The following is a 65489-nucleotide window of genomic DNA, read 5'->3' on the forward strand; positions in this document are numbered from 1 at the left end:
TCTATGAGAAAGCATTATGCTGGTAACTGAAGGCCTCTAGATTTAATTCCTTGAGGAAATGCAGATGTCATAAGGTTTCACGTTACTGAGTCTGCATATTTGGGGTCAGCAACCATTTCCCTTACTGCATGGAACAAGACCCTTATCCCTGTCAGGTGAACCTGACTAGATTATCTCTTTACCCTTTCTGACTCAGCAGTTCTGGTCACCTAACCTCACAAAATGCTATCTAAAGCTGGGGGAAAGTTCAGAAAAGGCCAATCAAAATGATTAAAGGGATGGAGCAACTCCACCATGAGGAAAGATTACAACGCTTTTTAGTTTAGAAAAAATGGTAAGTAAGAAGGGGCATGGCTAGGGATGTCAGAGGGCATCATTTTCTATTCCACCCTGTATCCGCCACATGCAACACTACGGTTTATCTTCCACCAAAAACTACATTATTTGTCTCACTGCTGTGGTGAACTAACATAACTTGCATAACCTACGCAATTAATTATGTAAGTTACATCATTCCACCCCATTAATTCTAGTGCAAAGGAAACAATGCATATGAGGAAGGGAAATGTAATCAGTTACGTATCACTTGTGGACAGAAAGCAACAATAGCAGTGAATACTGATCAGTGTTCCGGACATGGAATGAACAAGCAAACATTGGCTCCAATTTCCATTTCCATCAGAGTTCTCTGACACCCGTCAACACGCTCGAGGTATAGAAGATTAAACGTGGTATGGAGAAAGTGGGTAGAAAGGCAGAATGCTAGAACCCAGGGGGCATCCAATGAAGGTGAATGTTGGAAGATTGAAGATATACAAAGGAAAGTACTTCTTTACACAGTGCATCGTGAAACTATGGAAGTCTCTCCTACAAGACATAGGGGGATGGGTGTCAACATGGTTAGCTTTAAAAGAGAATTAGACAAATTCATGGTTAAGTCTCTCAGTGGCTATGTTCCATACTGCCAGAAGCAGTGCGCTGCTGAATACCAGATGCTGGGAATCACAAGTGGGGAGAATAATAGAATCACAGAATTGTAAAGTTGGAAGGGATCACAAGAGCCACCCCTGCAATGCAGGAATCTTTTTTGCCCATTGTTGGGCTCGAACCCTCGACCCTAAGAGTCTCATGCTCTGCCAGCTAAGCTCTCCTGAGTGCTGTTGCACTTGTATTCTTGCTTATAGACTGCCATAGACATCTGGTTGACCACTATGAACACAGGATACTGGACTAGATGGGTCTTTGGTCTGCAATATGGCAATCCTGCCATAGACATGAAAATCTGATAGCTGTAACCATAATATAACTAAAATAGTAGTGCTGCAATCCTGTGCACAGTTAGCTAGGAGTACGTCTCTTTGAACTCAATTGGACTTACATTTGAGTAGACTTGTGTAGGCTTCCATTATAAGCAAATGAAATATAAAGTTGCCGCTGTGTGTGTGTGTGTGTGTGTGTGTGTGTGTGTGTGTGTGTGTGTGAGAGAGAGAGAGAGAGAGAGAGAGAGAGAGAGAGAGAGAGAGAGAGAGAGACTCCTAAGTGCTTCGCTCATGAGTTCATAATAATTTCAGAGGGGTGAAAGAAATATCAGTCAAGATGAAGCAATGTATATCTATCTATCATGACCTCATGTTCTTCACGTTTCTGTCATGAATGATATCCTGTCTATGAATTTAGCTGCACAAAACAGCTCACACCTGCCACTAATCTCCATTTTCTTTAGCTTATTGATGGAAAGCCAATAACAAAGAGCTGTGGCGTTCCCTGGATGATCACAATTATGGGCATGTAGGTCATAAAGCTGCTTGGCTACAAACTCCACGGGCCATTTCATTTGTTGTTTTCATTAGCCAGGCAACCATTCCCCAAGAGACACTGGGGACTCCTTCAGTGCGTTTAATGGAATCTCTGTGATGTAATTGTCAAAATCCTGGTTGCTATATATGGCAATTATTCCAGACAGATTAGATGACATAGAACAGATGGGCTGCTTGCCTGCTCACTTCTGGCCCCCAACTTTACTCTTTTCTCATATTTAGAGCTGTGCAGTAAAATTGCTCCAGCTAAATTAGCATGGCTGCAGCTCTTAGATCTTTAATACAAGTGATTGGGGGATTGGGTTGGAAGTCAAAGAATTCAGGGCAAACATTATTTCTTCATATGGTAGATCTATTTGGGTTTCTGTGGAGGAAAAGAGTTTCTAAAACTGGTTGATTGTTCTGAAGAATACATTGCCATCCAAGACAGGACTTATATTAACCACTGAAAGCTAGGCATAGAAAGCTGCAACTGCAATAGCTTTGCCTGCTTCTAAAATTTCAACAAGAAGTAATTCATAAACCCTTGGACTAATTCAGACTCTGATGTATTTCTGTGTATAATCCTATCCTATGCTACTGTAACTTCATCTTGGAAACATAAATTTATATCCATTGGAAAATGTAAAAATGCATGACTTAAAGTAAGACTCTGGTGTCATTGCTTTGTATTTAATGAAGGGAAGCTGTTGATTACAAATGCCACAATGGTTAGGGTTTCTCAGGGGGTGGGGAGGCAGAAAATTGTATACAGTCCCCACTACAAAGTATGGTGCTCAAAGTTGTATCAAGGGGCATGACATGGGTGACACCAATTCACCCATGTAAGTAATCAATCATTACTTCCCAAGTAATGAAAAACCATGTCTTCACCAATAAGAGAATCCTTCATTTAAACTTGTGCCTATTGTGAAGGAAAACAAGACTAGCTATTACTATTTTGGAAGCTCTGGACCCTGCACAGAAGTTAAAATACATAGTAGCAAAGAGGCCCAATTGAAAACAACTATTTTCAAAGCTTCAGTCCCTGACCGTAAACACCGCTTCCCAACACTGGAGGAGCTGCACTTCTTGTTCAATAAATTTTCTGTTATTTATTTTGTAACTGCACCTAAACCACAATAAATTGTCCAGCACTTGGCTGCCAGACCAGATAAAATATAACTTTTACCATCAATACAGTCCATTTCCAAGGCCAATATAAACTAATGGGCATATTTAAAAGATACAATAGGCTTCTGCATACAGTCTTTCTCTTCTTCTAAAATAAAACATTTCCCACATAATAGCATCCAATGTGCATATTCTATAATGTCTTTTGTTCTTTTTACTTTTACTGGCAGGGCGCTCAAAACGAAGAGTCATAATTTCTCACAGGCCCTTATTCAGGATTTAAAGAAATACTGAACCAGAAAAACTACCCAAAGTATTTTCCCAAGAAAAATAGGTTTCTAAAAACCAGTCCTCCACCACCACAAGAGGGGTTTTTTCCCCTCCAGTATAGATATACATTCTGATGTCTGTTCATGATTTGGCACATTCCCAAGCAACATCGTGATTTGCTTTCTGCAGCTCTGAAAATTAAATCCATGCTTAACTGGCCTTGGTTGTGTGAGACCTCTAATAGCAAGTTGGCAAAAAGGTGACCCTTGGCTGCTGCTTCTTCTGAGAATTCTGCTGCAGACCATGTGTCTCTCCCACTCTATCTGCTGCAGAAGGTTTGCGCCTAGGAGTTGCACTCCTCACATTGGCACGAGAGGATGTAACGGTAGGTGGCCGTGAGTCTCATGCCGCCCGAGCAGCGCAACCGCATGGCTTTCAGCTTGGAAGTCTGTGGCTGGCAGCAATGGCACGTGGAGCGGAAGGGCTGTTTCAGGACTGTACTGAAGGACACCATCGGTTCGGAGCGTGATGTCTGAGTGCAACGTCCCTCGCAACGAGCTAGCAGCACCATCTGCAAAGGAAGGAGACAAAGGAATCAAGGAACGTAGCCCCGGAGCAGTGCAGATTTGTGATGCTGGCAGAAATGGTATCGTTCATAACTACCTGGTTCCTGTTAAGCAGCCCACTTCACAGACCATTTAGGCCTCATTGCATTGTGTTAATAATTTAATTATGAGTCTATATACTCTGGGCCTATCACATCAGCTACATTTTGTATACATTGTTTCAGCATATTTGGGGTTTTTTTAAAAAATAAAATAAAATAGAATGCTTTGATTATGGATCAGGAAGGGTAAGATATGAAGTGCTGCAAACCCAGTCGTGTGATCTAGCACCTGTGGCCACCTGGAAATGGCCAATTTGGTCCCCTTGTTTCACATGAGTTCTTTTCCTAGTCCAGTTGTTTCCTATCTATTCCTCTAACACACTTAAGCAGAAAAGGAAGCAGAAGTACTGTAGTGCTTCTGAAGCAGAGGCATGTATGTGTGCAATAATATTATAGACATGGTAAAGGTAAAGGGGCCCCTGACCATCAGGTCCAGTCGTGTCCGACTCTGGGGTTGCGGCGCTCATCTCACTCTATAGGCCGAGGGAGCCAGCGTTTGTCCGCAGACAGCTTCCGGGTCATGTGGCCAGCCTGACAAAGCTGCTTCTGGTGAACCAGAGCAGCGCACGTAAACGCCGTTTACCTTCCCGCCGGAGCGATCCCTATTTATCTACTTGCACTTTGATGTGCTTTCGAACTGCTAGGTGCGCAGGAGCTGGGACCGAGCAATGGGAGCTCACCCCGTTGCAGGGATTCGAACCGCCGACCTTCTGATCAGCAAGCCCTAGACTCCGTGGTTTAACCCACAGCGCCACCTGGGTCCCTATTATAGATATGACAGCAGTCTAATTAAAACATTCTTAGCAAAAAAAAATTAAGAAGCCATGCTATTGCTTCTTAATGGTGAGCTCTGCCCCAAGATGCTGTTACAGAATTTCTTCTTCCCTCTGGGATTCTCTCCCAAAATTCCCCACTCTGTTCATGGGTAATGAAATGCCTCACTCTACCCACTGACCATGAATAGCATGGAGAATTTTCTCTAGGCTTGCTACTGTTATAGAATTAAATACTGATTGGCATTCATTCCCCTCTCTTGTTTTTATGGACCATATATCCCCAGACACAGATTATATCTTCCAGATTTAATAATAATATAAAGGAGTCTTGTGGCACACAGAGGCACCCAATGCAAGTAGACTTTTGTCAAGCAAAGCTTATGCCAGGCATCCCCAAACTCGGCCCTCCAGATGTTTTGGGACTACAACTCCCACCATCCCTAGCTAATAGGAGCAGTGGTCAGGTATGATGGGAATTGTAGTCGCAAAACATCTGGAGGGCCGAGTTTGGGGGTGCCTGGCTTATGTCATAATAAACTTCTCAGTCTTAAGGTGAAACAACAACAAGAAGAAGAGTTTGAATTTGATATCCCACTTTATCACTACCTGAAGGAGTCTCAAAGCGGTTCACAATCTCCTTTCCCTTCCTCCCCCACAACAAACACTCTGTGAGGTGAGTGGGGCTGAGAGACTTCAGAGAAGTGTGACTGGCCCAAGGTCACCCAGCAGCTGCATGTGGAGGAGCGGGAATGCGAACCCGGTTCCCCAGATTACAAGTCTACCACTCTTAACCACTACACCACACTGGCTCTCTAATGATTTCTCTGCATTAGTCTAACACTGCTATCCTTCTGGAAATCCCTTACTTATTGTATGTCATGCTTTTAGAGACCACTTGCCCTATATTCCCCTCTGGCCACTGGGCTCAGCTTCTGAGCCCTTGTTGGAGGTGTCACATATTCAGTATGTGGGTACCACCAGAGGGCCTTCATTGCAGTTGCACAGGCTTTGCTTTAGATCAGGGGTCAGTAACCTTTTCCAGCAGGGGGCTGGTGCACTGTCCCTCAGACCTTGTGGGGTGCCGGACTATATATTTTTTGGGGGGGGGGATGAACAAATTCAGATGCCCCACAAATAACCCAGAGATGCATTTTAAGAACATGCTGATTCGTAGACCGTCCGCGGGCTGGATTTAGAAGGCGATTGGGTCAGATCCGGCCCCCGGGCCTTAGTTTGCCTACCCATGCTTTAAGCACTGTTCTTTCTACCGCTCTTTCTACTCAGGCCTTCTCCAGCTGAATTGTTGTTTTCAGTTTGCAGTTGACATAATCTTCTATGAAGGATTTATATTATGCTTTGCAGTTTTCTTTTATGCATCTTTAGCTACAGTATTTTAATATGTTTAGTCTACATTATCCTATATATAGTATAATATAAGGCTGGTATCAGTCGTTTGCTTTTTTTTTTTAAAAAAAAGGCTGAACAGAGAAGGCAAGTTCATTTTTAACAGGCAGTAATGGGGACAAATCTCCGTATGGATTTTTGAGCTGGTTTTTGCTGAGAAAAGAAGGGCAAATGGTCAGCAAGAGCAGCAGGTGTTGGAGCTGCAATCGATGGCGCTGCCTCTCTTCCCCACTTCCATGGAGCAGAACGCAGCAGAAAACTCAACAGCTGCTATTAAGCCACAGCAAGTTTCTTCAAGCACAATATTTCAAGCAAAAACACATTTTTTGGCATTTTCTCGTGTTTCTAAATGAAAAAGGGAAGGTCGGCCAAAAATCACTTGGAACCATATGTAAACCACATCTACTGCATTTGGATCAAACTGGATCTGAAACTGTCATGGAAGGAGGACGTGTGTGGACACAAATGAATTTCATATCCCTTAAGAAAGGCAGGTGGTGTGTTTTTACCTCAATTTTGCTACCAACTGAATGTAATTAAGAATATAAGAAGCTGTGTTATACTGAATCAGACACTGGTTCACCTAGTTCAGCAGTGTCTACAATGACTGGCAGTGACTCTGCAGGGTTTCAGACCAGGGTCTTCTCCAACCCTGACTTGAAGCTATCGGGGATTGAACTCGGGACCTTCTGTATGCAAAGCTGATGTTCTACTACTGAGCTATGACCCATCTCCTATTACAGAAGGGCCATTCCACCCCACTGCCCTACTTTCAATCCACATGAGATTATTTCTCAAGAGCACTTCATTCTGATGAGGTCGACAAGGTAACCACAAAAAATATACTGATTTTTATTTTGGGGGGGGGAGTATTGTCTTGAATATATGAAATATATACCAATATTAGCAATATATACTAATATTAGCAAAAAGGAGGAGGCAAAAAGGCGCCAAGGATTCAAATTGTATTGAAATTTTGAAATGTATTGAATAGTAAAATGTTTTTAGAAAATGCCTGATACATTTTGGTAAAAAAACTTTCCTCAAGTGTACAATATTGCAGTTTTCCTGTAATAATAAGAATAATATGAATCTTGTTAGAGGGAAATTGTATTCTTGTGCCCTACTGAAACACATTGACCATTTTCTAGGGACATTTTCATACAGTGGTACCTCGGTTTATGATCACAATTGGTTCCAGAAGTCTGTTCATAAACTGAAGTGTTCATAAACTGAAGCGAACTTTCCCATTGAAAGTAATGGAAAGTGGATTAATCTGTTCTAGATGGTCCGCGGAGTACTTAAACTGAAGCGTTCATAAACTGAAGCGAACTTTCCCATTGAAAGTAATGGAAAGTGGATTAATCCGTTCCAGACGGGTCCGCGGAGTACTCAACCTGAAGCGTACTTAACCCGAAGCATGGGTGTAATTGGTTCCAGAAGTCTGTTCATAAACTGAAGCGTTCATAAACTGAAGCGAACTTTCCCATTGAAAGTAATGGAAAGTGAATTAATCCGTTCCAGGTGGGTCCACTGCGTTCGTAAACCAAAAATTCGTAAACCGAGGTGTTCATAAACCGAGGTTCCACTCAGTGGTACCTCGGGTTAAGAACTTAATTCGTTCTGGAGGTCCATTCTTAACCTAAAACTGAGGTACCACTTTAGCTAATGGGGCCTCCCGCTGCCGCCGCACGATTTCTGTTCTCATCCTGAAGCAAAGTTCTTAACCCGAGGTACTATTTCTGGGTTAGCAGAGTCTGTAACCCGAAGTGTTTGTAACCTGAAGCGTCTGTAACCTGAAGCCTCTGTAACCCGAGGTACCACTGTACATATTTATTATTTGCTTGCTTGCCACTCTAGTAGATTTCTGATTGCAGCTGGTGAACATGTTAGTATTTTTAAATGGTATTTTTTCAATTTATAAATGTACCTTTCCGAGCATTTCTTGCTGTCACATTTTCTAATGCAACTCTACAGCCATAAAGGCTGAGTGTCAATTCACACAATCTATTTTGTGTCCCTGCAGGCAGTCCATGCCTTCTCGAGAAATGTGCTCATGTGGAGAAACTTAATATATATGAACCGACAGATCAAAAATATGTCAGTAACAATTTCTGTGACTGGAGTGGTTGGAAAAATTGCCACCACACTCAAGGGAAGTTGAGCTGACTAGATTTGCAGTTGGCCAATTCATAAACTTCTTCAAGCAGGTGTATCAAAAATTATACACATGAATCAGACAGAACTGGTATATGCTGAAGATTCATTGCCCGTGTCTGCAGTCATGGGATTCTTGTCTATCACATGACGGTGTATGTTTTGACTCCACAGAGTGGGGAGTGACAAAGACAGGATGTTTGTATTACTGTGTGCTGTGAAGTGGGATTATTGTCCTTTGTTCACTCTCTTTGCTGTCTGATGCTAGAGAGAGAGGGAGCCATGTTACAGTGCTCCATGTGTGTTTATATGTAAATAAAAGTAGATTAGCCAAAATGCTGAGTTCTGTTACGCAACTGCACAAACTCTGTGGATCCGTAAGTGTGCTGATGTTTCTTGGCATCAGTCGCTTTGATGTTCAGGCTGAAGAAAGCTTTTGAAGCTCCCGAACGATTGACCAGGAGGGAGGGAATATGCCAGTCGGGCATGTGTCTCTGCCAGGGTCCTACTCATGAGTAGGAGATCCTAACAGCATCGTCATGGGGCAGTTACTTCAGACAAGTTTCCAGAAAATGTGATGATTTTCCTGCCTCCAAAGAACGGCACGACTACTTTCAAACACTGAACAGCAGCCCCACTCAGGCCTCGTGGCAAATTGCTTTTGAAACTGAGGAGACTTTGAGATATGGCACATACAGGCCCGGCTCCAGGGCGCCGGGCTGGCGGGGGGGCGCTGCACGGCAAAGCCGCGTGGAAGCCGTGCTGCGCGCTGTGAGGGCGAGGGTGCCGGAGCGATCTCCGCGCCTCAGCGCCAGGGCACCCGACCTGCTTGAGACAGCCCTGGGCACATAGGTCTGGAGTGCAAAGGATGGGAAGTAAAAAATGACAGCTCAGCCCCTTGTGGGAGGCATCATTTCAATATTTCACTCCAAAAGTGAAAATCTCTATGATCTGTCCTAGAACCAGCCCTTTATGTTTGTTTGGTGTTTTTTTTAAAAAAAGTTGGACTTCTTAAGAATCTCCTTGGAACTTCACCAAACACATATTTGTACTGACAACATTTCCTCTGCTTCTCCTTCAGAAGAAGTGATCAGTTACACTAGGGATGGGAAAGCAATGGCACTCAAGATGATGTTTGACCCATCTCCCGTCATTCTTGACCAGGCATTCCCAAACTTCGGCCCTCCAGATGTTTTGGACTACAGTTCCCATCTTCCCCGACCACTGGTCCTGTTAGCTAGGGATCATGGGAGTTGTAGGCCAAAACATCTGGAGGGCCGCATTTTGGGGATGCCTGTTCTTGACCATGGGCCATGCTGGCTAGGTATGACAGGAGCACCTGAAGGGCAATAGGTTGAGAAAGGGTGAATCACACCATCATTTTTCTGGATGTCCATCTGATTTTCAGTCTGTGCTGTTTGGAGGTATCAGCTTTATTAATTCATTTGTTTAGCAAAGGATTAGATGTCATATTTCCCTTAATTCAAATGCAACCAGTCATGGCTGGAGAAGTTCACTGAGGCTACAGTCCTATGCCCAGTAAGCTCCTAGCTAGGGATGGTGGGAGTTGCACTCCAACAATAGCTGGAGACTCAAGTTTGAGAAATACTGCATATGCAGTCCTGGGATTTAATATGATTTTTTTTAAAAAAGTTTAGGTATATAAAGGCAGGTTTACCAGGGCAGCTCAAGACATTTTGCCACCTGAAGTGGAGCAGCAAATGGGGCCTTCCACTCCACCCACAAGTCAAAATTCACAGAACGCAAAGTCAGCCATGTTACTTTAGCACCAGAGGCAGAACATCCTACAAATGCCTTTATTCCTCCTTGGCAGTAAAAAAAAAAGTAACAATAATAAATTTGCTACTATTTCATGACTTCCAAAACCAGCTGCTTGAGTTGGGGGGGCCTCACTCTGCCTAATGGTAGACCTGGCCCTGAGGTTGAACTATTTATTTTGTGCTTTTATCCTGTATTTGTATCTTGTGAGCCATCCTGAGATCTTTGGATGAAGGGCGGCATATAGAATTAATGCATAATAAAAAATAAACATAATATTTCAACACACCAGTTTCCAACCCCTCCCTTTCAAACTACTCTCTCTCTCTCTCTCTCTCTCTCTCTCTCTCTCTCTCTCTCTCTCTCACACACACACACACACAGAGAGAGAGAGAGAGAGAGAGAGAGAGAGAGAGAGAGTTATATACACACTGTTTGACTGTTTGAGGGGAGGGGAGTAGATAACACCATTGCACAGACAACATGAATAGCTGCCACTTTAGATGATGTCATCACACATGGCTGTGTACAATTGCGAATCAGCATGTGAAAAACCTCACTGTGAAAAAAATTGGCTTCTGTGTGCTTCAAATATAGGGTTGCCAGACTCAATAGAGGACAGGACTTCTGTGCCTTTAATTGCCCTGCTCTCTTTTGAGTCTGGAAACCTTAAAGAGAAACCAGCAGACACTTTGTTTAATTTCCAAGCAAAGGGTCTGCTGGTTTCTCTTTAAGGTTTCCAGACTCAAAAGAGAGCAGGGCAATTAAAGGCACAGAAGTCCTGTCCTCTATTGAGTCTGGCAACCCTATTCGAATACGTGTACACAACACATTGTCCTCCTTTATGTTGTTGGGTTTTTTTTAATGGTGCTTGCATGTAAGAAAGGTTGAGAAGTTTAAGATAGCGCTTACCTTTGAACTGCACTTGTACAAAGGGTGGCTGATGGAATCCACATAATGATGCCTCATGCAACGGTCTGGGTCTGAATCGATCATGAAAGTACTGTCTGTTTTACTGTCTGTGTCTCCCATTATTGCCAGAAGGGACAGCATGGAAATGGAAGCGGCTAATACATGATTTCCCATCATTGGAGAAGAACTTCTCAAGAAATACAGTAGAGGGAGGTAGAGCATCAGAAGCACTCTAAAGACTGAGGCCCAGTCCCTTTCGAGGAAAACGAAAGCTCTGTGCGAAGTCTCCGGCTTGTCATTGCTGGTTTTGAGTTTGGCATTTGTAGAGGGTATAATCCATCAGAACATCTCCTGCATGGCTGCTGGGATAGAAAATAAATAAATTAAGAGCCTGAAAAAAACAACAAAATGGCCTCTAGAGTGAACTAGGCATAAATAATAATAAAGCTCAAAAGACTGGTGTCAGCCAAGAAAAACTTACTGCGCGAACATCATCCCATTGTAGGTGTGGTGGAAGAAGAGGTCAAAGCCTTGCAAGGCTGAAAGCCTCTCCTATCAATGTTTTAATAATAAGGACATTTAATATTGCAGAAAATGTTTTTATGCAATGAAGTCTCCAGTAGGTTCTGTTCAATGTCAATTATTTAGCAAGGCACCTGAGGATTCGCATGAAAAATTGAAAGGTGTGTTCCAGAGGATTAAAGAGAGTTACATTAAAGATGGAAATGTTGGCTCAAAGCAGAAACGAAAATTAATTCACTGGGCTCATCCCGCTCTCCAGTGATCTGTTCAGCCATTCTAATCAGTGATTGCCCCAACGATAGACTTGCTTTTTTGTGTTCTGCAGTCCCACACACAGCTGTGTCCACCGAAATGGGCTGAGGTGTATGGAACATATGCAAAAATAATTGTGCAGTCTTGCTGCTAGCAAAGAGATCTTAGCTACATATCCACAAAGGGTGTGTGAGCATACACACGGCATATGTTTGAGGGTGAGTGTCTGGAGCTAGGGAAAATGTGCTTGCCTTCATATGTAGGAGGGCACCCATGTTTCACAAATCCTGATCTAAAACGAAGCTGAATGAGATTTTACTATTAGGAGATTCTATGACCATAGAGAGGGCCCATTATAAGAGTCAGGTTTTTCCATCTTCAGAAAAGAGATGGGAGCCACTACTTGACTATATCAAATTAGTTCACCTGTATGGAAATGTTTATTTACTTGCATTAAGCCAAAATAAATAAAACTCAAGAAGCTCCAGCAAATAATCCCCAAAGCCACATGCATTTGCTTTAAGTCACACTAGGATCGAATCACATAGCACACCAAAGGTTGGGGACCTTTATCAGCCTGAGGGCCAAATTTATTGGCAAAGGATGTGACTCTGATTTTTGCACAGTAGGCTACATGCCAGCAATATGGATGCCAGAGGTTTCACACAGACACACATCTATCCAACCCTCCATCCTCTACCCAGGCATGTAAGAGGCATTATCACAGTTCAAAAACACATTCCAGCTAGGCAGAAGCTCTCAAGGAGTGTACCAAGCAGGTTCAATGGGGGGGGGGTATCGTGTGAGGATCAGATAGAGAAATGCAAAGAGGCATGGAGGCCGCTCCCTGCAAGGCATTTTCCACCTGACCTAGGGGGCGAAGCCCAGACACACCCAACCCTACTGAAGAGACTCATGAGGTTGAAGGAACATCGCCCGGCTTTTGTTTTATTGATTTAATATGCTGTAAACCGCTTTGAGATTTTTATTAAAAATATAAAGCAGTATAGGGGGAAAAATGGCCCCCAGGTTTCCCACCCCTGACATAAAGTATCAGTGGTGGCATTTCATCAAATGATGAGGGCTAGAAACATATATTCTTTAAAACCTCCTGATATTCCTGCTTGAGATAACTGGTGCTTGGAAAAACTGAAACTCTTGACACTGAAAGAATAGATGTCCTGTTGTACTTTCTCTTTATTCACCAAGAGATGTTTTTATATATGTTTTATAACATTTACGTAAGAACATTAGAAGACCACTGCTAGATCAGGCCAATAGCTCATCTAGTCCAGCTAACCCAATGTCTGTGGGAAGCATACAAGCAGGACATAAGTGCCAGAGCCCTCTGCCCACCTGCAATTCCCAGCAACTGGTACACAGAGACAGAGGAGGTGAGATATATAGATGAGGCACCTGATAAAATAGCAACAGCTGCAGTTCTTGCAACTTCAGCCCCACCAATAAACCTACCAAATTCATTTTCAAGAGGCATATAAGATATGTCAGTCAGGTCCAACCAACCAAGATGAGAAGAAGAAATCATTTTCATCAGTGAGCAGGTCTGGCCAAAGACATTTTGCTGCTTCCCACATGTCTAGGTGCATAAAGGCCAAATGCAGCCAAGTTATTTTGGCATCTGGCACAGAAAACCTCGCAAGCCCCTCTCCCTCTCCCCTTCCTTAGCTGTCAAAATACAATAAGCAGAAATGAAATGAAATAACAACCGTTAAGTACAAAACCCATAAATTAAATTAAATAACCCTAAATTAAAAATACAATAACCGTAAATTTAAAGAATCATAAATGTGGAGTACAGTAACCAAAAATGAAAGAATCATAAATTCAGAACACAGAAATCATGAATTAAAAAGCCATTTGCTGCTCTTTCATAACCCCAAAACAGCTGCATGTGGGGGCTTCCTCATCCTGCCCAATGGTAGGACTGGGCTGGCCACTGAATTCCTACTGAAGGACACAGAATAGCTGTTTCCTCATCTTTCCTTGCTCCAGGTAGGCAATTTGAACAGTGACATGCCTCTTGTTGGCAAGCAATCTAAAGGACATAACCCCGGGGTAATTAGCCGACACTTTGCAGGTTAGATCCAGCCTCCCAAGTGGCCTCCTGGCCTCCCGGCCACTTTGATTAGGGCTGTTGCCAAGGGTCAAATCCCCTATCCCTCCCCACCATATTCTCAATCTGGTTCGCTTACACAAACACTCTGTGAATGGAAAAACCTGCCTGCATGGGGCAAACTATATGGCAATAGGCCATGTTGAGTTTAGCTTGAGAACAGGTTTCTCCATGTCTTTCCTAAAACCTACTTGTGCTAATGTTCATCTGCTCTATCCAATGGACTGCTGAGCCATGTGGCAGCACACCCACCCAGAGGCTCCTCTCTACTATCAGGGAAAAATCTGTCAATTTTGATTTCAGTTTCTCTCTCTCTCTCTTTCCTGTTTCTTCACATTTCCAAATCAGTTTGCAAAAAAAAAAAAGGCCTTGTGAAAATTCATCGTCTTTGCAAGAATTTCTCCTAACACATGCGCCTTTGTCTAACAAACAGTTTCTTATAGAACAATCTCTGCTAACATAATTTATTTTTGCATGCTATTCTCACCAATATATGCGTTTATATGTACATTTTATCCTCCTCTAGGCATTACATTACAGTGGTACCACGGGTTACAAACTTAATTTGTTCTGGAGGTCCGTTCTTAACCCGAAACCATTCTTTTTTTAAAAAAGATTTTTATTGAAGTACGAGAATTTTTACATACATTATATTCTCTCCTTCCAATGTTTAATTTCCCGTACCATTTTTTCTTTCCCTTCCCACCCCCTCCCTCACCCATAATCCATTGGAAGGGTTCAAACAGTTGTCCTCAGCCACGGGCACAATGTCTTTAATTTCCACTGAATGTCTTCTGGTCCAGTAGTTGTTATCCATTGAACAAGCCAAGGGATGGTTCTCCCATATGTATTGGGAATGCCCAGAGGTAGGGGGATTTTGGAATAAAATCCTTAAGGTTATTAATGAAGTTTTTAAAGTGAAGCTACCTATAGACTTCAATCTTATGACAATGGGTATACTAGGAAACACGGCCATAGAGAAAGGTGACCAGCATACCTTCAAAGCAATGATACTAGCAGGAAAGGCAACAATAGCTTTAGGTTGGAAAGATAGAGAAAAATGGACAGTAGAGGTCTGGACTAATTATCTGTTTGAATTTATTCAGTCAGACATCGTGGCAGTAACGTCACAGGATATAACATGGAAGGCCAAGTCTACTGTGATAAGGACCAGATGGAACCCCTAACCCGAAACCATTCTTAACCTGAGGCGTGCTTTTGCTAATGGCTTTCTCACTGCCGCCACGCCGCTGGCATGCAATTTCCATTCTCAGCCTGGGGCAAAGTTTGTAACCTGAAGTGTTTGTAACCCGAGGTGTTTGAAACCCGAGGTACCACTGTACTTGGCTGAAGAGTGGCATTGCAAAATTCAGATACAGTAAACGCAAAAATTTTAAGGACAGCTCAGTTCTTTTTGTTCTGGAAGTGTCAGATTAGAAAGCTTCACCTTTAGAGGTGAACAGAATCAAATTACTCCCATCTCTCACCCCTACCCAACACTAGTGGAGAACAAGCCTTTCTTGGTGGTGAACTTAACTGGGCAGGAATGACTTGCGTGGTGGCACTTAGAAAAGCCAGCGACTGCATGGGCTGATGGAGGAGGCTGCAGGGTTGAGCAGAGAATCCTACAGAGCCTCCTTTCAACTCTGTGGTGGTCCTTGAAGTACTAGCTCCAAATTAGCTGCTATGAAAAAGAGGCCAAAATTACAGAAACTGCAATAAAGATGATTACATACATTTACAAGAAATGTGGTGGGAAAGTGGAAGTTGCAATTGCGGGCCCCGCAAGAACAGAGTGAGGAACAGCTCCCATGGAGGCCTGCCATAACCTTCCCCACCCCCTCTGCTAAGCTGCCACTTCACTAGACATGCTGCTATGCTGCTGGGTATATTGCCAACACAGCTGGGTGGTTTTTATGCCAGGCATCTGGCTGCTCACCCAAGCCAAAGCTCTACCTCTGCTTCCCAGGTCAGCTGGGAATGTGGGGAAGAACAAGCTGGTGGGTTCTTCTAGGTAAGGTACTGGAGGGCTTATGCTTAGCATGAACTGCCAGACTTTTTAGGGTGTACCTTGTGACAGTTGCAGGTGAGGGCTATACCACAATCCTATGGAAACCGCTCAATAGTTCTCTGCATATGCAGGCTGCCATATTGTAGCACCAGAGGAAGATAGAAAGCTCAGTGTCCTACTACTGTAGGAGGGCCACTCGCACAGCACTTTAAAAACGGGGGCACAGATGTGCATGAAATGTGCGTGCACTGATTTTGATTAGTAGGTGATCATTTAGAAATGATCACATTAATTTAAATAGAAACACACAATACATCCCACCATAGTGAAGAACAGGCATCCCCATACTGCAGCCCTCCAGATGTTTTGGCCTACAACTCCCATGATCCCTAGCTAAGAGGACCAGTGGTCAGGGATGATGGGAATTGTAGTCCAAAACATCTGGAGGGCCGGAGTTTGGGGATGCCTGGTGAAGAAGATGGTGAGCAGGTGACTTTTGTACCTTCTCAGTTTCCTATCTATCTAATAGGCAACTTTGAGGTCTCTTCTCTACCTTCCTGTTTAACTTTAACGTGGGCTTAGGATGGGTGGCCCTTCAAACAAAGGACTGGCAGCCCTTCAAATAGAGAATTGTCCTCTGTCATGCAGGACACGTGTCCACTTTATTCTACAGAAACACTGTCAAGCATTTGCTTGGGCTTGGCTCCATAGGGTGGGCTGGGGGGGGGGCAAAACTGACTACTCACTTCAGAATATAAGTCGAATGAGTAAAACACACTTAATAGTTAAATGTGTTACGGTCCGTAGTGGGCGAGGTGCCCTGGGGGCAAAGCAACTTCCTATTTTGCTTCCAGCGCAGCCCTCCCATCTCCAGAGCAGGAGTTTTATTTGGAAGAGTTTCTGCTTGTTTGCTTGATTGATTTGTTGCTCTTGCTGTGAAGCCTGCCAACCTGATGCCAGGTTTAGATCTAATAATAGGCATAAAATTCAAGGAGCTGCTAGCTGTGCAAGCAAATGGCAGCCCTGCATGAGGCAGACTCTCTGCTCGGAGCAAGTCCCTTCCCGCTAATCCCGGTGCGTGTGACCTGCGTGCATGGAATGGTGCCTGCTGGAGAACCACAAGCAAATTGACCTCTGGACCTTCATGAGCCACTCTAAGCACTCTGCTTCCTTTTGCCATGAAACCACTAGGTAGGCCTAAGCAAAATACTCTCCCTTAGCCTCTACACTCTCTCTCTCTCTCACACACACACAATATCAGTGGCGAGGGAGGAGATCTACAACAACGGGGTGATTGTAAGGAGTTCAACAAGGTAATGTATCTGAAGTGGTTTGAACACACTATAGTGCTATATCAATGCTATTTCCTGGTTTGATTTATACCTCACCTTTCAAAACACCCCCCCCCCTTCAGCACAACTTGCAGTGCAATATAATGCAATAATAAAACCATCAGCAGAATGAGTAAATAAAAACAGCAGCTGAGGCCTAGTGCTAATAGTTACAGGGGAAATTAGGCAGACAAAGGAACATGTCTGAGAGCCATGTTCCTTCCTGGTAACTGTGGGTTTAGGATGTGTGTGTCTGTGTATGGGTGTAAACAAGGGGATCTAGGAACACGAAGCCCATGTGGAAGCATAGATGGGGCAGCCTTGCTTTCCCAGCTTCCAGACACATGTTGCTGGCGCTTAGTGGTGCTCACTGTCTTTGCCTGGTAGGGAGACAGTATGTCAATGAATTGTGACAAGGTCTCTTGTTGGCCTGGATACAGGAAAAAGAAGTACTGTATGTGGCAAAAGTCAGAACCCTTTAACTTTTGCATGGGTGGAATATAGCCTGCTGTCCAAAGGTAAGACTCACATCTCCACGCACTTCTGCCTCTTGCCCGCTTGCTATTGCCATTTGGCCCACAGAAGATTGACCAAGAGGAAATTTGGCCCCAGGCTGGAAAAGCTTCCCCACTTTCTGTCTTATAGGAATCCGATCTGGAGCCTCCAGTGCGCAAAGCATAATGTGCTTTCTGACCAAGCTCTGACCTACGTTCTCTTCGGGGCAATTCCGATGCAGGCTGCCACCACGTGGAACTATTTTTCTAACCGCCTCTTTGTGAAGCCATGATTTTTCTTGCAGTCCTCCATGCAAAATGAAACTTAATCAGCACATAAAAGAGGTTAGGTCATTGTTACCAAATATCCAAAAAAGTAGAGAAAAGTTTTCATATGAAACACATGCAAGGTTTGGCTGCGCTAGTCACCATTCTGTATGTATGCCTGAAAGAGAACATCAGATGGAAATTAGGGCGGGTGGTGGTGGTTGAAAAACTGCTATATAAAGAACATCAGGGATTGGCACTGAGTATTTTCTCTTCTACTAATGTTCATGCCATTATATTGATATTGGATATATGCTAAGTGCTATGCCCTCTCGAGCTCCAAAACGATTTCCTCTTGCATTTTTCCATGCAATCTATCAAGCCCTCATTTAATGCAACATTCAACATTGCTCCACCCTAATGCTTCTTTAAACAGAACCAGTGTGTTCTGGCACAGTAGTGTGAAAGGGACTTAGCAGGAGAAAAACTGTGCTTTGGCTCATCTCTCCTTTGTTTCCATGTGGCATGGAGAGAAGAAGTGCCCAGTAGGTCTTGTCCTTTGTCGGTAAATAAATATTCCGGCAGTGGGATTGTTTCCCTCCTCCTCCTTCATGCTTCCTTATTTAAGCATTTGTGCACGGCTGATGACTGGGCAGGCAGACAGTGATGCGAGTGCATTTGAAACCCTCGCAACTGCATTGTTGTCCAACTTAAAAATGCCGGATGAAGTCATAAAGCAGCTGTGATCTACTCAGAGGGAAAGAGGTGAAAATAGAGAACTGAAGCCACATAGAAGACAATTCCAAACAAACTGAAATAATTGCACCCCACCCAGCACGATTTTGTATGGATACCAAATTTAAACATTCGGGGCTAGATCCTGCCTGACGTAAGTGACAAGAGTAATGCTGGCTGCAGCAGAACTAACGTGATCTACTTCTGTTGAAGCTTTGGCCTGTCATTCACACACGCTAATCCAGTGTTATATAAACAGCATTCTGGATGAGAGCAAGGAGGCACCGTAGTCAGATTGTCGAAAAGTTAAGGGTGGGCCTGTTAACTTCTGGCCCTTATGTCCTCGATGACGCCCCCTCTTAACTGTCGAGTACTTCTAATACAAAGACAGAATCCACCTGTGTACAGCCAGTTCTCCAGCACAACCCTGTCATTCTGAGGATGATGTCGGAGAGTAAGATTTCACTGTCATTTTCTGGAAGCCAGTTCTACTATGTAATTTGCTATCACTTTAGCCTCTTTTCCTCTGAGTGAGCAGCTGAAAAAGGTCTTAAATTCAAAAGATTTTCTAAAACCCATTTGCTCTATGCAATCTTTTGTAGTTTTATAGATTTTTTTGGGTGTAAAAGAAAGGTTTACATCTGAAACGCCTGTTGTTTACTTCTCCACTGGGGAGGAATTGAGAGAGCCCTTTGTGATTATCAGCAAAGAAATGGGGAGAGGGGGATACCTTGTTGGTTGGGACCTTCCCCCAGAGATTCTACTCTCCTTGGAGAACATCCATATGGCTCATGCCTCTGCTGTCAGTTGGACACTGCAATGCCGCTAGAAAAGAAAGCATCTTTTCACACCCAGAGACCATGTTGCCAATAGTGGGATGGAGACTCTACAGACTGCACGGTCTATGCTGGTTCTACAATGTCCCTCTCAGCTCTGCAACTGGACAGGGAACCAATATGAAAACGTCCAGCCTAGAATTTCCATGAAGTTACCAACCAATAAAATTTCAGGTATACACTCACTATTCCTAAAGATGTCAGTTATTATTCTGTACGTTAGCACCATCAGTCACCAGACAACTAGCTCACTGCCTTACTGGTTACTTTTGAACTTTGGGTAACACTGACGAAATTTTATCCAAAAATTAACTATCGTTTTTAAATTAATCATAATCATATGATAAGCATGTCACCCTCCCAAACACAGCGGAAAGTAAATGAAAAGCAATTCAGGCTGCAATCTTTTACATGCTTTCCTGGGAGTAAGTCTTACTGAATTCATTGGGACATACTTATGTTTAAAAATGCATAAGACAGCACTGTCAGAAGCTTACTTGTCCAGATATGTTTCTGTACATTTTTTTTCCTGTCTGAAAGCTTTTTTAGTTCAGCAATATAGGGATAGTAACTTGATTGTGGGCTTTGCAGGATAATAACTTCGCACCGGGGGTGGGGGTGGGGGGTGGGAATTAATTGTAACTGTTTACAACAGAGGTACCATAGTAGTAACAAGACCTCTAATCGTGCAATTGCGCCTAACAGTGATAATATAGGAGAAAGACCACAAAGTTCAATTATAAAAGCTGGTGTCCGTTGGAGTGATATTTGGGGCAAGAGTTGTGCTCTGGCTTGCAAGTCAAAGTGGAAGGGACTGCCTTCTTCCCATCTCCAAAGAAAAAGGCACATTTAACATTTCTTCTCTTCCCCCCACCCCCCACACCAACCTCTGTTCCCTGTTGGCCTGGCAACAGCTTCACAAGCTTCACTAGTGCAGTCTTAGAATGGTGATGTGCGATGGGTACTCTTGTTTGGCATAGGATTAGTGAATGGACACAGAAGACAAAAAAACAAAGTTGTAGGTAGTCATGCTGGTTCATTCAGAAAGGTCTAGAAACCAATGCAGAGACCAACAAACATGTCGCAAGGTAAACAGCAAGCTTTCAAGTTCTCCAGAACTCTTCTACAAGCTGGAAGGTAGAATTCTAGAGTTTGAGTTCTGATAAAATCTCACTGTGGATTTTGCATTTTCTTCTCCCTGAGACCAAAATGACCACCTACAATTTTTGTTGTTTGAAGAATACTAAATCAATGGAAGACTTTTAAAACTGAAGGAAAATTATATTCTACCATGTGAAGATGGGATATGCCATCTGCATTTTGGTTCCTACAAATAATTCATTATTATTTGTGCTAATATAATGCTATCAGAAGAATCATACACAATCCACTTTTCAAAACTACCGTATTAGTGGCTACAATGGGGGGGGGGCAGGCATACTGTTTCATTTCCGGTCTGTGTATACCCTGTAACTTCCTGCTAAACTACCGTTAACTTTTCATACCACAAATGCTCAGAGTTTTTGTTGTTGATCAGCTTTTGGTGCACTATAGCCCCTCCGGACAACATTAATGTGGTACTAATAGGGAAATATCACTGGACGGCTAACGAATTAGAATAAATTCACAACTAATGCACTATTATTGTGTCAACAGCATGTTGTAGAAGACATCCACATTGGAACACCCATATGGAGGGTCTCCCAGTTTAACTTCTATTGACTCTTAGTGTGCCACCCAAAAACAACCTCCAACGTTGCTTAAAATAAAAACTGCCAAACTTCTCTTTTCTTCTGTTCTCTGCCTCACAAGGGATCCAGGTGCTGGAAATGGATCTGAGTAACTGCTGTATGTTATAATCTTTTTTAAAAAAAAATATGGGGAACATTCATTATTGTTTCTTTCTCCCAGCAGACTTTGGTGCAACCCAAAATCTGTTTCCAGATTTCAGGACTCTCTAGCAGAGTCTAATCAAATTAAGCCTGCCTAATGTGTCCTGCACTCCGTCTTAAGACTGTCACTTTCTGCAGACCTCTAGGTTTCTGCATAATGTCTAGCTCTCTCCCACTTTCCCTGTTTTGCTTAAGCCTGAAGAAAAAGCCTGGAGAGCTCAAAAACCTGATTGCCATTTAGCAGTAGCAGAAAGCATGGTGGGGCAGTGATGCACCCCTGATCTTTGGTTGGTTGCAGCACTGCCGGTAGAGTGGAAGGGAGAAGGCAGCAGCAAAGTCCTATGGCAGAAATCCACTGGTGCTCCCACCAGATTGGATCTTCCAGTGCATTTGCACTGCCACCACTTCGTTTCTCCACCTTGCTTTAAGCAGCACCAACATGACCAACCAAAGGCCAGATGAATAGCAGTGATGACCCTCCCAGCCACGCACTCCTGCTCCTTAGGGATGGTTGAATAGCTCCTAATAGAAGACAGGACTGTATGTGATATGTAGATATGCAAGTGTTTTTCAGTCACCCGTTGCTTTTTCTCTTGAGGAAATCACTGGGAAATTTCCACAAAGGATGAAAATACTAATAATGAAAGAGAACAGTGCCGTCGTCCCCCCCAAAAAACAAAAACCCCATATAATTCCATTGCAGTGTACCCTTGTCAGGAATTAAATCCTTTCCTTTGGATTCATTCAGTCAAACTTGTCATTTCCTTGAAGGAAGGACTGGATGAAAAAGGATGAAAGGTCCTCAGATATCAACTTCTTTCTTTTAACAAGGTGGGTGGCATGCTCTGAAGCTCCCATCCAGCCCCAGCCTGAGTGTTGTGGCAGTGATATGTGGGTCACTATCCTGGTATGACTGACCTTCCTTCACCAAACCAGACTCTGAACATTAATTCAGTCCTCAGCTTGCCTGCAAGGCCATGCCAACATGGATTATAGCTCTGCTGTATTAATAAGCATGAGATCCTTATTGGCAGACTCCCCTAACAATGATTCAGTTCTTATCTATCATCTATCTATCTATCTATCTATCATCTATCTCTATTATCTATCATCTATCTATCTATCTATCATCCATCTATCATCTATCTCTATCATCTATCTATCTATCTATCATCTATCATCTATCATCTATATCTATCTATGCATCTATCCATCTCCCTGTCTCTAAATCTCTAAAATAATATTGATCCAGTGGAATTCCTGGTGGCTCAGAGTCCCATTGATATGAGCTGGCTTCAGCATTTGATGGTGAGAAAGAATACATTGTCTGCCATTTATATAAAGCACTGCGATTGGGCGAGCTGCACCACAAAATTCCAGCAAACAGAACGAGAGCCGGTGGAGCTTGGAAGTGGTAGTGCCAGTGCTACCCGGATTCTATTCTGAATTAGATTATGTGAAAAAAGAGAGAATATATAGACAACCAGCTGCTCAAAGGCTTACTACAACCTTGCTTTTATTGTTCTGCTAAGTTAGAGGTGCGGCATCAGAGGGATTCCATGCATACCGTCACTGAGAAATTTTAATATGTTCCACACTGACACATATAAAAAGGAAGTAACAGCTGATCATAAGTCAGACCAGGCGACAGCATCGCCCTCCCTCCCTCCTTTTCTTTCTCTCTCTCCCAGTGTGGGAGCATAATTGTGGGCCCTCCAGAATTGTGGGGTCCCGGGTGGATTCCACATCAGAATCAGCAGGGAATCAGGCAAACGAGCTCATACAATTACATCTATGTTTCATTACTGAAGTGAGCATGTACAGTATTTGCTCCTCCCAGCAACCACCCAGAGTGGCACACAAAGTAGTGAATTACAGAGGCATGCCAGATCAAAGCTTTTGCAGTCCCCCTTTCTCAGATTACAAGAACAAAGGAATAGTCAGTGGTGTGGAGAGGCAGTCAACTGAAAATAGGCACCAATATGATGACTCACTTTTTCTGTGCAAATTATCGTGTGGAACTCACTGCCACAAGAATTTGTTTTCCCTTAAATCGAAAACTTAGCAGGATTTTAAAAGACAGCAAGTGCCAAATGATTCGCATTAATACAAAAGGAGACCAAACAAGAAAAGTTTGAAACATTTTTAAAGGATATTACCTTGCCTTTTGTGCTTCAGGACAAAAAGTAGATTTTAAAGAGTCTAAAGTCTAAAGAGGCATTTATTTATTTATTTATTTATTTATTTATTTATTTATTTGATTTACAGCCTGCCTGTGACTTGAATGGTTCTCAAAGCAGCTTTTACATAAAGGTCAGACTCTTTGACTCTATTAGCTATGCTCCACCGGCTTCATAGTAATCCCTGCCTGAAGGGGTTTGAACAAGTACAATCGGCTTACGCATATTCTGCTCAGTAATATGGATCCCACAGAGTCAGGGCCATTCTAGTGGTGGCTCCATACTTGTCAAACTCCCTTGAAAAGGATGCACATTTGACACCCCCCCTCCTTTTCAGCTTTTAAATGGGCCTTGTAACCCCTTTGATTTCACACTGCTTTTGAGTTTAAAGTGCCCTGCCAGTTCTTAACGTTTTCTTGTTTGCATCACTGATGTCTTGGTTTTGAAATAATTTTACTGTGCTTCCTGTGCTAGACTGTAGCCTGCTCTAGGGCACCTTCAGATGGGTACTGTATGTACTGCAGGTGGATGCAGCAGCAAGCATTTTGCACTTTGCACGTGGATTTTGTAGATTTGTACAGGGGAGGGCCTTCTCGGTAGTGGTGCCCTCCCTGTGGAACACCCTCCCTTCAGATGTCAAGGAAAGAAACAACTATCTGACTTTTAGAAGACATCTGAAGGCAACCCTGTTTAGGGAAGTTTTTAACGTTTGATGTTTTATCATGTTTTTAATATTCTGTTGGGAGCTGCCCAGAGTGGCTGGGGTATAAATAATAAAATTGTTATTACCATTACTATATAAGTCTGCTCCCTGCCCCTCCACTACAGAAAAGCTCTTCGAGGCTTCTGCATGTTTGATTTTGCACTGCCTCCTTTGACTCCTCCAATCCTGCCATTTGTCCTCTCCCTCTCTTCCCCCCCGCCCCAACATTGGAAGCTGCCCTGTGATGCCATGCTTCCATGCCACCCTGATCTTTCCTCTGGGTTTTCCAGCTGCGGCAGCAGCAGTGCCACAGTTCTTCTCTCTCCTTCCTTTGCGGCAAGAAATCTAGTCCCTTCTCCCCCTTCTCCTGTCCTCCTTCCTTGTGCCCTGCAGCTGGGCTGACTCAGCCCCTGCAGGGAAAGGGAAAGGATAAGGCAAGAGAGACCACCACCAACACAGCCACACCTACACCATTGTTTCTCTTTCCCTGCCCCCCCATCCCTCCCCTAGCTCTCTTTGCACATGGATCCTACATCAGCTTTCATGCAAATACCCATCTCTGACCAAAAGAAAATTAACAGGCTTGCCAGCTGCAAAGCTTCCCCCGGCCCTCGCAACACGATGGTCCCACACTTTATTTCCCCCCACTTTATTTAAGCAGGAGTTATTCGCCAAGACAGCGCTATACTTTCACTTTTTACAATTTTTCATATTCAGGTATCGATTGCTTGCTTAACATACCCTCAGTACGACAAAAGCGGCACCCAGCTGGAAGTATGTGGGACAGGCTCGTGTCACAAAGAAGCGACTTCAGTGTGGCACATTGCCAAGGAACATTTCTGGTATGAAAAGTTTGAGGATATTTCCTGGAAGCTATGGGCCATGTACCCATCTCATGGACTTTGTGGATGCAAACCAACTTAAATTCAGGAGCACGTGTGACCACCCTGATACTTTTAAGAGCACAAATAATCCCAAATGCACATCTGGAGGGGAACTTAGATGGCTGCTTTAATTCTCATCTTACTGCATCCTCTACATGTCTACTCAGAAGTAAGTCCTACTGAGTTCAATAGAATGTGAGCATGGGACTACAGCCTTACTGAATTGATTTTATGTATACTTTATATTTTAACTGTGTCAATAAGCTGCCTTTGCGAGGCTGTCACACTGAAAGGTGACACAGAACTCCTACTGCGGTGAATTGTGCTGCAGTGTTGGACTAGGACATGGGAGACCAAGGTTCAAATCCCTGCCCAGCCATGAAACTCACTGGTTGATCTGGGACCAGTCATTTTCTCTGAGCCTACCCTACGTCAATGTATTGTTGTCTGGATAAAACTGGTGGGGCCCCCCTTGAGCAACTTGGAGAAAAGGTGGGGTGCAAATAAATACATGTGTTGTTCTTAGAAGGATGAAGAACAGCATCCCTGCAGGATCAGACTTAGAGACTTCCTAAACCAGCATCATGTTTCCAGATGCTGTTGGGAAACTCTGAAGCAGGTGAGGTAGGCAGCAGCCCTCCCCACATTTGTGCCCAGCAATTGATCTTCAAAGCTATGCTGCTCATTTAGCCACCATGACAAATAAATGCCCCTTGAGCTTGTCTAAACCTTTGAAAAGGCCATCTAAGGTAGCAACCATCATCACATCTCTCTGCGCTGGATTCCATAAGTTAAGAGTGTGCTTTCCCTCTCCACAGGTGATCCACTGCAGTGGTAGCTCAGTTCTCCTTAAGGTACAACAACGTTTGATCCAGTCCTTCTATAAAGCATGTGCCTATTGGAAACAAAACATGGCTACTCCAATTTGTTCTGCAAAGAGTCTTGATCACAAATCCTGATACCATCATGAGCACAAATAACCATGCATGCACAATAAAGGAGAAATCTCTTTCCTGAATCTCACTAAGTTCTGAGGAATCTCAACCCAGCAAACAGCTGCATGAGGAGATCTGAGAAGAGACAGTTCCTTCCTTCCACTGATGTAACAGTGTCTTTGCTGATAATGGTAGAAGCAGACCGGACAGCCAACAGCTTGCCAGATCTGACTTGAGCACATCAGAGCTTGTGTTTCTAACGCCATAGAGCTGTCTTCCCACCCTGACAATGTGCAAATTGCCATCTATTAGTGACAGTCAACTTGGATAGCTTTTGCATTAGCACTCCAATGTGGTGGTTATGGCACATGAATTCTGCAACCTAAACAAACTGTGTTAACTAAAAGAGTGTGCTTATTTTATGGAATTTGTTCTGCTACTGCTATGCAAAACCCTTTGGGAGAACTGAACGTGCCACCCTGAAACATTGGAATCCTGTTCAGCTCAACTCTGCTTTCTAAAAGTTCACTTTGTGTTGCCCACATGCCTGCAGGTTTATCTTTGCAATGATAAAAAAGCAATAAGAACCAAAAGCTAGTTTTAGAAAACAGAGATCCTCTGAAGGCTCAGTTCTGCACACCCATGGCACTAAATCCTATGCCTGCCTGCAAGGATCACACAGAACCCACACCGGCCTGCTTTTAAGCCTGTTGAACCACAAATATACCCTCAGTCTTGCATGTGATAGTTTTACAGGTGTGCTTCTTTAGAAGCGATTCACTGTGAATGGCTCTTAACAAGGGAAGTGTAACAGGAGTTTCTTCCCTAGCCTTCCCATCTAAAATAATCCTCTTAAAATTTCACATAGCTTATGTAGCATAAGTCGTTAATTTCATAGCCAACACGAGGCATCTATGGTACTGCCAACGTTTAAATGGTGGAGGAGCCCATTTCAGACAGTAAGCATAACCGAGGGAAATTATTGCAGGATCATTCCTCAGCTACCCAAACAGAGCTAAGATGAAAATATAATAAACATCCTTGAGTCATTTGGGAGGGAGGGCAGGATACAAATTTAATCAATAAATGAAATAGATTCTTCAGCGCAAGGGCTATAGCTCAGTGGCACAGCACATGCTTTACATGCAAACAGTCCCAGGTTCAATCCCTAACTTCTCCAGGCAGGACTGGGAAAGATCCCTGGGTGAAATCCTGGAGAGGAGCTCTCAGCCATCGTAGACAATACTGAGCCAGATAGTTTGATGTAAGGCAACTTCCTAAGGCAAGGGATCTCTCTACTGCATTAGGACTTTGTCTTTCTGCTCTCCAGCCTCTTGAATGACATTATACTGTTTTGGAATCCACAAATCTGATGCCATTTGCCTCCTTTGAGTGTATAATCATAGCAGTGATGACAGCAAGCTTCTGCCATTCAATGTCCATGCAAAAGGGGAGGTTCAGGCTGCATGAGTTTTAACTGTAGAACATGCTTTCACTTAAATCCAAATGCTTCTGCTATGTTCACCCATCTTAATCACATCACCCTTCTGGATCGATGGGTGGTACTCACTAGCTTTCTGGAACAAAACCAACAAACAAAGGGGGAGAGCCAGTAAAAAATGAAATTACCCAACTCCACGGCAATCTTTTATTATTGCATGACATAGTATTTCTATGCAATTGGGTTGGTTGCTTCCATTATAGGGCCAGGGCTAATGAAGATGGCCCTTAGCCACAAATTTAAAACATATTATCTAAGTTATTTTCGCATATACTTTTCTGTTATGTCTGTTTGCCTTGCTGTGGCTCACACAAACATCACACTTCATATAGGGGAAATGTTATTTTTAAAATATTCTTGTATCACTTTCAGTAAACTTATTCTACTATTATTCTTCCTATTTCTTCAGAGAGAGTGGGGGATGAGCCCAGAGAGGTTCATTCACTTTTTTCCCTTAGACTAGCTGGGGGCACTCCCCTCAAATGCAGCCTTTAGAAAACACTTTCATGCCCACATGAAATTTATGCTACAATCATGCGTGCTGCTTTAAATATTCATTCAACTCACTGTCTGGTGATGCTGTTTTCTTCAGGAATTTGTCCACTAAGTTTCCTTGATGTAGATGTTGCTGTTACATTTAACATGCTTTTAGCTTTTGAAACCCTAAACAACTTAGGACTAAGATATCTAAAGGACTGCCTTGTTTCCTTGCTGCCCAGCAGATGGGACACTGCTGAGAGTAACATATCCAGAAGCGCACTTTGCCTATGTAAGATACCAGGTTCTTAGTGTTGCAGCTCCAACTCTCTGGAATTACCGACTAGCCAAAAAACAGACAAGCACCTAGCATGATGATGTTTAGGCACCTACTGAAGACCTTATTGTTTAGGAAGGCTTTCTTTGAGGTGTAGGCCAGTCATTTATGTACGATCAATTTTACATCTGGTGAAATATTTTTGTTGCTTTTAGAGGTTGTATGGATAGTTTTGTTGTTCTGGAATTTGCTGAAATGCTCTTATTGCTTTTACAGCTGTCTTATTATTATTATTATTATTATTATTATTATTATTATTATTATTATTATTATTATTACTGTGTGCACTGCTTCTAAGGCTTTATGATGTGAAGCCACCTATACATTTGTATAATATCATCATCATCAAAATTGCCATTACATCTTTGGTTTTTAAAAAACCCATATTATTATCTTTCAGAATTATGCTGCTCTAAAATAGAACATTTGAAACCTTCCCCTCCAAAAAAGGGGGGTGTCACATTAGTCTTGCTCAGAGTAGACTCACTGGTTTCAATGAATCTACTTGCAATATGGTTTAGTGAGCTATCACCCAGTGATTCCAGGGCAGCGCCAGAAACTTCTTTCAACAGGAGGTATGGGAAGGCTGGCAAATTATTTCTGAGAGCTTTGCCCTGCCTGAGCATCCTCGGTTTGATCTGCCGAACAGACATCCCCCCTGCATTATTGGTTGTGCTGACGGCGTAAGCCGACTGCTCAATATATCTCCTCTGTTCTGCAGCCAAGACAAACACTGTGGATTCCCTCGCCGTTCCTAACCAATCAAATGCACATATTAAATCCATCCTAATCCATAACCAGTGCTGTGCACCCCGTGGCAAAACTTCCCAGAAGTTTGGATAAATACAAAAGGGGAAAGGGGAAAAAGGGGGGGGATCCTAAACAAAACCTAAAACCTCGCAAAGGATGACACCCAACCCTAGAAATAAATATTGCCTATTGTTTCGAAGTATTCCAAGCCCTCCGGCAGATGACTGGCAGAGGATCAGCATACATTAGTTGTCATAAAAGTAAACACATCTCCGTTTTAAACCAGGAGCTTCGCCTGCGTTCATGGAGTCCCATTGTAATGGGACAAAGGCAGCGTTTTGGGCTCGCACAACTCACAAGGCAGCGTTTTGGGCTCGCACAACTCACAAGGCAGCGTTTTGGTCTCGCACAACTCACAAGGCAGCGTTTTGGGCTCGCACAACTCAGCTGCCTGTCCCCTTTCCAGTCCAGCCTCATACAAACGAGGGTCAGTGCAAACCGAGTCCAGCGCGGAGATGAGATGCATTTAACGCTGCAGTTATTTTATCCCCAGAAGGACTCATTATCTCTCTCTCCCCCCCCCCTGGCATCCTCAGGAGACACATAATTAAAGGCACGCTGGCAATAAATAAATAAATAAGATATAGTATGCATCGAATCTTTAGGCAATCGCTAATGAAATTTGAGTTCTTCGTGAACAATGAAGCAGGATATTTAAAGAGCGCGGGGCTGTCAAAAGACAAATCATTCTCGTTAAGCACAAGGCGATATTTGGCGTTCTGATCCAATCTCTCCGTTCCCTGCCTGCTTACCTTTGCAAAACGCGTCGCTTTCACCTTCCTTTGGACTCCTGCAACTCAGAGCGAAAAAGAGGTCTTGTTACTTCCAAATGCTTTTGTTCTTCTGTCCCCCTGTCACATGGCTTGCCTTTTATATTTGCAACACACAAAAGTTAGGGCTGTTGTTTAAGCAGGAGAGAGAGAGAGAGAGAGAGAGAGAGAGAGAGAGAGAGAGAGAGAGAGAGAGAGAGAGAGAGAGAGAGAGAGAGAGAGAGAGAGAGAGAGAATGTCAAATGGAAAAGTGCCATTGCAGTCATATATCAATCAGGCGAGCGGCAGCGGCAGCTCACAAGCAAATGGGAATTCCACAGAAATGTGAAGCTCTTGTTATCTGAGAAATCACTAAACACCACCAGTCAAGCTTCCTTCTTCTGAACAGACTTCTCTCATTGGAGAACTGGAAAACTGGATGCAAATACACTGAAATTTCAGGATGTTTGCTGTGATGGCATACAAGGCTATGGAGGTTCAGGTCCAAACTTACTGGTAATTCTGTCCCACCTAAATTTGCCAGAGATCACTTGGTCAGAGGCAAGCTCATTTGCACCTCTGCTAATTGTTTGCCATTTCAAATGGAGGGGTGGGGGAGGAGAGAGAAATACTTTTCAGGAAAATATCTACCAAGTGTAACTTCTTCCACAGTCATGTGGGTGAGGTTTTGTCTGGAGAGTAAGTTATTTATGCTAGATTTATGACTTGAATCCTGTGTGTGTGAGAGAGAGAGAGAAAGAGGTACTGACTTATTGCAGTTGATCAGACAGGGCACATTGTATTGCCTTGTCATTAAACTGAATGAACGTGCATACATTTGCATCTTTCTCCTCGCTCCCTTGGAAGTCTGCTTCAAGCAAGCTCTCTCCGGGACTCACATATTAATGATCAGAAAGACAGAGTGAACTCATCACCTTTCCGCCCTCTGTGTCCAATCTTTAAAACTTTTTTTGGCTTAAGGAGCATAATGTTAACAATCCACTTCTAGTGATGAGCAAGATGGAACTAAACAGCCGGGGGGTGGGAGGGAGGGAAGTACCATACAACAGATACTAAGCTCACTTCCCTTTATACTTATGAAATTATGCGGGAACTGTAAAATCATCTCCCACTGGGCTTACGGGAGTTCTACAATTTGCTCTAGTGCCACAGACCTTATCAGTTCCACCATATATTTCTGTAGCGTTTGGAGGATTAACGTCAGTGCGCACAAATGGTAACAGAGCCGCCAGGCTGGTTAAAAATAAAGGCTTGTACCCAGGGCTGAAGAGCAGATCTTGCCATTCACAAGTGCCTATCCGATCAGGCGGCTGGACCTGCAAAAAGGCAGACGTCCTCCTTGGTCCATGCCGTCACAGTCTCTTTAGGTTTGGGCAGCCTGGGTGTTGTTAATATCTGAGCCTCTTATGTGGTAAAAGATCAAAAGACAGATGGAAATTATGCTGTAAAAATAGACTCCTCTAAAAGGGGAATGGCTGGTAGATGAGTAAGCATCATGAACACAACAAAGGAAACATTCTTTGGCTTGATCTGTACAGTCAGATTTGGCTGGATGGAAAGCAAGTGGGCCACTTTGGTTTTAGAGGGGCTTAAATTTGAGTTTGAGCCATCTTTCCCACCCTGCCCCTCATGAAACATTTAGTTTGTTCTTTCTCTGCAGCTTTTCACTGATCTCTTTGTGACCAATTTGGGGTTCCCCCTTCCAACTCTAGCATTGACAAGTGGCAAAAAGTGGGAGGAAGCCATCCAGAATCTCTGTCTAGAACCATTTTCATTTGATCCAAAGTGTGCTCTGGCAAACTGCAATGTATATGAATAAAGTAAGAAGCATGATCTGTTGTCCCAACCCTTATTGCTGGGAAGTGAGCTCCACCAAATACAACTGGGCATACTTCTGAGAAGACATGGTTTTATTTTTATTTCATAAAATTTATATTCTGCTGGGTTGTAATACCAAAAACCAAAAACTCAAAGCAGTTTACCAAAAGAATAAAACAACAATTTAAAACATTCAAAAAAAAATTAAAATCAACAATAAGCTAAAAACAGTTATCAGCTTTCTACATATCTGGGTAGGCTTGTCTAAGCAAATATGATTTAGCAGATTACAAAAAGGTCACACCCATTTTAAGCCACTTATTTGTCAATAGCTCCTCTGAATGCAGCCAGAATCTCCTTAGACAAAGGACTGCTGGAAATGTTCTTTTTACTGCATATATGATGCTTTCTGCTCATGGTGCTAAGGGGCAGCTCTACACAATCCTGCTTCCAATAATATTTGTGCGTGGAAATTTTGGGGGGTGGTTAAGCTGCTCCATTTCCAATCCGTGCCCATTCTGTAACTCCCTGCTGAAACCCCTTAACTTTTGTACTGGTGTTTTTGTTTCCCTTTTGTTGCACGACAGCCCTCTCTGGACTGCAATAATTGTGGTAGCATTGCAGAAGCACCACAGAACTACCAATGAAGCAGAACAAAGCCACAACAAACACACTATTATTGTGTCAATAACATGTTGCTGAATACAGCTGCAATAAAACACCTGTTTGGAGGGCCCTTACCCTACAGCAGGCACTGACAAACTCGTCCCTCCAGATGTTTGGGGACTACAGCTCCCATCATCCCTGATCACTGGTCCTGTTAGCTAGGGATGATGGGAGTTGTAGTCCCAAAACATCTGGAGGGCTGAGTTTGCCTATTCCTGCCCTACAGCGTGAAAGAAGTCTACCTGGAATAAGTCTAGTTACAGGTAGGTAGCCGTGTTTGTCTGGCGTAGTCGAAACAAAATAAATAAAAATTTCTTCCAGTAGCACCTTGGAGACCAACTAAGTTTGTCATTGGTATGAGCTTTCGTGTGCATGCACACTTCTTCAGATACACAGTCTGTCATTCAACATTTGCGGGAGCAAATATAATTTTGTAGATAGCTGCAGCAGAAAAATGATATGAAATGGCTAAACACTGGACAATCTGCAGTCCCTTCTCTGTGCCCAGAACTGTTTCAGAAGTTGCAGGGACTAAAAGAGGGAGGCTATGACTATGTGCATAGTTGCCCTATGTGGCCAGCCCCCAACACTAGAGAGAGGAGCATCTCCCCAGGCAGAGAAGAGTTTCCATGTTCTGGCATCCAGGCTGGTTCTGCACAATAGGAGTGGCTATAAAGCCTTCCTATTCAGGTTGGAACTTTGCCTGAGCAATGATAGTCTTTCCTGGCTCTGGACTTGTTTGGGCTCTTGGCTTGTTCCCTAGTTCTTACTTCTGACTTGACCCTCTTGGCTCAGATCGCTGGCACAACTCCTGGATCCTGGTCCTCAGCTCTGGCTCCCGCTTGCTGACTACTGCCCAGTCCTCACAAATGGCTGCAAGGACAATTTTGCCAGTGTAAGTGAGGAGGTCTCATTAAAAGCAACAAGTGGAATCCATTTTGGTACCTTATCAGGAGGTACCCATCCTTTTTTATCCCTCCCATCTAAACACACACACACACTTAGACTCTTGAACTATACACAACATTGTTATTTATAGAAGGCCATTGTCTATTCCGAGTCCTTCTGGGGCTCAGGACATATAAATAAATGTATAAATAAAACATTAAAATTGTATCTTCTTTTCTGGCCTTTTTGGGAAACACCTTTTAAAGTCTTTAATAGAAAATCCTATGCAGGTCTATACAGAAGTAAGTCCTAGACTTCCCTCAAATAATTCTGGGAGCTGTAGTTTACCCAGAGCTGATTTCTTGGGTTTATTCCTCTATACAGAGGTGTGAGTAATTCGGGGGGGGGGGAGTAATCAATTTCAAATAAAAGGGTTTCCATAGCCTTTTTTTCCAGAACAGGAGATGTGTGAAGGCCCAGAAAAGACCTAGGAAGTAGGTAGGATGAACCATTTTTTCTGGGTTCCTGCCCTGCAAAACACACACACACACACACACACACACACACACACACACACCCCAAAAAAACTGATTCCTCCACCTCAGGCCTTCACATCTGTACCCAGGACCTTGCAATGGCGCAGCTGAAGGAGATGCAACCATGTGGGAAGGTAACTTTACACAATTACCTGTGAGTAAACCCCACTGAAGTCAGTAGGGCTTGTTTTGGGGTAGATATATATAGGACTGCACTATAAGTCACAGCAGTGTTGTCAAGCAAACTGTGTATGTTCTATATACTCTGTAAATGGAAGTATAGCATTTTACCTATTAAAATTCAATAGAATATTTAATAAATGAATGAAGAGATAAATAAATAAAAAGTCAGGGGAGAATAGTAAAATCACAGAATTGGACTTCTACAATTCAATAAATCTTTCACCCAACCTGGGGCTTGAACCCACAACCCTGAGATTAAGAGTCTCATGTACTACAAAGTGGGCTATCCCAGCTGTTAAGCAATACTAGAGCAAAGCATGAACCAGCATGGAGGATGTCACCTTCTGTTGTGTTTTGTGTCCATGAGTGTTTTAATATGAAACAAAGCCAAGCTTGATCAGACTTTGCAACCATGTCATGCTGCCCCCCAGATCTTCCCCACTGCCTGTTTTGTTCTCCTAATGCCGAACAGCCTTAGCAACTGCATGCAACACCCTCACTCCATGACTGATCAGCCCTCTGTGGTTCCCCATTGGTTGCCCAGGGGCTATATAAAACGGCACATAGAAAGCAAAAGAAAAAAAATATTTCAGCAACATGACAGCTGCTATGTTTGTTTGCTACTCAGATGCCAGGCTGGTTTCTGCTCTCACCTTGACCCATCCTTGCTCCTGCTTTTGAACTTTTGTGAGAGTTCCCCCAACTGTCTGGCTCCTGCTTTGCTTTTGTTTGGGAGCCTGCTAAATTCCTGCTCCTATCCAGGTACCCCAGCTTGGCTGTGACCCCAGTCTGTCCTTCGTTGGCAATCCTTGATTTGTAGTTCTGACTGTTCCTTACCCTCCAGAGCTGTCAGCACTCCAGACAGTCCTATTGGTGTGAAATACCTGTTTATGGTTCCAATAACTATTGGTCAGAAGCGAAGGAGATGAGGGAGTATTTAAAAGAGTTGGCTATTTTCAGACATTCTCCTCTTTCTGCTTCTGCTTCTGCTTCTTTTCACCAGAAATTCTTTGGATCCTCCTGTATTCCATTAATTGCTCTGGAGCAGACCAAATTCATGCTTTCTACTTCCTAATATTGAGGAGATGCTGTTTATTCTGTCTTCCAATTTATGCTGTCATTGTAAACTCGGGACTTTAATTACTGTGTGACATAGCAGAAACCTAAAACAATGAATTAAGGAGGAGTTGCTCTGGCTCAAGTGAGTGTGGTTTGTTTCGGTCTCTTGTGCAATTTTTACAAGGCTCTTCAAAGAAAAAAAGGAACTTTTCAAAGTACAACGCATCCCTTAAACATAAATCAGATAGAGGATTTATGGAAAGAACAGAATAAATCTCTAAGAAGTTATAAATTGGAGCATCTTTGAACTTAACAAAACACACATACACAAAACCCACTCCATTCCTTTTTAAAACAATGCCATATTGCTACTTTTAAAAAGATAATATTTTCTTTTTGATCCCACTTTTTTGTCTTTTTGTGGTTCCAGCTCAGTTGCATCAATAAAAGCTAAAAGTGCTCAGCACCTCCCAAGAGGCATTGAGCCATGACTTTAGCTCCAAGTCCCTGTCAGCATCACATATGCCAAAAAAGTTTGTGGGAAAACTGTCACTTAGGGATGACTAAGATAACTACCCTTGTAGTGGCAGGCACTGCCAAGCAGCTACTCGCATACTTCTCAGCTCCAGGATTCGTGTGCTACTAATTCTCTGCTTCCTTCTTGCTTGTGGTGTCCTCCTGCTGGCTGGAGAAGATACATCCACAACACCTGTGTCCAATGGAGATTTGTGGACTGGGTAGACTGGCTTACACCCTTGGCACTCATGCCAGATCTTGGACCATTCAAGTATGGATCTTTCATAAGTGGGACCAAGAGCCAAAATGCAAGTGAATTAGCTAGAGATCATTTCTGTATTGCTTTGCCTAATTCTATTGTTCAGCACTTTTTGATTCAACTCACTTTAAAAACAAAACAATAGCACTCTGAGATTCTTCAGGAAATAGCTGACCTACTCATATTGCCTTCCTGAAGTGGCCCACAAGCCTAATTTGGCCCAGCCACCCCCCACATCTGACATCACATATTACATCAGGTGTGGGGCAGATAAAGGTTCAGCTGCAAAGGAACCAGGAGTCTTAAACTCTTGATTGTTCCTTGGCAAGCTGGGCTTATATACGGTGCCTTTTAAATTTGGTGCCAAATTCAAGCCCCACTGGAACAGGTTCCTCTCTTGAGCCTCAGGTCGAAGCTTCCAGGTGGAACCAATTCCTGGCAAAAGTGGGGCTTGAAGTCAGCTCTGATCAGCTGATTAGCAGTGACCCCAAGCCTTCCTTGATTCAGTTGGAATCTTCCTTGGCAACATGGCTTGAGTCCAACCTGTGCGGCAAAGGAAAAATGGGTCTCTTGAAGTTATGGCAATGTCAGGAGACTGACAAGTGTGTGGCCCCACCTACCTGTCAAAGTGGCCCACGAGGGCTGGGGGATCTAAGGATCTGGCCTGCTAGACTTAAAAGGTCCCCCACCCTGCCTTACTACTGCCTAAGCTTATGCGCTTTGTAGAATGAGAGTTATTGCCACAATTTTACTTCAGGCCTTTGATCCAATTGAATAATAAAAAACCAGATTTGTCTGCCAGATCACAGAATCAAGGACTGATTGAGACTCACTTTCCCCAATTTTAGGCTTGGGTGTTTTAATGCACCACCCCATGCCTGTGGAGAAACCGGGTCCTCCCTAACTAGAGGGCATGTGTTGCGGTGGGACCTGGCAACCAGACCCTGTGTTGTGGGTGGGAACGTTTGGATAGCCACAACACCCTATTGCAGATCCCTCGATGCAGGGAGAAATCAGGCCAATGGGATGCCAGCAAAAGTACATCGAGGGACCTCTAATTAAGCCCATGCACATTTCCCTGAGCTTCCTCTTTGGGGCCAGTGCATTGGAACACCTGCCCACCTCTCCCTATATTTAGGGCTTGCGCTTTACCTTGCTATGCCGTCGTATGTAGTCTGTCATTGGGACAGGGGCACAGCAGGAATTTCCCCCACTTGGCTGATTGGCTGGTGCCATTTGGGTTTCGCCTGCCACATAGCAAATCGTCACAACTTGTAAGGTTGTGGATAGGCTCTGGTTCAGTTGATAGGGGTGGCAGAAGAGTCTCACCATCCCTATGCGATGGGTATTCCGCTAAAGGAATCCGTGGACTCACTGGTTGGTCTTCCCTGTGAGGGGTTGTGCTCTGAGCCTGAGTCCAGGGGACCTTCTGGGTGGAGGACTAGCAGGGCTCCTGCTTTCCACTGTCCCAGGTGTTCACCCAAGGCTGACTTATGGTTGGTGCCCAGGGTCAGCGCTACCTGAGTCTTGTCTGAATTTATTTCGGGGGGTGGTTAAAAGGTCTCCTCATGCAACTATGCAAACATCTATTGCATCTGGCCCAATAATTCTGTACAACAGGCCTGGCCTGCCAAATGGACCCGCTGGCAGTACCCAAAGAAATGACATTGAAAAGAATCCTTACAATGACTGACACATTTTTAACACATTTATCTGAGAGACAATATGAAAGAAAGCAAATCTGCTCTTCTTTGAAAGATTCCCAAAGGAATAACTTTTTGATTCAAAAGGAATTGGCCTTTTAAAAGAAAAGTTATTTCTTCAGCACATTTGGATGTAATTTCTTTGTGTGCCGCCATTGGACGGGCACAGATTTCATCTCTGGATTTCCAAAATGAAAATGAAAAATTCAGTTCAAATGTATTTTCAGCCCCCTCACCACGGAATTTTGATACCTGGCAGCCCTTCCAAAAATCTGCCAGAAGTTCAGAAAACAGATTTATGACTCACACATCACTGTTATGTATTCACATAAAATATTATATTCTCATTGTGTTCAGTTTTTCATGCCAATTTGTCTGTACTCTTGTGCTATTTTTCATTCTTGTAGTATTCCCTTTTGTGCCAAAACATCTGCATTCTCAAAAGAGAAATGCCACCACTATCTCACTATCACACACAAACACAATTTCTCCACATTGACCCATGTGATTTTCCCTTCACAAATGTTAGTGGGGTGGTATGGAATCAGGCAAGAGGAAGACAACTCCTGTTGGTGCTGACCTTTAAAGCCCTAAACGGCCTCGGTCCAGTATACCTGAAGGAGCGTCTCCTCCCCCATCGTTCTGCCCGGACACTGAGATCCAGTGCCAAGGGCCTTCTGGCGGTTCCCTCGCTACGAGAAGCCAAGTTACAGGGAACCAGGCAGAGGGCCTTTTCGGTAGTGGCGCCCACCCTGTGGAATGCCCTCCCACCAGAGGTCAAAGAGAATAACAATTACCAGACCTTTAGAAGGCATCTTAAGGCAGCCCTGTTTAGGGAAGCTTTTAATGTTTGATGGATTTCTGTATTTTAATATTTTGTTGGAAGCCGCCCAGAGTGGCTGGGGGAACCCGGCCAGATGGGCAGGGTATAAATAATAAATTATTATTATTATTATTATTCTATACCTTTTTAGTAATCTATGAGTTGGGCCCTAGTGACTTAGAGTAGCAGGTACTATCTTTACCAGGAATATTAGTTTCATACATAATTTATCTATAGGTGATATAATACAGCCAATGGTTGTACAGCCAAGATTCCCCATGTTTATTGCCTGCTATAATTTGAAGCATATGTTTCTTTGGCAGGAGGTAAGCGAGTTAATGAAACAAATACAGAAAACTAGGGGAACTGATACTGAACAAACAGTTTAGCGACTTGCTGAAAACACAAATAGCAAGCAATGATTTGAGTATTATTGATGTGTAAACTGTTGAAGTGGAATGTGAGTACAAAGCTCATCTTGAAATTCAATATAATTTTTGAGATTGTCATCAAAGTGCTAAAGTGGCAAACTGATTAGGACAAGAGGAAGCATGTAAACAAAGACAATTGGAAAATACTCTCTGCATTCCACCCTGTTGCTAACAATGGCCTCTGCGCAGGACAGGACATTGCATACTAAAAATAAAAATATTAAAAATAAGTCAGGCAAAAATAAAAGCTTTTGATACAAATCTCCAGTATATTTTTAAAACAACAAGGGAGCTCAGAAATAAATACTGAAAAGCTGTAGGAGGAAACAGGGGTGGTTTTGATGCTAAAAGGCAAAAGTTATCAATCTATAGATATCAGTGAAAACTTCATAGGTTTTATTATTACTGAAATGTCCTGGAGGAGCCTAAGATATCTAAGAAGTATACATAGCCTTCCTAGCTGCATGGGGTGGGGAGGGGGAGGCAGCTTTCCCTACCCTAGTGCTGGAGAGGCATTTTGTTCTGGCTCCGCTATCAGGGGGAACATGCCTCTGAATGTCCCTTGCTGGGCATTGCCAAAGGGGAGGATGCTCTTGTGCTAAGGTCCAGCTTGTGAGAGTCCCATTGGCATCTGCTTGGCCACTGTGAGAACAGGATGCTGGACTAGATGGGGCCTTGGTCTGAGCCAGCAAGCTCTTCTTATGTCCTCATCACCCTTACCATTGGCAATACTGCTTGTTTACAAAGCTATTGTACTACCAACCTTACTATATGCTTGTGAAACATGGACCACTTATAAACGCCATCTCCAACTGCTCGAAATATTCCATCAACGGTGTCTCCAAAAAATTTTACACATCACTTGGGAAGACAGGCGAACTAATATCTGTGTACTGGATGAAACAAAGATCACCAGTTTTGAAGCAATGATTCTTCAACATCAACTCCGTTGGACTGGTCATGTTGTGCGGATGCCTGATGATCGTCTTCCAAAGCAACTACTCTATTCCGAACCTAAAAATGGAAAGCGTAATGCTGGTGGTCAACAAAAGAGGCTTAAAGACTGTCTCAAGGCAAATCTATAAAAAATGTAGTTGTTGTTGTTGTTTAGTCGTTTAGTCGTGTCCGACTCTTCGTGACCCCATGGACCATAGCACGCCAGGCACTCCTGTCTTGCACTGCCTCCCGCAGTTTGTTCAAACTCATGTTCATAGCTTCGAGAACACTGTCCAACCATCTCGTCCTCTGTCGTCCCCTTCTCCTAGTGCCCTCAATCTTTCCCAACATCAGGGTCTTTTCCAAGGATTCTTCTCTTCTCATGAGGAGGCCAAAGTATTGGAGCCTCAGCTTCACGATCTGTCCTTCCAATGAGCACTCAGGGCTGATTTCCTTAAGAATGGACAGGTTTGATCTTCTTGCAGTCCATGGGAAACACCAACAACTGGGAAACACTGGCCTGCGAGCGCTCCAGTTGGAGAACAGCCTTTACCAAAGGTGTCATGGGCTTTGAAGACACTCGATCTCAGGACACAAGGGAGAAACGTGCTAAGAGGAAGGCACGCTTGGCAAATCCACACCATGATCAACTCCCGCCCAGAAACCAATGTCCCCACTGTGGAAGGATGTGTGGATCCAGAATTGGCCTCCACAGTCACTTACGGACCCATTGTTAAAACCATGTTTATGGAAGACAATCTTACTCGGCTACGAGTGATCGCTAAAGAAGAAGAGTCTAAAACATATAGAGGGCAACAGGTGGGAGAAGGCTGCTCTAGAGAATAAATTTGCTACTAGGCAGGGGATTTTAAATCACTATATCTCCTGACTTTTTTTAATAAAAAAAACTTAAAAGCTGGAGGGTATTTGCATTGTGGTAACAGTGCTGTGGAACAACTGTTTAATCCACTGCCTAGGCTATTTTCCTGATAGGTTTGTCCGCCCACCAGTGGGCAGAAAGAAATGTGTGCCCATCAAAGGAGTAATGTTTGTGGGGTTCAGTTTCCCCTCTGGCTGTATTCAGTTTCTTGGGTAAGTGTACTTGTCTCATAATCTTGCTGGTTTTTCCTCTCTGGGTGTTTTGTATTGAAGAATGTCTAATCAAAGCTCTGGCGTGGCATTTAGCAGAGCCTGTGGCCTTGGGCAAATCACTTGCCTCACTCTAGTTCTGCATTTTGTTTCCAAGATCAGCCACTGACAACCAAATAACTCTGCAAAGGTTACAAGCGGGACATGAGGGCAACAGTAATTCCCTGCCATTTGTCCCCAGCACCTGCTATGCAGGAAGAGAGAAGGGGATTGTGCTTGTAGATTTTTGTTGCATGAGCCTACTGGGTGTTCCCAATCTCAAAAATAAAATAAAATAAAATGTCTTCTGGAAGGCCTTCAACATGTTTAATTCCTTGTTCGTGTAAAACGTATCATGCATGGCTTGGCTCACTTTCTTGAGATAACTGTTCTGTTTATTTCCTGCTTCATGACTGTGGCAAGTTTGTTGTATGCATGGATGATATTTCTTGGTGACAAGGGACTTGTAAAAACACATGGAATTGCTTTATAACCAGAGGGCTCTTCTTCAAAAGCGATCTATCTTCAGCGAACCCTTTCCATATTAAAAGCTCCTGAGTGCTTGCCACAAACCTGCAGGTTATGAGAGGATCAAGATGCATGTTCTGTTCAAATATGTCCATTGAGCCTGGCTGCCATCCTTTGTATTGTCCCTTAAGGGTGAAGGCTCAGATCGCAATCTCCAGCACTGAACATTCTAGAGGGATATATCCCTAGCAAAGGTCAAACTGTTTTTGAGGGAAGTTTGCCTACCACCATCACTCCTTTGAGAGACCCCTGGTAAGCTACCAAGGAAACCCAGGGCTCCACAGAGCACAGTTTGAAACCACTCCTACAAACAGAGCAAGCTCTGCACCATTTCAGTCTGTCACCATGCAAGCAGAAGCTCATGCGGGCGCCTTCTCTTGCTGCTGCCCAACTTCCTTCCCCTGGGAAGGAGCATGGTGTATAGATCAGTTTCACTCACATATCATTTAAAGGGCTTCTGAACCTCTCTCTCATGCTCTTGGTATCATTACATGAAAGACCCCCCCCCCAAAAAAAATCAGTTTTAAATGGTCTGGTATCAGGTTTTTACATTGATTTATAACCACACAGGAAGTCCCATTTACAACTGCTTGCCAGCCTTCCTGACATTGTATCATCTCTGTGAACAGAGGCACATTTTTGTATTCCCCCCTCCCCCATTTTACCATAAAGTAGTCAACATTTGGGAATGGCTTTTTGACATGTTAACCTCTTCACCTCGCGTGGTGGTGTTGATTTGATCTCACTATTAGCAAGTGTCATGGTTATATTTTTTTTAAAAAAATCAAAAAGTACTATTTCTCTAAGGCAGGCATCCCCAAACTTCGGCCCTCCAGATGTTTTGGACTACAATTCCCAGCATCCCTGACCACTGGTCCTGTTAGCTAGGGATCATGGGAGTTGTAGGCCAAAACATCTGGAGGGCCGCAGTTTGGGGATGCCTGCTCTAAGGCTATCCTAGACACAGAGCCTCTAAAGGAAATTCATACATACTGTATATTTGTAATAAAGGCAAATGGACATCTTGTTTTCTTCACAGGGACCTCCCTACTGGCATTTTGTTTTTGCTGGTATATTCTGTAACATTTCAATAATGCAATGGTAGTGCAAAAGTGGTGGGTTTATACTGGGCCATCCACACACCATTCTGCCTTGCTAGTTCTTCTGTGATGCTTCCTCAGTGTTCTTGCACTAATGTCAACTGGAGGAGCAGCCTCACACAACAGGGCAACAAAAGTGGGACAAAAAAATTAAACTAAAACATTTGTTTTATTAAAAGTTACAGGATTTCATCAGGAAGTTACAGGAGACACACTGACTGGAAACAAAACATATGTGACCCTGAAGCATATAATTGCCCTGATACCATCATAAGCACATATAATAAATACATAATAAAAAGAGTGCCGGGAAGAGCCCATAGAGCAGGCATATCCAAAGTCCGCTTCAGGGGCCTAATCTGGCCCGCCATTCAGTTTAATTCAGCCCCTGTGCCAGTTTATTTCCTGGGGTAAAATCTTCAGAAAAAGCTCAACAACTTAAATCCCCAACCCCCCCCCCAAAAAAACCCCATCAAATCCTTAAAAAAGCACAACAACCTTGGTTGGCCCTCATGCATGTCCACTTCATCAAATCTGGCCCTCTTTGAAAAAAGTTTGGGCACCCCTGCCATAGAGAAAAAAGTGGTCTGTATCCTCTCTTCCTCTATGTTGCCAGTCACTCATCACTTTTTTTTGAAGGCTCTGAATATCTGATTGATTTAAAGGACCTGTGTGTATGCACCAACCCCATAAAGCATGATAATTGTTCAGTATTGGAAGGAAGGAAGGAAGGAAGGAAGGAAGGAAGGAAGGAAGGAAGGAAGGAAGGAAGGAAGGAAGGAAGGAAGGAGCATTGACAGGAATGCTTGTCTTGTATTACACACACAGAGAGAGAGAGAGAGAGAGAGAGAGCTCAATTGCTCTGCTCTGCTGGAGTCTAAGTGGGTAAATAATATGTAAAGCAGAGTTACATGCATGTACTATGTTATGGGATTGTACCCAGGCATATTTACCAAGTTCTACGGATCAGCATCTGAGGTAGGCAATTGAGGTAAATGTATTTTCCCACATTCATTTGAGGAGTGTATTATGGCATTTAAACTAAGAAAAGTGTGGGGGGGGAATATATATACCCTGTTTCTCATATTTTAAAACATACCCATAAAATAAGCCATAGCACGATTTTTAAGCATTCAAGGAATATAAGCCATACTCCGAACATAAGACATAGTGATAGGCGCAGCAACAATGCCGGCCGCGGCAGGAGGAGGAGGAAAAAAATAAGACATCCCTTGAAAATAAGCCATAGTGTGTTTTTTTGAGGAAAAAATAAAAATAAGACGTGTCTTATAATATGAGAAACACGTAGATCCAAGCCAAACTGCTATCAGTTTGGCTTGGATCAAAGCATCACACAGGTTTGAGGGGCATTAGCATTTTTTCAGGTCAGGTTTAGGCCTCCATAAAGCTAACAGGGAGTAAGGAAACGAAGGAGAAAAGATAGCTGGTGGAAGAGTGTGGTATAAGCAATGGACTTAGAACAGGCATCCCCAAACTGCGGCCCTCCAGATGTTTTGGCCTACAACTCCCATGATCCCTAGCTAAAAGGACCAGTGGTCGGGGAAGATGGGAATTGTAGTCCAAAACATCTGGAGGGCCGAAGTTTGGGGATGCCTGACTTAGAACCTGAAGGAAAGGTAGATGAAGGGGAAACTGATGAAAGAGAAGTAAAAATAAGGAAATGTGAAAGGGAGAAATACATATATGACACCCAAACTTACATTGCTCAGTGATTCATCATTCTGTTATCTGCAGATGAGTTTATTAACAGCATCCATTGAAAGCAATTGTGTTTTATATGAAATCTCCATCCAATATATTTGATGGGCATTGACTTATTCACAAAGAGAAGTCATCAGCTGACATTCCAGTCACAGAGTGGTGAGCATCCATGTTTGAACACATCCTCAGAAATGCAATAGTGTGTGTGTTTCTAGAGAAAGATGGGAATATAGACAGGCAGAGCAAGACACTGTGGCCTTTTGAGAAGCAGAGGTCATCAAAACCCAACAAGTGGAAGAAGCTGGCTGTTGTAGCATTGGCATATGGAGAGGATTAAAGGAAGGCATGCATATGCAAGCACAGAAAACCCAGATATAAACAAAGGTAGCCTTTTTGTTTACTACATGCAGGATGCAGACACATTCCTAAAAGTAACTGGAGCACCGCATCCTATACACACTTTAAAGACGCTACCCGTGCAATCAAGACTGTGTGGGTGCAAAATTGGTCTCTTGACTGACATGTTTTAAATTTCCGAAGGATTGTATTCCTTCTGTTCCTGAAATGCATCCAGTGCATTCAATTATAGCTAAACAGCTTAGGCCAAACCACCTTAGGAGTTTGCTCCCTTTACCCTCCAAATCTCTGTGATTAATTTAGGGTGTCCTCCATCCACAGGGAGGAAAAGAATAAATGAGCTGGCATTGTTCAGAGCTTTCACGAATAAGGTTCCCAAGTCCATTACCAACCGTCAGCAAGGTTATATGATCCATGGGATCCACGTGTGAATGATGTTGAGATAAAGGCCACATGAATGAAATGAATGGTGGCAAATCTGTCTTCATGACGTTGCTTCTTTTACAGCTCAATCCTGAACTCAGTGCAAGGTCTGCTCACAAGTGAGTTCAATGAGACTTACTCCCAGGTAAGTGTGAGCATGGGGCAGAGCTGGCCTACCAATTATGCAGGATGAGGAGCAGCCTCAAGTGGCAGGGGGTGGCAATCAGAGTAAGGGAGGTTTTAACGCTGCCAGAGCAGCAGAGTGTTCTACCACCCAGCCTCACCACCAGGTGGGAAGGCAAAGGGTGTCTCCTTAAGATCCCAGCTCTTGCAGAGCCTCGTGCCCACTCAGTTGTGGGGGCAGTAAGAGGCATTTCGCCTCAGGTACCAAAAAGTCGGGGGGTGGCGGCGGCAAGGGGTTATAGCCTTATTGCTCTGACCACTATTGCAAACTTACTGGATCAAGCATGTCATTGAGGATTAAATGTGATTCATTCATTTATAAGGAATTTTTTAATAATAAAAAATATCTTTTAATGAAAAGATCTTGTAGGATTCTAGATCCAGAGAAATTCAAAACAGAAATTACATGTCTGATACAGTCCAGTTAACAGTAGCGATGGTTGTTTAGTGATTTATATATATTTCCAAGAAAGTAGGCTTGAAGTTGCATTCCAGTACGTAATACCTACCTGGAAGTAGTCTCATTGAACTCGATGTGACATACTTCTGAGTAGATATGCATAGGATTGCATATCCAGCTCAAAAGTAACAGGTCCTTCCTGCTGTGCAATTTGATACCTTCCTCCATCTGGAAGTTCAAGACTAAATACCTTTTAAAAAGGTAAAGGTAAAGGACCCCTGACAGTTAAGTCCAGTTGCAGATGACTCTGGAATTGTGGCACTCATCTTGCTTTACCAGCCAAGGGAGCTGGCGTTTGTCCGCAGACAGTTTTTCCGGGTCATGTGGCCAGCATGACTAAGCCGCTTCTGGCACAATGGAACACCAAAACCAGAGCAGCGCACGGAAACGCCATTTACCTTCCCATTGGAGCAGTGCCTATTGTATTTATCTACTTGCACTTTGATGTGCTTTCAAACTGCTAGGTTGGCAGGAGCTGGGACCGAGCAATGGGAGCTCACCCCGTTGCGGGGATTCGAACCACCGACCTTCTGATTGGCAAGCCCAAGAGGCTCAGTGGTTTATCTAATACATTTCCATGGGGCTTACTTCTTTAAAAGCATACTTAGGATCTAAGCCAAAAAATGAAACAAAATCAAAACAAGGCTCTTGTTTGATTGATGGTGTTCGTGTTAGAGGGCTAAAGGATTGAAATGAGAAAGTGTTTCTGACGTTCCTCCCTATTTAAATCTCTCACTTTCCAGCTCGGCCGAGAGAATGATCTCTCTAGATGCAGATTGGGGGGGGGGAGGCTTTGGAATGACAAATATGCAATAATTGATATCCTTAGATTCTCTATAAATTGCAGAGTTATCTTCAAGATTTACAAGCCACTTTGAACCTGCTTTTATTGGACAATCTGGTTTACTGGAGGCCCACCTCATGCTTCATCAAACAGTCCAGTTTAAGAGAAGGCAGGCTGTGCACAGGTTGTCAGCCAAGAATGGCTAGAATGCAGTAATCAAGCGAAGAAACAAGCACTTAGTGATTGGTTTCATTTTAGAAGAAAACAAAATTTCAGGTGCTCAGTATATATACTTCATTCTACTGTACAGGCGCTCTTGAATCTTCATGGACACATACAATAAAATCCTATACATGGTTATTCGTAAGTAGGGATGGGCAAGAAAATTGGTTTGGTTCAAATTTTAATCTTAATGTACCTCATTTCCACTTTCTAAAACAATATTCAAACTGAGACAATAGCTAGCCTTTGGAAGTCACACTTCTTTGAACTCTTATTGTGCAGTTCGCCAACCCCAAAAGTGTACAGAAATGGGTATGTTAGAGGGAAGTGGCATTCAAATGCATTTATTGCTGAAAAATAACGTATTACCTGCAAAAATGTGTATATCAGGAAAAACTGTATTACAAAAAAAATGAATGAATAAGATTGCATTCTGAGTTACTGCTGGTTAGCACTGACTGTTGGACCATGATAGTCTTTATACATGACCTGCATCTGGTGAAATGACAAAGATGTACAAAGTTCAAAGTGTATTTTTTTCCCCATTGACCTATCTCTGTCTCTGCCACTGAGTGTTTCTGAGTCATGGCCACCATTATTAGGCAGAATGTTTTTTTCCACAAGTCAGGCTTTCATGAGAACATTACAGGTGTGGTATAAATGCCCCAGGTAAAACCAAAGGGTTTCTCTTGGTATCCATTTGCAATTGCTATCTGCTATGAGCACCAGATGAGAATTACCAATTAATTTCCTTTTCCTTCAGTGATCTCATTTCAAAGGCTCATCAAATAGAAAGGGAAAAAGTAGCAAAACACCATCATAATATCATGGTCCCTTGTACTCTATCTGTATTTTGTGGTGTCTACAAATGTGATCCACAATGATTTATGATTTCTAGCCTTCCTGTAGCACAACTGCTTACCACATGGTAATGTGTATGACAGGAATTACTTCTAAATTTATACAAAAGGTTTTTTTAGTTCATATGTCAAGAGTTTGCCATTTTCAATTATTTATTAAGAAAGCAATATTTTTCTAAGGTGGGTACAGAACTTTTGTTCTCTGCTTTCAATTAGCTGGGAATTTACTGTGTTCAGCCAAATGTCCATTCATCAAATTCCCAATTCCTGGCAAACTGGACAGACTCTAAGTTTACATCTTTATGGTTAAAATAGAGGAGGATGCTTATGTCTCATACTAAATCACAGCTGAGGACAGACTAGTCTGGAGGGTGGAGAGATCTGTTTGCTGAAGCTCTTTATGTGTATTTAGTAGATGTTAGGCTAAACTCCTCTTTCCCTTCCTCACCTGTCTAAATGAGGGTGGCCTTCTGCTTGCTAAGAACATACAGTGCAAGCCTAGGCATGTCTCCTCAGAAATAAGACCCACTGACTACAACGAGGCTTACCCCCAGGTTTGCAGACGTAAGCATATGAGAAAAGCCCTACTGGGTCAAATAAAAAATCCATCTAGTCAGGCAACCTGTTACGGAGTCTATCAAGATGCTTCTGGGAAGCCCATAATAATCAGGCCATGAAGGCCAGGATGCCCCTATACCCCCTGGCAACTGGCGTTCAATGGCATATATATTGTTCCTCCAGCAACGGCTTAAGCATAATGGCTAACAGTTGCTTATAGATCTCCATCAATTCGTCTACCTGTTTTTAAATCCATATAATCTAGTGGCCATCTGTGTATCTTGTGACAGTAAATTCCATACATTGATGCCTCAGGCTCCAGCAACTGAAATTCATCCATAGAATAACAGCAAGGTAGTGCCTATCTTTAACTTACTCTTGGATTGGCTTCTTGTTGTTTGTGATTTCTATTGTAATGGCCATTAAATCCGACTGACTGATAACACTCAGAATTCGTACTGTATGGCCAACGCCCACTTTGCTCGGGGGTTTCATTTCCAGTCCCCATGCTTGTCAGTGGAGCATAGCTGCCAAGTTATCCCTTTTTTTAAGGGAAATTCCCTTATGCTGAATAGGCTTCCTCGTGAGAAAAGGGAAAACTTGGCAGCTATGCAGTGGAGCCCATATAAGCATGCCCGCCCCCATTCCACCCTGTTCTACCCTTTTTAAAAATGTTTTTGGTCACTTCCTGGTTCCTCTGCATACGTGCACAATCACGTCTCTTTCAGATGCACATGAAACAATCGTTGCCTATATCTCAAGTGGCATCCAGTATGGAACCAATGCAAGTGATTTTATCCATAATGCTTGGCAGATGACACAGTGGCCAGCTAGTGGTTTCTTCTAATCACTTAGGAAGGGACTACTTGGAGCAGGATTTGTTCCACTTAGAATAGCTTCACAAATGCAGAGGCGGGAGTAGGGGGGCATATTCATTTGCCACCATAATTGCCACAGAGAAGACTCTAAAATGTGTATTTTTTTTATATGCAGGGAATTTCGTTTCATGTTTTCTATGCATAATGATATGCTCAGTCATGTTTCTGAAAAAGGAAGAGGCTCCGTAACTCTGTAAGGCATCTCAAGGCAGCCAGGCATCTCAAGGCAGCCCTGTTTAGGGAGGCTTTTAATGTTTGATGGATTTCTGTATTTTAGAATTTCTGTTTTTTTGGAAGCCGCCCAGAGTGGCTGGGGGAACCCGGCCAGATGGGCGGGGTATAAATAATAAATTATTATTATTAAATTATTATAATGAGATGGCGGGTTGGTCTGAATGACTTCTCAAGGACCCTCTCAGCCCACAACTTTGTGAGTCTGTAATTTGGCCAGATCTGTCCCAGGCATGAAATCCAACCTGTGAACATACTGTACCTCTGGGCTTCTCACGCTCAGATCATTGTGGCCCATGTAATCACACTTTCTTCAGCAGCGGGCATAGTGGCAGTGTATTCACCAGCCTCACCTTCTTCCCAACGGTTACATAGCCACAATCACACATATGGTGATGATAGATTCTCCAACCCGGTCCAGCAGTAGTTAAAATGATGGTACCCTCGCTTCACTTTCTCTTTGAGTAATTCTCTCTCTTCTCGGATTTTTCACAAAACTGCTTTCTTGGAATATCTCCAGCTAGCCCCATGAACTATTTTCTGAGCACTGTACATTGAAGTCAAACACTGCAGCATCATGCTGATCTTGGAAGACTATCACCTGTGCTTTCATATTATCCCATCCCCATCTGGAATAATAATCCATATTATTACTTGTTATTGCTCAGGCCTTTCTCGATGCTTCCCAAGCAGAAAATATATAGCCCTCAAAAGCAACCCACAGCCCATCAATCTGTCCTTATTTCCACACTATCACCAAGCCATGCAGAAAGTTTGCTCTGGCTCTATTTGACGGTCAGCCAGGAATCTCTCCCACACAAGATGCTTCTTTTCATTTCCCCCTTTTTCCCATTGCCCAGTTTCCTCCCTTCCCATTGTGTCCTCTAACAGATGACACTGAACCACAGCTCTGATTCAGGCCATAGCTACCACCAAATTATTTCTTGTCAGCACAAAAGCATATAACTCCAATAAGCAACCCTAGTAATGGATCACCTCAGTATCTAGTTACACAGTTTTCCTCATAAAACCTAAATGTTTTATGAGCCAAACAGAAAAAAAACATTAAAAATGTGTGTGCGCGTGTGTGTACACACACACACACGCACTTTCAATTACTGGCTTTTTTCTCAGTAAACAGTCTTGACACATCAAAATAATTTATGTTGAAGCATCAGGATAATATTAAGTTTCTGTGTTTTCTTTGCTTTTCACTGTTCCCTTTGCTTGCACGATAGTTGTTTTCAGTCACTCTGTGACCCTGGGGTGCTTCCAGACAGATGTTTATTAGGGAATTGTTGCTGCTCCCAAATTTTGTGTGGTATCCACGCGACATCAACATAATATGTCAGCCCATACTTCTTCTTTTACATTTAATCTGGTTTTTAACTTTTCTGTAGAAAATCCAATAGAAATTTACAGGTGATAATGCTGTGAAAAGCTTCATTTGCAAGCTCTTTCTCTCTCTTTTCTTTCTGACTAGTTAATAACTTTAGAAAATAAGCCAACAGGGTGGCTGCTCTTAGAAACCCACTCTATAATGAATTCAGGTTGTGGGCAGCTTCTCACAGACATGGTTGTGGGAGAAATTGAATTCAGTTCACATTTAAAGGGGGAAGCTGTGTAACTCACATTATCCAAAACAATACGCAAACTGAAAGGGAGCTACCATTCAAATGTGCTCTTCTCTGCATTGCAATGCACTTCAAGTCAAACAACATCTACAAAAATGCTAAGTGTGCATAAAGATGCACATATCAGTGAAAACAGCATACGAAAAGGCATCACATTAAGGGAAATTGCTTTGCAAAAAAATGTGTATATTAGGCCAAAAATGTGTAGAATGATATGTAAACGAGAAGAAGTTCTCACTAAAATGCTCGTGAATTTTCACGAGGATTTTTTAAAAAAAAAAACAAATTGCAAACTGATGTGGAAATATGAAGAACTTAAGACTGGGAAATTGAGAAACTGAAATGGACAGATATGCCCATATGTACTTGTAGATTGGGAATTTTAATAGTAGTCAGGGTTGCAAAATAAACAGTGACATGCCAGCTAAACAGAGACTGCCTGTTTGTCCATACTTTCTTCCAGAAAATGCCCCTGGGTGAAGATGGTGCTTTCAGCATTCAGGAGAGGCCTAAAGCATCTACCTTGCATACAGAAATTCCCAAGTTCAGGAAAGGTCTCTGCAGGATAGACTGGATACAAATATAACTGACAGTTTGTGATTGATTGGTGGCTAGTCATCACCTGCAGACTCTAGGTGGGGCTAGCAAGGAGCAGTTCTTCCCCCACCCTCTGCAGAGCAAAAAACAATTTTGTTTGATCTGTGATGGGGTGTGTGTGAAGAGGAGATAAATTCTGTTTTCAGACCTGATGCTTCTTTAAAGTTACAAAATCCAAGACATAACTCAGTTATCCCCTTTCATCATTCCCATTTTGCATAAGCAATATGGGTGGTGTCCATTCATTTTTACATATGAAATGTTTTTCTTACATATGAGCTCTCCTTAGCATCTGTCTAATGTTCTACAGCCTGCGCAATTGTGAATTGGTGTGTTTATTTTACTAGCAGAATACACCTGCAACCTAAATATTGTATGATAAGCAGATGTTCGCATCTATAAATTGCACCAGGCACCATGATTTATGGGCCTGTGAGCATCAGAATTACAAGTGAGAGCCAAGGTCACTGTTGGACTTTTCACAGTGAATAAATCTTGACATTGTTTGGGAGATGGGAGGGGGAAAACCAAATAATTATAACATATAACAATCTGAGAAGTATGCCACTGATGATCTGTGAAGCAGATGTAAGACAGGTTGATTTTGATACATGGCACTAACCTTGAAGAGCAGATTAAACTAATGAAATTTAGGATTTAGAGTAAACCATGAGTGAGAATGGTAATAAGCCACTGTGTGTCTAGGGCTTCCCTTCTCTTCTGGGAGTAAGCCCCACTAAAATCAATGGGGCCTACGTCTGGGCAAAAACACGCCCAGGAGTTGGTTGCACAGCTGGAAAATAAATTGTGATTTTTAAGTGGCATGGATTTTTAATAACACTTCAGCCTTTGTATGGCTTGATCCTGTATGTCCCATTTTGTTGAACATTGAATTGTAACCGTTAAAATGCCCCAATATTTCCATTTGCCCTCGCCTACATGGGATCTCATTTTAGAAGAATGGTGATCCTATTGATCCAAAGTCTCAATCTTTCTCTGCATGATCTTTGCCACCTCATCACCCATTCAGACCACAAATGATTTAAGCCAAGATACCTATAATTCAGCCACTAGATTTTGAACACACTTCATCAAATAGAATTGATCTACAGCAATGGAACTTTGTACTTTAGACCAGGCTATTGTTCCCATTGCCTTCATTGGAGCTTAGGGTGTGTCCAGATGGCCTGCTTATTGAGTATTCACTCTGATTTTTTTTCCCCAGGAAGGCCATGCAACCTTGCATCACAGCAAGTGTCACCCCACACTTTCCTGAGCATTTCCCACTCACTTTACTGACCACAAGAAAAAATTAATCTTTTGTGGAAATGGGTTTGCTGCTCATGAACTCTAAATCAGCTTTCATTGCAGAACCTTAATCTGCTGGTATGTTATTGAATCCCACCCAAAGATAGGGGCAGGCTGGAAGCTCCACTACACTTTGCCTATACCATAATAATTTATTATTTGTACCCCGCCCATCTGGCTGGGTTTCCCCAGCTTTCCCCCATGCATTAGTACAGGCATCCCCAAACTGTGGCCCTCCAGATATTTTGGCCTACAACTCCCATGATCCCTAGCTAACAGGACCAGTGGTCAGGGATGATGGGGATTGTAGTCCAAAACATCTGGAGGGCCGAAGTTTGGGGATGCCTGCATTAGTACAAGGATAGCCAATGTGGTGCCCTCTGGAAATTGTTGGAATGCAGCTCCCATCATCCTTGACCTTACCACATTGGCTGCGGTCGATGAGAGTTGGAGTCCACAAACATCTTGAGGGCTCTACATTGGCATTAATACCAATTTGAGTTGGGTTTCCAGCTGTCACCACAAAGATTATGCCTGTCTCTTCAAAAACTCTGAGGCAGTGGAGACAGTCCTTATTGCTTCCTCCAAGTGCCCTTCAGGTTTCCTACTGGCCCTCCTACTGACCCATCACCTGCCTCAGGAAAAAATCTAGAGATTTCCCCCCCTGGACTTTTAGGACTGTGATGCCTCTCAAGGAAGAACAACTGCTGAGTCAATGTTTGCGAAGGATAGACTAACAGTATTTCCCTTTCTGTTATTACTCTAGTCAAAGGGATATATTTGCTGTTTAGGATTCAGCCTAGCAACACTTATCAAAATGATGTATTGCAGAAGTGCTGATGGCTAAGAGCAGTAGGTGAGTGCAAAAGTAAACATTGCATTACCCTTTATTGTCTGTCTTTATACCATGATCCATCTAACCTGGATAATAGAGTCTGTGGGAAGGGACATTTGTCTTTTCTGAACTTCTTTGGAGGTTTATCAAAACCAAACAGCAATATATTTGGTTCCTGGAAAGGAGGCAGCCTTCGCACCTGTTCTAGTGAGATCACAAACACTGTTGGGAAGTAGTATAAGGATGAGTCACGTTATCCTGCATCCTGCTTGTAAAGAGCAGTTAGGAAAACATGCCGTGCCTTGTAGATTGTGCTACCTGCGTAAATGCTGCCTTCTAAATAGACGTGTTTGACTTTTAGCCATTCGGCAGCTTCTGAAAACCTACTGTGCTTTGATCAAAAAGCATCCTCAGCTCTACTGTTTAGCATGCAGAAACTTTGCTCCATGCTAGCAGTGAGATCCCTCTTGCTAGATCTTTCCATGTCAGGCAGCCATTGTAAGTGCACAAGGATGGCTGGTTCTGAAGAAGAAGAAAACAACTTGCGAGTGAAACTTCTCCTGTAATGGAGATTGAGAAATGAAGAAAGCTTCCTCTGCTTATTTTTGTATATCAGGTTGATAATAAAAGTACAAGGGGGGAGCAATAAAAAAAAAGATGGCATCCTTAACTCAGGCAAATGGGTCAGAGTTGGAAGACCACTCCTTGATTCTTTTATTTACTAGGTGACCTTAAAGGTCATTGGAAGCTGTTTTCCCTCCATCGCCACACTTGGTATCTCAATAGCAGAAGCAACAGTTCCACAGATTCAGATCAGTGATTGGTAGCCAAGGTAAGACTGATAATGTCTTCCCCTGCCACTAAAGGTTTCCAATGATCTTGAAGCCATCCTTGGCTACGAACACATAACAACCCTATGGTGTAGGTTAAGCTGAGAGTAGATGACATGCTCAAGGTCACCCTGTCTGCTTCATGGCTGAGGGGATTTGGACCCTAGTCTTCCGGGTCTTTGTCTGACCCCCTAACCACTACATCACCCCAGAGTAGCAATGCACCAGACTATTGCACTGTAATTCTACCTATGAACGTATGAAATGTGAGAGAGACTACACTTGGAAGACTTAGAAGTCACCAGCATTTATAAAGAGGGGAAAAAATCAATTTGACTAAATCATTCCACTTGCCCCCTCCACTGCCTTTTCCTACTTGCCACCCCACATGAATATGTAGATTAAGTTGGTTCCTTTTTAGTGCTTCCTATTCATCACAAGCTAATTGCTCCTCCATTTCTCATTACTGTAATAAGGCTCTAAAAATAAAAGTCATCTCTCACTCCATGGAAGATAGTCCAGACCAGACAGCTGCTTCCTTCAAAGACTTTCTCTCTTCTTTCTCGCTTCAGCCTCCTCAGGGACTTGAAGGGGATGCAGGGCTGTGGGGGGTACCAACTGTGAACTATTCATCATGGATTTTTTCTCTAAGGAGCCATCTACCTTGAACCATTTATTAACAGGGCAGTGTGTGTGTGTGTGTGTGTGTGTGTGTGTGTGTGTGTGTGTGTGTGTGTTGCTGTAGAAATAAATCTGCATGGGGGACACCAGATGCATCACATAGTTTGTGTTAATTTATTAAAGTGTGCTGGGAATTTGGGAAGGGGGTTCAGCACAAAATGAAGCTTTGAGAATGAAATTTCATAAATAAACATTAGAATAAGTGGCTAAGGGGCAAAGTAAAAGCAGACATGCCTAGGAAATCCAAAGCAATGGGCGAATACAGTGTTTGTCTCTTACACTGCTATCCCATGCATCCTGACAATACCAAATTGTTAAAACAAAAAGGGATAGCGGAGAGCTCCGGAAAGACCTCTCCCAAGAGAGTGAATGGACAGTAAAATGGCAAATGCAATTAAATGTAAGCAAGTGTAAAGTCAGGGCAGAAAAATGGTAATTTCACATGTACTTTCATGGGGTCTGTGCATTGACTGGCCAGGAACAAGACTTTGGGGTCACAGTGTATTGCTCAAGGAAGATGTCAATGCAGTGTGTAGCAGCTGTGGAAAAGGCAAATTCTAGGGATCATAAGGAAAACGATTGAAAATAAAACTGCTGATGTCATAATGCCATTATACAAATCTATGGCGCGGCCACACTTACTGTGCACTCACCTGGTTGCCTCACCTTAAAAAGGATATTCTATCTAGACAAGGGTTCAGAAAGGGACCACCAGGGTGATCAAGGGGTTGAAGCGACTCTCCTATGAGGGAAGGTTACAACATTTGGGACTTCCTAGTTAAGAGAAAATGTGAGTTAGAGGCAACGTTATGTATAGTATGGAAAAAAGATACAGAAAATATTTCCTTCCTCTTTCATAACACTAGAACTTGGGAACATTGAATGAATAAAAATCTTGGAAGTACTTCTTGACAAAGCAGATAGTTTCATTTCCACAAGATTAGACAATTGGGCTTTCAGGGTCTTATGATGGCTATGTTCTCCTTTCAGGGCTGGAGGCAGTATGCTTCTGAATACCAGTTGTTGGAAACTGCAGCAGGAATCTGGTGGCCACTGTGAAAACAGGATGCTGGACTAGATGGGAACATTGGCCTGGTGCGGAAGATTTTTTTTTCTTATGTTCTGTTGCTTACTCAGACATAAGTCACACTGCATTCCATGGTGCTTACTCCAAGGGAAGTGTGTGTACAGTTGAAGCCACAATTAAAATGAGAAGCAAGATTTCCGGGGAAAAAATAGCAGGTATATAGGTTGGTGGTTTGGGGAGCTTGGATGATATCTTGAAAACAAAACAAAGCAAAACAAAACACTTGAGTTGTGATGCCACAGGACCCAGAAACCCAAGTTTTCCTTTCATATTAAGCTAAAGTTACACACTGTATGATTTTGAAAGTCTAACAAATGAAAAGCAGCTAGCCTGCCAACATAGAGAACTCATTTACACAACTGCTTTGTCCAGCTGAAATTTGCCCGGTTTTGGTTCATGGAACCTGTGCTGACTGAGTTTCTGGTTGTTTGCTCTTAAAGTGGCTGCCAAGTCCTGTGTTTATGCAGCAGTGGGCTATCCTGTGCCAAAAAAATAAAAATAAAACATCCCATCTCTGTCCCTGGATTGTGGTGTTTCCTGCCCAGTAGTTTTGGTTCAGACAAAATGCCTATCATGTGATCATTGGTCCAAGTGGGCCCACAAGTGAGCTGGCAAGAGCCCCCATCAAAGGAAGTGAAAAATGGCAACCGCACATATCTGGACTAATCCTTGTAGGGGCCATAGGTAACAGCGCTCCTGAAATATGATCACGAGTGGTCTAAAAGATGGCAGTCCAGGCCCCCTTTGGGAGGTGTTAATGCTGTGAACCCCTTCATCATGGACTCGGGTTGTATATATGTGTAAATAAACCAAATATCATAATGACACCACAGACTCCGCTGTACCTCATTTCCACAGACCCCAAGTAAATGCCTGGAGCCCCTGGAATCTCGCACCACTCAGAGATTGGGGTGGAATGCAACAATCCATAATGAAAAGTGTAAGTTACTTTAGCCATACTTGCTGTTCTCGGTTTTCCTTGTTGAATTTCACCCTCATTCCTGACTCTGAAGTTTAAGGTGGCTAGGTGCAAAAGAGGACAGGGCTCCTGAACTTTTAATACCATAGCTATGTAGCAGAGGGAATTGCTGCAAGATTCACCTGCTGAAATTCCCTCTTCTGTGGCCTATTAAATGTGCAGAAGCCCTGCCCTCTCTGCATCTGGCCACCCTCCTGGGTAGCCTTGTAATGTACATATGCCACAAGGAACAGGGAGCTTTCTGCAAGGTGCACAGTGCCGTAAAACCCCACTTGCACAAGCAACCCTACAAAGAGCTCAGCACTCTCTCACAGTTGAGGCTGTTGAAAGGGGTTTTTTAATGAGGTGTTGCCTGCAGTTTGAGGCACACTTCCCTAAGAGCAAGTCTCACTGAAATCTGTGGGACTTACCTCTGAGTAAACATGCTTAGACAGGGGCTGCATGGATATTAGGCAATCCCTCTTGGCCATTGAGGAGGCTTGTTTGTTCTTCTAATAGAACCCAGATTCCAGCAGAGCGAGACCATTCTCTCCTGAAATGCAAGCAAATAGCTGAGAAATGCCATAAATTGCAAGAATTCAAGTTAAGGGCGCAAGAAAACATGATCTGCATTATAACTACCTCTCTGTCATGCACTACTTTCTTTGAGGAAAGTTCTCAGTGGGAGCTCAATCTTTTATCTCTGAGTAAAGAAAACGTATTGGGGTGGGGGGGTGGGGAGGTTTGAATAAAGCAATTTCAGCTGGTTTTAATTTGCCCAGAAGGGGAAAGTGCATATTTCCCAATATAAACATGATTTTTTAAAAAAACAAAAAACTTGAGAAAGTACATGCTATGGAGAGTTTTATTTAGAATTATGTTTTACACACTGGTACTGTGAGGTTTCTCCCACCCCGTCCCCCTGAAATATTTCCCCTCCAGGCTGTGAAGGAAGTTTGGCTCCACTGGAAACTTTGTAAACCTGAAAAGAACGGCTCAGAAGGAGCTGCTTCCATGCCAGCCCCCAAAAGACTTTGCCAACACAAACCCCTTTCCGTTTGCTAGGACTTCCCTGAGTGCAGCATTTTAACAATCAAGCTGATCCTTAGGAAAATCAAAATCATTATCAAACATTCTTTGTAAACAGTTTAAGCTTCAGCATGAGAGAAATTAGGCTGTCCGTTAACCAGCCATGTGGGGCCTATATATTGTGCGATCCTCATAGGGTTGCCAGCTGGCCAGAAAAAATAGCAACCCCTCCGGTGCCTCCTGGTGCCTTTAAGAGCTGCCTGCACTCAAACCTCAGCAAGGGTAAAACTTTTCACAGAATGGAGATGCCTGCTAATTATCATCTGATTAAACTGTTTCTAAAGGTATTTGAGGGAAAGGGGGGCTAAAAGGTTGACAACTCTGTCCAGTCACAAGTTCTTCCACAACTTCCATGTCCTCCCCAGTAGACCTGGTTGCCCACACTCCCGTTTCTTACACAGATGGTTGCTTGCACATTGCCCCCAAAGAGTTCATGCATTGCTTAAAGAAAGGGGGCAGGACACAGGAAAACTGTGTTCCATGTTGAAGGAAGGGCATGGTGGGAAAGTGATTTAAGAAATAATGAAGCAATGAAAGCATTTTAAATTGCTGTTGAAACTTTGTGATCATGGTCTCTCCCCCGCCAGGTAAGTATTGCTGTTGAAACTTATGCTTTTAAATTTGGCTGAATTGAATCTGCTGTGAGGAAGAAATAAAAACGCTGGAGTGGTTTAAATGCTACAAAAAGGATTAAAAATTTGGGGCTGCAACAAAGGGAGGTGGTTTCCTTCTTTTATGGGAGAGAAGATTACCCTTCTTTGGGTAATGGGAGGGGCATCATGGAAAAAAAAAGCAACTTCAGCCTGCAGCCAACTCAGATTGGCTGTGTATCATCATGCCAGTTACAGGTAGGTAGCCGTGTTAGTCTGATGTAGTCGAAACAAAAAATAAAATAAAAATCCTTCCAGTAGCACCTTAGAGACCAACTAAGTTTGCCATTGGTATGAGCTTTCGTGTGCATGCACACTTCTTCAGATACACTGAAACAGAAGTCACCAGACCCTTATGTATAGTCAGAGGGTGGGGGTGGGGGTATTACTCAGAAGGGTGGTGGGAATGGGTGATTGGCTGGGTGATGATATGTGCGTATCATCATGCCATCATCCCATCTACTACATGATCCCTAATTATCTGGGAGTGTCTATGTCACTTGCTACAAAATGGTGGCACAAGCAGCACAGCAAGTTGGGGAAACAGTGGCAAACCACCAGTGAACAAGGTGAACTTCATATAATTTGCTAGGAGTTGTTGTTTTTAATAAGTGTTTCATCTCTTTTGAAACTACTACCTTTGCCTTTAAAAAAGAGAGGAGCAACCCTATTATGGTGGTGATGGTGACAGTGATGGGTTAGTATAACTTAAGACCAAATCCCTCCCTGGCCATTAAATTCACATAATGGCCTTGGAAAATCACTATATCTTCAGAAGTATTTTCCAGACCCTGGAAGCCATGAAGACTGACATCCAAACAGCCAGTGGCAAAGCTGTAACATTGGTTTTCTACCAAGTTCACAATTTAGCTTTTGCAGGCCGCTGCACACATCTTTAATTTCAGTAATGTGCCAAACGTTTAATTTGCAGTAAATTCTACACATGCTGCTAGATTCTCATTGCCACCTAATCAAAGGGCTGCTTGGGCTAGAAATTAGCCAGATTGCCTTATTTCCCCCCACCATAGCTGCCAAGTTATCCCCTTTTTTTAAGGGATTTTCCCTTATGCTGAATAGGCTTCCTTGCGAGAAAAGGGAAAACTTGGCAGCTATGCCCCCCACCCTAGCCAGCAGCTACCAGCTGAATGACTGTGAGAATATGAACCATGCCCTTGTGGTTAAACAAAAAGAGAGCCATAAAGTGTTTTGTACACCAAAGATTAAATAGAAATTTCGCAGATAAAAGATGCCTGTCCTCAGGTGTGTTTACATAACAGACTGTGCTACAAGGTGCTGTTCTACAAGGATGAGAAGACAATAGGGTATGTGGAAATAAGGGGAAGGAGGGGGTCCTTAAAGAAATCCACCTCCCATTTTCAGCCATATCATGGTCATGCACCCCTAATATCTCTCAAAATATAGTTGTTATGGGAGCAATCACAAAAAGTAAAGGGGGGGTTGCTTCCCCAATGGTAAGCCAAGTACTAGAATGCAGTATAGGGAATTATGGATGTCAGAGAACAGTTCGATGTGGGCTTCCAATACCTTTGAAATGAGCAGTGAATCTTATTGGCTTCTAGGGGCTTTTCAAAAGCCATGTGTCAGCCAAGCAATTATTCGCAAATTCCATTGCCATTCCCAAGTATTTGTGGAGTTGTGGGGAAAGTATGTGCGTATTTCTCTGAGTTTTGTTTCCCTCGTCCCCCACCAGTTTTGAGTGTGTAGCTCAGTCATTAATTCTGGTTAAAAAGGGGGGGTGAATGAGATGCCCTCTTCAAGGTCAGTAGTAAAAGGCTAGGCAGCCTTAGCGCTCTTTTCAGGCCCATTTTCTCTGGGGTTGAGGATTAACCGTGTGTCAATGGCTCCAGCCCCCACCCCACCCCCACCCAAAAATTGTTAGCAAAACAGCAAACTGCTCAGCTGTAAAGGTCACCAGAATATTAATTCATTGGGCTGCCGACCCTTCTGATGCAGAGAAGGTGCTGTGTGAACTAGAGCTATCCGTTTGCACTGCTGGGAACATAAACTGAAATATGGGCTTTATATTCCTCTTGTTTTCATTGGAATTCTCTTTGAGCTCCTCCTCTATCACCTGGAGAAACATCTTCCAGTGCCCAATGAATTCACTGGAGGTTGTTTCAGCCAATGCCAACATTTTCTCAAGCAGCAAAGATTCCGTTTGCATGAGGCAAACTCCCACACCAACCTCCTTCCGAGCATGGCCATACTGACACTATTTTTTAATAAGGCAGTGCCAATGAGTTCAGCTTCAAAACAAAGTTTGCAAAAAGGTAATATCGCTCTATCCCACTTTTCCCTGATGTTGTTGTAGACAAGTTCTGGGCAGCCAGATAAAAGGCTGCCTTTATACTAATATACTATTCAGATCAACATTACGTCATCACTATCCACATGCAATAAAATCTAATTTGGAGTTTACCGGCAGAGTCCAGCTCTCCCACTGTGATTTTAGACTTGTGTTTGGTCTCTAACCCTCCTGAGACACTAACTATATTTTGACCTGTTTGTCGGGTGGTACAGACCACAGTGTTGATGCAAAGCAGGAGCATGCCTGCTGCTGCCACTGTTCTGTGTCACGGCCGTTAAGGTAAGTTGGCATGCATAAAGTCAGATCCTGCTGCTTATCTGTTTTCAGGTCATAAATATTGCGGTGCTGATTCTAGCTATATTAATTTGCTTTGGAGTTGCTGCAGGCGTTTCCTTCCTCATGTTCTTCTAGCACTCTTAGACAATTTGACATAGCTCAGGATTTCTGCTATAACCCCACAGCCCTTCCAAAATAATTTAGACTTCCTTTGGCAGGTGTAGGATTGGAGATACATCTGACTTTCATAAAATGGGAACATTGCCCCCCGCCCCCTGCTGAGGTCTGCCAAGCTGTTCAGAACCTATTAGCAGTATCCTAATATTAACTCAGGTGCGGGTGGCGCTGTGGTCTAAACCCGAGCCTAGGGCTTGCTGATCAGAAGGTTGGCGGTTCGAATCCCCATGACGGGGTGAGCTCCCGTTGCTCGGTCCCAGCTCCTGCCCACCTAGCAGTTCGAAAGCACATCAGAGTGCAAGTAGATAAATAGGTACCGCTCCGGGGGGGGGGAGGTAAATGCCATTTCCGTGTACTGCTCTGGTTCCATATGACCCGGAAGCTGTCTGTGGACAAACGCCGACTCCCTCGGCCAGTAAAGTGAGATGAGCGCCGCAACCCCAGAGTCGTTTGCAACTAGACTTAATGGTCAGGGGTCCCTTTACCTTTACCTTTAATATTAACTCACAGCATCCCTCTTATCCTGAATTTTTCAGAGGAATCAAAAGTCATGGGCAATACCTGCAGAAGGGCTCCTTCTGAGAACAGAAGGGTTGGTGTGTTAATGACAATATACATGTGTCCACACTACAGTTTAGAGTGGATTTGACGCATTCCGTGTATGCATGTTTTTCTCATTGTGCAGGTTGTCAATTTCGGTTCTATCCATTTCTCATTTTTCCCAGTCTTCAATTCTGTTCTCCACATTTCTGCAGCAATTTGAGAATTTTGTTTTCAAAAATTGTTCTAATGAAATATCTCCTAATAAACATATTTGTTTGTCATTTTGATTAATGCACCATACGTTTTTGCAATTTCTCCAAATATAGAGCATTTTCATATGTTATTTTCACTAATATATCCATGCAGTGTACACTTTCCCCTAGTCTATGCATCTTTGGAAACATCATTTGGTTGGAGAACGGCATTGCAAAATTCAGAGAGGTGAGAATTCTAAAGGCCAGCTGTGCTTCGGGTCTCATATTGTTTCGAAAAGTGCAAGTATGATAGAGCCAGCTTTACGTGTGAAATAAATTGGATTTCTCCACCATTCCTAGCCTGCACTTTCCTCCAATTATTCTTCAGATCATCAGATTAGGAAACATAAGCCATTCCTCATCCACAGTCACTGCTGGGTGGATGGTCCTTCAGCAATCTCTCATTGTGCAGAATCTTAACAGCAGGCCTGGTGTCAAGAGTGGAAGACCAAGCAGAACCAGCAACAACCACCAGCAGGTTGAGAAGCAGCAACAGCCAACACGGGCCGTGAAAAATGCCTCTCTTAAGCTGGCATGACCCTCCTTGAATGGGTAAACCCATCTTCTGTGCCACACTGCCATATCACCCAGACGGAGAGGGAAGGCAAGCAGAGTGAGTCTGCTTCTTGCCATGGTCATTCAGTTGCTCACTCACAGGAGGTGAAGGAGGTACTGGTGGGTTAGGACTTGGAGGATGAGGGCATAGGTTGCTGAGAGCCACCCCCAACCCCAACCCTCACAAATAGACCCAATCTGTCCTGTTTAATAGTACCGCTAGGTTGTAGGATTCACTTTTGATTGGAATCCTGATTGGCCTTTCACCATATAGGCAATGAAATTTGGAACCAGATAAAATCCCTTTGTGGCTGTATGTGGTTTGTGTGAGCTGCTAACTGGCTACCCCCCTGCCAAGTCAATGAATTCATCTCAATGCATGCCGAGTGGGACCTTTGAGACCTTTCAAGTGGTTTGCATCTGACCTTGCTGAGCAGGCCTGAGAACATCAGCCAGTGTTACTGAATGTGAAGTGTTCGCATGTATTTGTATGATGGCCTGGGAACAAGTTATTTGGATGATGCAGCTGTTCTTCTCAGAACATAAAACCCAAGGAGTTTGAAGAGAAATTGAATTATTATTTTTTAAAAAAACTTGTACATTAAATCATGCCAGGGGCAGGGAGAATGAAAAGAGGCTATTTCTGGGTGGCTTGCTTCTGAGGTAGTTAATCCTTTGGCTGCTAAAAGAGCAATCCCCATGGTAAAGATAAGAATACTCTAAAGGCCATGAAGGCCCCAGAGGTCAAAAACATGAATCTCAAAAGCAGCTTAAGAGAAGGCTTATTTCATGGAAACAAGCTCAGCCAAAATGGCAAAGCCTAACAGAAACAGTGGTGTTAAGCATTGTGCGTTGTTTGTAGGAGAATAAGATTGAAAGAAATGGCGCAGATCAAACTGGGGGGGGGGGCAAATGAAGTTATGTGATTTGTAAAGCTCTCAGTCGTTTTGGGTCAAGCAACATTATGAATGTATTTTTGCAAAGAGTTTGATGGCACAATTACATTCCTAGCTGACTGACTGCTTGACAGAATGAAGCTGTGACATGTTATGGAAGATGCTTCACAATTTCAATCCTTGTTTTTAAATATCAGAGAAGGCTTGTTTTTCTTTTCAGCTGGACCTGTTAACCATCCTCTCTGTTCCGAACAAAAAGGAAATTCATTCTTCCTATAAAGAATTTGCCTTATTAACTCTCAGGTTGTCTTTCATGGCCATACTTCAGCCACACCATTCACTGTTCTGTGAAAGTGGGGAAAGGCTGGTGATAGAGAAGTTAAAGGGGACCTACAAATTCATCGGAATTTTCATTGTTTAAAGGCTGCTATGCAATTCAAACTGTTTATTGTCAAGGGTAGAGGAATTTGTGGTGTGCTTTCTCTCTGCCAATATATCTATCAGATATATACTGTGTGTGTGTGTGTGTGTGTGTGTGTGTGTGTGTGTGTGTGCGTAGAGCCTGCAATGAAAAGCAGAATGTACACATCACAACAACCAGACCACCTGGGTCATGGAGATGATGGGGGAGCTCCAGATGGGTCTGAAGAATTCATTGTTATTTATACAGCCAGCATAAATGTTTTTCCCAAGATAACATTTCTCCTGGTATATTGGGACCACCAACAAAAGGAGGAGGGACAGAAATCTTGCCGCATTAATAGCGGTGGTGTTTATGGCTTTGGCATTTATTAACTTGTGGGAGCTGTTTATTGGTCCATAAAATTTACTAATGGGGATATTATCTGTAAATTATATGCTTCCTCTACCGTTCAGGTTATTTATAGTGGCATAGCTATAGTTTATCACCATTTACCAGCATAAATCCCATAAGGGGACTTTAATTGCAAATTGCTTGTTTATGCTGTGAATAAACTAGAGCAGTAATGTACAATATGTTGCACGTGCACATATATACTTCCTTACACAACTACCCCCCTCCGCTTTATATTATGCTTCTATAGTACCTTCACAAAAATCAACCTGGACCCTATGCAAACTCTTATCTTTATCAACAGAGGCTTACATGGCATTTAAGCTAGTACTTCAGTGCATTGCAGAAAGCAGGAGTGAATGTTTTCTGTAACAGGAGCAGATAGTCCGGCCCAAATTCAAAGCCCTCTGGAGAAATTGGTGTCATTTAAATTGATTCCAGTGAGCTTTGAAACTGGTCAATGGCCAAGTTTGAAACATCTCATACACAAGATGTGATGATAGTTCATGAGGGCAATCTAGTGTGAGAGTCAGTGTGATGTAGTAACTGCAGATGTGGTTGGAGTCCCAACTCCCATCAGCCCTAGCAAGCATTGCCAACCATCAGGGATTATGGTAGTTGTAGCTCAGCAACATATGGAAAGCATCACATTGGCTAGTACCATAAAGCTCACCCTGGGTCAGCCAAATTCTCTCTTTAACCTGCATCACTGGTTTATTTATTGTGATGTTATTTTATCACCTTTCCACTCTGAATAC

At 43.0% G+C, this 65489-nt stretch overlaps 1 protein-coding gene across 2 annotated transcripts; it reads right to left on the bottom strand.

The window, feature by feature from the left end:
* Window positions 1–1502: 1502 nt before the first annotated feature.
* NDP (norrin cystine knot growth factor NDP) lies at window positions 1503–30132 on the bottom strand. 2 transcript variants are annotated; one of them, XM_035115577.2, is made up of 3 exons: window positions 29949–30132; window positions 10896–11254; window positions 1503–3771 (listed from the first exon to the last, which is right to left on the bottom strand). In XM_035115577.2, exons 2-3 carry the CDS (start codon window positions 11115–11117, stop codon window positions 3544–3546), a joined length of 450 nt encoding a protein of 149 aa, XP_034971468.1. In that variant the 5' UTR covers window positions 11118–11254; window positions 29949–30132; the 3' UTR covers window positions 1503–3543. The 2 variants fall into 2 exon arrangements, with proteins under 2 accessions (XP_034971468.1, XP_034971467.1); XM_035115576.2 differs by having other exon boundaries at window positions 10896–11257.
* Between the last annotated feature and the right edge of the window lie 35357 nt (window positions 30133–65489).

This window comes from Zootoca vivipara, chromosome 4 (assembly GCF_963506605.1).
Source record: "Zootoca vivipara chromosome 4, rZooViv1.1, whole genome shotgun sequence".
NCBI classification, from domain to species: domain Eukaryota; kingdom Metazoa; phylum Chordata; class Lepidosauria; order Squamata; family Lacertidae; genus Zootoca; species Zootoca vivipara.

What these genes read in the sequence shown, in the direction of transcription:
- NDP (XM_035115577.2), bottom strand. Translation starts at nt 11,117, where the DNA reads ATGCTCTACCTCCCTCTACTGTATTTCTTGAGAAGTTCTTCTCCAATG. An exon ending in TGTACAAGTGCAGTTCAAAG is followed by an intron (nt 3,772 to 10,895) that starts GTAAGCGCTATC and finishes CTTCCTTTGCAG; the next exon opens with ATGGTGCTGCTAGCTCGTTG.